This window comes from Trachypithecus francoisi, unplaced genomic scaffold, assembly GCF_009764315.1.
Source record: "Trachypithecus francoisi isolate TF-2019V2 unplaced genomic scaffold, Tfra_2.0 Contig00591, whole genome shotgun sequence".
Lineage (NCBI taxonomy): Eukaryota > Metazoa > Chordata > Mammalia > Primates > Cercopithecidae > Trachypithecus > Trachypithecus francoisi.
Window position 1 is genome coordinate 1,355 of NW_022680752.1, and position 72,089 is coordinate 73,443.

Below are 72,089 nucleotides of genomic sequence, written 5' to 3' on the forward strand. Positions count from 1 at the left end.
TTAATTTCGGACCACTTGCCTAAGCGTTGACAAAAAGTACTGAGGTCGGTTAAAATGTTACGGTCTAGAGTGCCCTCAGGCGGCCATTGAGACTGATTGTCTAATTTATATTGTGGCCACGCCACAGTGGAGAGGAACACCAGTCGCTTTTGCCCGAGATCTTGTTCTAATTGCAAAGTTTTGAGGTTTTTTAGAAGACACTCTAAAGGGGAGTCTCTAGGTATTTTTGATTGGGGGTTTCCCATTGCCTTCCTCTCGCCAATAGGCGGAAACGGAAACCGAACTCTACCTGGCTACAAAGCGTCCTTTGGAACCACCAGAGACCAGTGAGAGGCTCCTGGAGCCGGAAAGGAGATTACCTCCAGGCGGACGTCTCCGTCCTGGATGGGTCTCCCACGGAACGGAATGGAGTTCCTTTGGGCAGACGTCTCTGCCTTTGGGAACTTCCCTGGGTCACCTGGTGACCGGAAAAAAAAGCCTTGGGCCTGCACAGGAACCTGGCCAAGGGATATGAGAGGGAGGCAGAAGGTACTCACCCGTAGGAGACTTGGAGGTGGGGAAAGTGATGTCCAGGTCCTGGTCCGCCTGGGGCATGGAAGGAGGAGGCTCCTCGGACCTTGGGGGGCCTGAGGAGGGGTCTCCTCCTGGGTTTCGGCACCAGCTGATTTGCTTTAATGCGACCCCCAGAGCAAATGCCAGAGAAAAGGCAAGTAGGCAAGGCCAAAAAACTTTATCCACAAGCCAATGTGAAGGAGGGAGCGAGGTTCACCGGTCTCTGGCGGTGGAGGCCGACGAAGTCACTCTGGCGTTCTCGGGCGAGGATCCTAGGTCTGCACAGGAGCAGGGGCCAAGGAAGTTCGCACCGGCATTCTCGGGCAAGGTTCCTGGGTCCCGTGCCGGAGGAGGGGCAGAAGAACTTCACGCCGGCGTTCTCGGACGAGGTTCCTGGGTCCCGCGGACAAGGAGGGGCCAAGGAAGTTCACACCGAGCGCCCACCGGGAGCGGCTTTTATGTCCTGGGCCCGGGAGTGGGAGGGCAGCGGGCGGGATATGGGCGGGTCAGGGGCAGGGCGGTAGGCGTGGCTAGGCGGGTTCCGGTTTTTCTCCGTCAGAGGTGGGGTTGCGCCTGCATAGTCGACCCGTGTCTTTCCCGGGTGCAGGAAAGTTGACGGTGAAGTACCCGGAACTGCGCCATCTTGCCTCCGTTTGTCCAAACAGCTACCCTTAGAGAATATATGACAAATATGTTCTAAAATGTGTGTAATGAAAACTATGGGTCATAATGAACTTGACAATAAAACAGGTTGCGGCAAAGGAACCAGCTGAAATGCATGAAAACCAAAATGGCCACAAGAGTGACCTCTGGTCATCCTCACTGCTGCATTCCCACCAGTGCCATGACAGTTTACAAATGCCATGGCCACATCAGGAAGTTACCCTCTATGGGCTAAAAACGGGAGGCATGAATAACCCACTCTTTGTTTAGCATACCATCAAGAAATAACCCTCAACTGGGCAACCAGCAGCCTTCGGGCTGCTCTGTCTATGGAGTAGCCATTCTTTCATTCCTTTACTTTCTTAATACACTTGCTTTCCTTCACGCTGAGGACTTGCCTTGAATTCGTTCTTGCACAAGATCCAACAACCCTCTCTTGGGGTCTGGATCAGGTTCACTTTCCTATAACGGATTCTACATATAAAAATCAGTGAAATATATCACATTAGCAGAATAATGAACAAAAATCACAGGATCATCTCAATAGGCAGAAAAAAATCATTTTGCAAAATCCAAGACATCTCACAATAAAAACAATCAACAAACCATACTCTCTCAGATTAGCAAAGAACATCAATTAAGAAAAAAGAAGTTAGTACAATATTTCATGACAAAAATGAGGACTAAGCTCTCATTTTGTAATCTTGCCCAAATTCACATATAAGGGGTCTGGGTACTAATGCCCTACAAACCATAAATTCTCATCAGATGGGTTTTAATTAACCCTATATATCGTGACTTACTTTCCAGTCTGACTCAGGCATAACAAAACAAAATAAAGAAGAGAGCAATAATATTTTACCCCAAAACATTTTACCTGCATATTTTGAAATGGCCCTACAAGGCTGTCCTGCGGGGGGAAAATTTGGATCTGTACCGAATCTTTGTTAACTTCCCTAGATCTCTTACTTCTGGATCCTCCAAATCCTGAAGAGATTAACTGAAACTCTAGCGCTTTTGAAAGGTGTGAATAGAATGCATTTGTCATATATACTCTAAGGGCAGCCGTTATAAGACTTCACAAGAATCTTGGTCTCCACTCTATTTTATCTTAACCTATTTCCTTTCTATCATCCCAGCTGTTTAGACTAACTCACCCAGTTGTCAAACAGAAAATGTTTACATTTACATACAGCCTAGAATCCACCCAACCACCCCACTACTTTGAGCTGTCAAGCCTTTCTGGAACATACCAATGTATTTCTTAATTTATCTGATTGATGTCTCATGCCTCCTTAAAATGTATAAAACCAAGCTGTACACTGACCACACTGGGCACATGTACTCAGGACTTCCTGGGAACTGTATCGTAGCCCATGGTCACTCATATCTAGCTCAGAATAAATCCCTTCAAAATATCTTATGGAGTTTAACTCTTTTCATCAACCAAAGACTGAAAACTTTCTCCCTTATATCAGAAAGAAGTGAAACATGTAAACTAATTTGCAATATGGTACTGGAGGTTCTAAGCAAAATAATTAGTTGTTGGGTTACCGGGGAAGAAGTAAAAGGCAAACAGATTTTTAAAAGGAGGTGTGAAACTACCTCTATTCAAGATAACATAATTTGTGTCTAGAGAATCTGAAGGAATCCACACAAAAAACATTAAAGCTAGCAAATAGTTTCAGCATAGTTTCAGTATGCAACATCTGTATGCAAAAACAAATTGTGTTTCTACATACTAGCAATGAACAATTGAGAATGATGCTTTAAAAAAACCTTATTTATAATAATCTAACAAAGAAAATAGTTAGAAATAACTTTAACAAATAAATGCAAGACCCATACATTTAAAACTAGCAAACATCAGCAAAAGAAGCTAAAGACCTAAGTAAATGGAAATATATCACAGGACCATGGGTTGGAAAACTTAATATTGTTAAGATGACAATACTCCCCAAACTTATCTACAGATTCAATTCATTCCATATCAAAATCCATTGCCTTTTATTGTTGTTATTATCATTAATAATATTTGGCAGAAACAAACAACTGATCTTTTTGGAAATACAAAGGACTCCACATGGCCAAACAATTTTGCAAAAATAATAATATCAACTTAATTAATTTGTTAGTTCATACTTTCTACTTAAAAACTTACTACAAAACATTATTCATCAAACTGTCTGGTAATAAGGATTAATACATAGATCAATGGGACAGATATGACACTCCAAAATACACACTCATATTTACTGTCAGTTGATTTTCAGCAAGTCTTCCAGGACCATTCAAAAATGAAATGGAAACCAAAATCACAATGACATTTTATTCATTCACAATAGGAGCTATGATTAAAAAGATAGCAGGAGTGGAGAAGGATGTGGAAAATAAGAACCGCTACTTATTGCTGGTGGGAAGTAAGGGTAAGAAAGTACAGCTACTTCCATAAACAGCCCGAGAGTTTCTCAAATGTCAGTCTGACAGTCTGGCAATTCCTCACTTGAGGTCAGGAGTTGGAAACCGGTCTGGCCAACCTGAAAAACCCTATCTCTAATGAAAATATAAAAATTAGTTGGGCATGGTCGCAGGCACCTATAATTCCAGCTACTTGGAAGGCTAAGACAGGAGAATCTCTTGAGCTTTGTAGGCAGATGTTGCAGTGAGTCAAGATTGTGCCAATGCGCTCCAGCCTGGGTGAAAAAGAATGATACTTCATCTCAAAAAAAAAAAAAAAGAAAAGAAAAGAGAGTCAATTAGGCAATACTTTCTAATTTAGCTCATGTGAAAAACCTTTATAACAGCTGACATCGGATGTGGTAATAATTTAAGTTTCCCTTTATGTATTTTTATTTTTTAATTTATATGTTTATATAATTCATATGTAAGCATATATTTCCATTTTATAATGCAGATCACATTTTTTGATGGAATATAGTTAAGGTTGTTTTTGTTTTTTGTTTTTTTTAGACAGAGTTTTGCTCGGTTGCCCAGGCTGCAGTGCAACCTCTACCTCCTGGTTTCGAAAGATTCTCCAGTTTTCAGCCTCTCAAGTAGCTGAGATTACAGGCATACACCACCATGCCCAGCTTTTTTTTTTTTTTTAATTTAGCAGAGACAGTGTTTCACCATGTTGATCAGACTGAACACTACTCCTGACTTGAAGTGATCCACCCGCCTTGGCCTCTGAAAGAGCTGGGATTACAGGTGTAAGTCACCACGCCCAGCATACAGCTAAGTTTTAAATCAATAACAAAACAGTTCACAGGGGCGGAGCAAGATAACCGAATAGGAACAGCTCCAGTCTCCAACTCCCAGCGCGAGTGACACAGAAGACTGGTGATTTCTGCATTTTCAACTGAGGTACTGGGGTCATCTCACTAGAGAGTACCGGACAATCGGTACTGGTCAGCTGCTGGAGCCTGACCAGCGAGAGCTGAAGCAGGGCAAGGCATCGCCTCACCTGGAAGCGCAAGGGGGAAGGGAATCCGTTTTCCTAGCCAGGGGAACTGAGACACACAACACCTGGAAAATCGGGTAACTCCCACCCCAATACTGCGCTTTAAGCAAACAGGCACACCAGGAGAATATATCCCACACCTGGCTGGGAGGGTCCCACACCCACGGAGCCTCCCTCACTGCTAACAGAGCAGTCTGCGGCGATCTATCCGCAAGGCAGCAGCGAGGCTGGGGGAGGGGCGCCCGCCATTGCTGAGGCTTAAGTAGGTAAACAAAGCCGCTGGGAAACTCGAACTGGGTGGAGCTCACAGCAGCTCAAGGAAGCCTGCCTCTCTCGGTAGACTCCACCTCTGGGGACAGCCCACAGCTGAAGACCAATAGGGGAAGCAGCAGGGGCCGGTGCAGACGCGAACGACTCTGTCTGACAGCTTTGGGGAGAGCCGTGGATCTCCCAACGCAGAGGTTGAGATCTGAGAACGGACAGACTGCCTGCTCAGGTGGGTCCCTGACCCCTGAGTAGCCTAGCTGGGAGACATCCCCCACTAGGGGCCGTCTGACACCCCACACCTCACAGGGTGGAGTACACCCCTGAGAGGAAGCTTCCAAAGGAAGAATCAGACAGGTACACTCGCTGTTCAGCAATATTCTATCGTCGGCAACCTCTGCTGCTGATACCCAGGCATACAGGGTCTGGAGTGGACCTCAAGCAATCTCCAACAGACCAACAGACAGTCCTTTTGACTGTCAGAAGGAAAACTATCAAACAGGAAGGACACCTACACCAAAACCCCATCAGTACGTCACCATCATCAAAGACCAGAGACAGCTAAAACCACAAAGATGGGGAAGAAGCAGGGCAGAAAAGTTAGAAATTCAAAAAATAAGAGCGCATCTCCCCCTGCAAAGGAGCACAGCCCATCACCAGCAACGGATCAAAGCTGGTCAGAGAATGACTTTGACGAGATGAGAGAAGAAGGCTTCAGTCCATCAAACCTCTCAGAGCTAAAGGAGGAATTACGTACCCAGCGCAAAGAAACTAAAAATCTTGAAAAAAGAGTGGAAGAATTGACAGCTAGACTAATTAATGCAGAGAAGATCATAAAGGAAATGACAGAGATGAAAACCATGACACGAGAAATACGTGACAAATGCACAAGCTTCAGTAACCGACTCGATCAACTGGAAGAAAGAGTATCAGCGATTGAGGACCAAATGAATGAAATGAAGCGAGAAGGGAAACCAAAAGAAAAAAGAAGAAAAAGAAATGAACAAAGCCTGCAAGAAGTATGGGATTATGTAAAAAGACCAAATCTACGTCTGATTGGGGTGCCTGAAAGTGAGGGGGAAAATGGAACCAAGTTGGAAAGCACTCTTCAGGATATCATCCAGGAGAACTTCCCCAACCTAGTAGGGCAGGCCAACATTCAAATTCAGGAAATACAGAGAACGCCACAAAGATACTCCTCCAGAAGTGCAACTCCAAGACACATAATTGCCAGATTCATTTCAAAGTTGAAATGAAGGAAAAAATCTTCAGGGCAGCCAGAGAGAAAGGTCGGGTTACCCACAAAGGGAAGCCCATCAGACAAACAGCAGATCTCTCGGCAGAAACTCTACAAGCTAGAAGAGAATGGGGGCCAATATTCAACGTTCTTAAAGAAAAGAATTTTCAACCCAGAATTTCCTATCCAGCCAAACTAAGTTTCATCAGTGAAGGAGAAATAAAATCCTTTACAGATAAGCAAATGCTTAGAGATTTTGTCACCACCAGGCCTGCCTTACAAGAGACCCTGAAGGAAGACCTAAACATGGAAAGGAACAACCGGTACCAGCCATTGCAAAAACATGCCAAAATGTAAAGACCATCGAGGCTAGGAAGAAACTGCATCAACTAACGAGCAAAATAACCAGTTAATATCACAATGACAGGATCAATTTCACACATAACAATATTAACCTTAAATGTAAATGACTAAATGCTCCAATTAAAAGACACAGACTGGCAAACTGGATAAAGAGTCAAGACCCATCAGTCTGCAGTATTCAGGAGACACATCTCACATGCAGAGACATACATAGGCTCAAAATAAAGGGATGGAGGAAGATCTACCAAGCAAATGGAGAACAAAAAAAAGCAGGGGTTGCAATCCTAGTCTCTGATAAAACAGACTTCAAAGCATCAAAGATCAAAAGAGACAAAGAAGGCCATTACATAATGGTAAAGGGATCAATTCAACAGGAAGAGCTAACTCTCCTAAATATATATGCACCCAATACAGGAGCACCCAGATTCATAAAGCAAGTCCTTAGAGACCTACAAAGAGACTTAGACTCCCATACAATAATAATGGGAGACTTCAACATTCCACTGTCAACATTAGACAGATCAACCAGACAGAAAGTTAACAAGGATATCCAGGAATTGAACCCATCTCTGCACCAAGCGGACCTAATAGACATCTATAGAACTCTCCACGCCAAATCAACAGAATATACATTCTTCTCAGCACCACATCGCACTTATTCCAAAATTGACCACATAATTGGAAGTAAAGCACTCCTCAGCAAATGTCAAGGACAGAAATTATAACAAACAGTCTCTCAGACCACAGTGCAATCAAACTAGAACTCAGGACTAAGAAATTCAATCAAAACCGCTCAACTACATGGAAACTGAACAACCTGCTCCTGAATGACTACTGGGTACATAAGGAAATGAAAGCAGAAATCAAGATGTTCTTGGAAACCAATGAGAACAAAGATACAACATACCAGAATCTCTGGGACACATTTAAAGCAGTGTGTAGAGGGAAATTTATAGCACTAAATGCCCACAAGAGAAAGCTGGAAAGATCTAACATTGACACTCTAACATCACAATTAAAAGAACTAGAGAGGCAAGAGCAAACACATTCAAAAGCTAGCAGAAGGCAAGGAATAACTAAGATCAGAGCAGAACTGAAGGAGATAGAGACACAAAAAACCCTCCAAAAAATCAATGAATCCAGGAGTTGGTTTTTTGAAAAGATCAACAAAATTGACAGACCGCTAGCAAGACTAATAAAGAAGAAAAGAGAGAGGAATCAAATAGATGCAATGAAAAATGATAAAGGGGATATCACCACTGACCCCACAGAAATACAAACAACCATCAGAGAATACTATAAACGCCTCTACGCAAATCAACTAGAAAATCTGGAAGAAATGGATAATTTCCTGGACACTTACATTCTCCCAAGACTAAACCAGGAAGAAGTTGAATCCCTGAATAGACCAATAGCAGACTCTGAAATTGAGGCAACAATTAATAGCCTACCCACCAAAAAAAGTCCAGGACCAGATGGATTCACAGCTGAATTCTACCAGAGGTACAAGGAGGAGCTGGTACCAGTCCTTCTGAAACTATTCCAATCAATAGAAAAAGAGGGAATCCTCCCTAACTCATTTTATGAGGCCAACATCATCCTGATACCAAAGCCTGGCAGAGACAACAAAAAAAGAGAATTTTAGACCAATATCCCTGATGAACATCGATGCAAAAATCCTCAATAAAATACTGGCAAACCGGATTCAGCAGCACATCAAAAAGCTTATCCACCATGATCAAGTGGGCTTCATCCCTGGGATGCAAGGCTGGTTCAACATTCACAAATCAATAAATGTAATCCAGCATATAAACAGAACCAAAGACAAGAACCACATGATTATCTCAAGAGATGCAGAAAAGGCTTTTGACAAAATTCAACAGCCCTTCATGCTAAAAACGCTCAATCAATTCGGTATTGATGGAACGTACCTCAAAATAATAAGAGCTCTTTATGACAAACCCACAGCTAATATCATACTGAATGGGCCAAAACTGGAAAAATTCCCCTTGAAAACTGGCACAAGACAGGGATGCCCTCTCTCACCACTCCTATTCAACATAGTGTTGGAATTTCTGGCTAGGGCAATCAGGCAAGAGAAAGAAATCAAGGATATCCAGTTAGGAAAAGAAGAAGTCAAATTGTCCCTGTTTGCAGATGACATGATTGTATATTTAGAAAACCCCATCGTCTCAGCCCAAAATCTCCTTAAGCTGATATGCAACTTCAGCAAAGTCTCAGGATACAAAATTAATGTGCAAAAATCACAAGCATTCTTATACACCAGTAACAGACAAGCAGAGAGCCAAATCAGGAATGAACTTCCATTCACGATTGCTTCAAAGAGAATAAAATACCTAGGAATCCAACTTACAAAGGGATGTAAAGGACCTCTTCAAGGAGAACTACAAACCACTGCTCAGTGAAATCAAAGAGGACACAAACAAATGGAAGAACATACCATGCTCATGGATAGGAAGAATCAATATCGTGAAAATGGCCATACTGCCCAAGGTTATTTATAGATTCAATGCCATTCCCATCAAGCTACCAATGATAGGACCACACATCTACAGCCATCTGATCTTTGACAAACCTGAGAGAAACAAGAAATGGGGAAAGGATTTCCTATTCAATAAATGGTGCTGGGAAAATGGCTAGCCATAAGTAGAAAGCTGAAACTGGATCCTTTCCTTACCCCTTATACGAAGATTAATTCAAGATGGATTAGAGACTTAAATGTTAGACCTAATACCATAAAAACCCTAGAAGAAAATCTAGGTGGTACCATTCAGGACATAGGCATGGGCAAGGACTTCATGTCTAAAACACCAAAAGCAACGGCAGCAAAAGCCAAAATTGACAAATGGGATCTAATTAAACTACAGAGCTTCTGCACAGCAAAAGAAACTACCACCAGAGTGAACAGGCAAGCTACAGAATGGGAGAAAATTTTTGCAATCTACTCATCTGACAAAGGGCTAATATCCAGAATCTACAAAGAACTTAAACAAATACACAAGAAAAAAACAAACAACCCCGTCGAACAGTGGGGAAAGGATATGAACAGACATTTCTCAAAAGAAGACATTCATACAGCCAACAGACACATGAAAAAATGCTCATCATCACTTGCCATCAGAGAAATGTAAATCAAAACCACAATGAGATACCATCTCACATCAGTTAGAATGGCAATCATTCAAAAGTCAGGAAACAACAGGTGTTGGAGAGGATGTGGAGAAATAGGAACACTTTTACACTGTTGGTGGGATTGTAAACTAGTTCAACCATTATGGAAAACAGTATGGCGATTCCTCAAGGATCTAGAACTAGATGTACCATATGACCCAGCCATCCCACTACTGGGTATATACCCAAAGGATTATAAATTACTCTACTACCAAGACACATGCACACGTATGCTTATTGCGGCACTATTCACAATAGCAAAGACTTGGAATCAACCCAAATGTCCATCTGTGACAGACTGGATTAAGAAAATGTGGCACATATACACCATGGAATACTAAGCAACCATAAAAAAGGATGAGTTTGCGATCTTTGTAGGGACACGGATGCAGCTGGAAACCATCATTCTTAGCAAACTATCACAAGAAGAGAAAACCAAACACCACATGTTCTCACTCATAGGTGGGAACTGAACAATGAGATCACTCGGACTCGGGAAGGGGAACATCACACACTGGGGCCTATCATGGGGAGGGGGGAGGAGGGAGGGATTGCATTGGGGAGGTATACACGATATAAATGATGAATTGATGGGTGCTGACGAGTTGATGCGTGCAGCACACTAACATGTATACATATGTATACATATACAACATGTATACATACGTACATATACAACATGTATACATATGTAACAAACCTGCACATTATGCACATGTACCCTAGAACTTAAAGTATAATAAAATAAAAAATAAATAAAAAATAAAAAAAAACAGTTCACAATAATAAAAAGTAAAATGAAAATATACTTTACATAGCATTAACCTAAAAGGTAAATCCATGATGCAAGAATCCTAAAAGATATGAAAACTTCAGTAAAGGAAACACACCAAAAAAAAGAGAAACACTTAAGAGACATCAATCTTAAATAATTATTAATTCCTATATAGTCCATAAACATGAAGACGTGTTCTTTCATAGCACGTTAGTATTTCCTACAGTTAATGTATAAGTTTAATTTGATAACATAAAAGTTATCAACACCTAGCTCTGAAATTCGCACAGAAAAATAAACTTGAGTTTACCTAAAACACTCAGAGAAAAGCAAGTTTTAAAAGAAAGAATTTACCTGTCAGATTTTATGTTTATTCATATACAGTAACTAACAGTTTAGAACTATAAGACAGATTAACATAACAAAATTTACAGTACTCATGCAAATCAGTGTAGTAACAGAATGAAGTGATATGGAAATGAATTGCTAAGCTACATTTTGATATTCCAAGTCACAGTGACAAATTTCAGGATATCTGGAGGATCTACCACTGAAAAGTTACATTTGCTTGAGTTGACAAATAAAATTTATGAGATTATTTTCAAGCCTTTCTCTCTTCTCACTCACTCTACTCTCATTCCTTAATATAAGGTTATATTTCTAGTCCTCATGACTATTTAAAATGCCCATTAGGCTGAATAAGAAAAATACTAACAACTGGAATACAACACACGCATAAAAAGAATAGAAGAAATGACTGACTTATTCACATTTGCATTTTTAAAAAACCATCATTACATTATAATTGATGACAATTAAATAGGAACAGTTTCAAAAGTGTGAAAACTAAATAAAACTAAACATGGAACTATTTCCATTTGAGAAATGATAATTATGGCATCTTTAATTATGTTAGCCATCTATTTATATTCAATTTACTTGTTGGAAGCAGTGAATGAGAAATATTTGTGTCTCTTACCTCACAATGGGTCCTAAAAGAAGAATGTGCCAAAAAAGTAATGCAGCCTTATTTCTCCTCAAGTCTTTGTTGAAAAACATCAGGGTAATTTGATCCAAAGTTACCCCCACAATAATAAAGATGATGGTAAATGACATCCAGAATCTGTCATTACCTTTTCGATAACTTTCAAACATATATAAAGCAGAGGCAACCTCACCACAGTAGAGAACAGTTGAGAAGAGAATGCTAAAAGGAAAGCTTATATGAGGTCTCTGGCCAAGGACTATTTCTTCTTCCAAAGAAGAAACTCCTCCTGTGCTTTCTTCATCTGTCTCTTCAAGCACTGGGTCCATTCTCAGCGTGCTGCTAATTCAAAGTTGTCTTGTCAGTGAATCCGGTATAGTTCGGTATCAAATTTAAACAGAAGAAAACAAGATTCTCTATAATTCACTATTCATAGAAAACATTAACAGGTAAATATGGATCACTAATCACAATAGAAAAACTGATGTCTGGTTTAGGGAATATTGAACTACAATGTCTAACTTGACATACTATTTCTTCAGAAAACATTGTTTTAAAGAAGTAGGCAATCAAACTTCCATGAGAAATCAACTGCCTCTTAACACTGAGATGACAGTCCTATCTCCGAGATATGCCAGAAAAATTACTGACATATTGTGAACGTCAATTAGTCACTATGTGTGGGAAGCAATATAAAAGAAAATGAATAAGAAGGAAAATAAAAGGCACCACTACTTTTAAATCTAGTAAATATTAGAAAGAAATATTTTCAGAAACCTTTTTTCTGACTAAAAATGCTGTTAATGTAATGAAAACACATAAAATGAGTAAGTAATGCAAATTTCCAAAAACAAGGACAGTATTTCCCCAGAAGATGTTGGTCGTTTTTTAAAAACACATTCATGGGAAAAGTAAAAGTAGCAGTTAAAAAAGGTGGGAGTGAAGAAGCAAGAAGTTATCTATTTTATTTGATAAGATGTTCAATTCTTGAACTTTCTTTGCATTCCTTTAATTGTCGTAATTTATCATAAATATAATTCCTCCAATTCTTTAACTTTTATGCGGCAGAATATTAAATTCCTCAACTTCTTTTGTTTGTTACTCTGATCTAAATCACACCTTTGTCTGTATGCACTTATTTATTCAAAGAGAAAACCTTCATTATATTTTAAAATATGTCCTCCTGGACCCAATCCATACATGTGATGGATCTTTTCTTCTTTAGCATAGTTTATTTTATTCTCCTTGTCATTGCCCTGATTTCCTTATCACACATGTATAAAAAAAAAACATATTTTACAATTCAAAACAAAAACTATTATGGTGCTCAGCTTTCTCTCTGCTTTTAATTTCCACAGAGAATTTCTATTAGCTTTCCTTTCCATCAGTTCTTATTCTTTCTCAGGTTTTATCCCACAAGAGTGAAATCAGTTGTTTCTCAAAGGTCATATTACCTTAAACTTCAGTTGAACATTTTTGACATTAATATGTTCTCATTTGAAAATTCCACTTATGTTAACCAGTCAGGCTTTCATCCCCAACAGTCCACCAAAAGAACTATATTTAACTTCCTGTTTGCCAAATAAGATTTTTTTTTTTAATTTCTTATTGTTGTTTATTGAGACAGGGTCTGATCTCAATATATTTTGTGCAGGCTGTTGTGCAGGCTGGGGTATAGTGGTGCAATCAAGGACTCACTGCAGCCTCAACCTCCCAAGCTCAAGCTATCTTTCCACTTCCACCTCTCCGGTGACTGTGACTGCAGGCCACCAGGCCTAGCTAATTTTGGTATTTTTGTAGAGACAAGGTCTCTTCATATTGCCCAGTCTGGTCTCAAGCTCCTGGGCTCAAGCCTTCTGCCCACCTCAGGCTCCCAAAGTGCTGGCATTGGAGGTGTAAGCCGCCACACCTGGCCGATCAAAACAGTTATTTCTTCATCTCCCTCTTACTTGAATTATTCCTGATGCATTTACTCTCAATCTCCTAGTTATTTCTTCCTATACAATGGATTTCTAAATGGTATTAAAAGTCCCAAATTTATATCTCCAGCCAATCTCTTAACAACGCCCCCATCTTACAGGAGTCTGTTGCACAATATTCAAGTTTAACAGGCAATTTGAACTCAAAGCTACAAACTGAATTTTGATCCGCTTTCCAAACAACTTTCCCCAAATGTTTCCCATTTCACCTGAGAATAATTACATCCTATTGCTAAGGCCTCTAAAGTCATCCTTGATGCTTTTCTTCTCATCGCATAATTTCTATTAATCCTCAAATTCTGCTTGTTTTACTTTTAAGACACATGCAGAATCTAACCACTTTTCCCTATCCCTCCTGCTATCACCCAGATGCAGGCCATCCACATTTTTCAGGAGATCAACTCAGCCTCTTTAGTGATCCTCTACCTTCCTCTTTTATCTCTTATACTATGTGAGTTATATCTCAGATACTGTAAAATTAACCATTTTGAAGTACACATTTAGTGATTTTCAGGGTATTCCCAAAGTTATGGGAACCATCAACACTATTTATACATAGAATATTGCCATCACCTTAAAAAGAAACTCTACCCATTAGCATTCAATCCCAGCCTCCCCCTTTCCTAAGCTAAAACCATGATCCTTATAATGTAACAAAAATACATTTATAACTTTATTCTTATTATCTTTTACATATCTTCTTCTATCATTCTTTTTCTTGTTCAGGACCCCAGTGTATACTACAACCTCAGAGATTTTGCTGTCTTTGCCATTTCAAAAAATTTGCTCAAATCTCCTTTAAGTTTATATTATGCACCTTCATATACATGAATCCACAATCCTTATGCTTCTTGCTTTAAAAAAAAAAGTCAATAGTTGTTGCCACTACTTCCTACTAAAACCAAATTGTAAGTTCCATCAGTATATGGATTTTTGTCTTTTGTCAGGTGAACTGCAGAAAGTTGATATATTTTCAGTTCACTTTGATCTTTTTTTCCCCACTTTTTTCTTCTTCTTCTCCTCTTTCTTCTGTTTTTTTTTTTTTTTTTTTTTTTAATAGGGAGCAAGGAAACCTTGCTTTGTTGCTCAGGCCGCAGTGGCAGGATCTTGGCTCACCGCACAACCTCTGCCTCTTGGTGATTTCCTGCCTCAGCCTCCCGAGTAGCTGGGACCACAGGCGCCCACCACCCGACCTGGCTATTTTTTAGGTAATTTTAGTAGAAATAGGGTTTTGCCATTGTTGGCCAGGCTGATCTCAAACTCCTGACCTCAGGTAGTCCAGGGGCCTCGGTCGCACCAAAGTGTTTGGATTCACAGTGAGTCCACCGTGGCTGGCCTGATCTTTATTCTAAAAGGTCCACAGACTTAATTTCTGTAACAGAATTACTATTCAGACTTCTCATTAAACTAAGAAGACTAAAGCAAGAAAAGATTACATAATTTGACTCGATTCTTTATCCTGGTGGTTTTGTTATCAAAATAGAAAATTCTGTTTGCTTATATTTATGTACAACGTGAACTAAAAGGTAAGTTATATTCTTCACGTGTACACTGAACAGTTTATAAGTTAATGTTGGTACTGCCAACTCCTTTCTAGATTGTGAACTCAACTTTCTTATAAAAAATGATTTAACATGGCTAGGTGCGGTGGCTCACGGCGGTAATCCCAACACTTTGGGAGGCTGAGGCGGGCCCATCACGAGGTCAGGAGATGGAGACCATTCTGGCAAACATGGTGGAATCCCGTCTCTACTAAAAATACAAAAAAATTATCCCGGCATGGTGGCGGGTGCCTGTCGTCCCAGCTACTCCGGAGGCTGAGGCTGGAGAATGGCGTGAACCCAGAGGCGGATCTTGCAGTGAGCAGAGATCTTGCACTCCAGCCTGGGCGACAGAGCAAGACTCTGTCTCAAAAAACAAAACAAACAACAACAATAAACCAAACCAAAACAAAAAAGGTTTAATATTTAGGGGCATATTTACACGTATTTGTTATAAGTGAAAAATTATCCAACCACATGGCCACTTCCTCCAGTTTTTCCTACATACACTGGAGAAAGCATTCTTTCATATTCAATGCCAGTTTTGAGATGAGCTCACATTGTTTTCCAGTTGTTCACTTTCCTGCCACTTTATGTCACTGGGGCACATTCAGTACTTTCGTTTGTGTGTTTAACCTGCATATACATTCCTGCTAAGTCTTGTAGTGCGCACAACTTTAACCAAGATTTAAACACTTTTTTAACTGAGAGAGAACTTGCATACTACAACATTAGCCATTTTAAGGTACACACTTGCCGGGTGCGGTGGCTCATGTCTGTAATCCTAGCACTTTGGGAGTCTGAAGCAGGCAGGCAGATCAACATCATGAGGTCTGGAGTTCGAGACCAGCCTGACCAACACGGTGAAACCAGATCTCTACTAAAAATAAAAAGACTACCTGGGCATGGTGGTGTGCACCTGTAATCCCAGCTACTCAGGAGACTGAGACAGGAGAATCACTTGAACCCTAAAGGCAGAGGTTGCAGTGAGCTGATATTGCACCACTGCACTGCAGGCAGGGAGACAGATTGTGACTCCGTCTAAAAACAATAATAATAAAATAAAGTACATGCTTGGTGATTTTCAGGGTATTCACAAAGTTGTACAAATATCACCACTATTTAAGTACAGAAGATTTTCATCACCTTAATAAGAAACTCTGTACAATAGAAGCATTCTATACCAGCTTCCCCCTTTCTAGAGTCCTTGGTATCCAATAAGCCGTTTTCTGTCTCTGTGGATTTGCCTGTTACAGACACTTCATATAAGCGGACTTATACAATATGATGCTGTTTGTGACTTATACCCTTTTGTTGCAGGTTATCTTCAAGGAACTGTGTATAGCAAACACCATGGAAAATAAAGATAATGCCTCTTTCTAAGGCAAAGGTTAAGCAAGTTTGCTGTTACCTCCCTTTAAAAGGCTGGGTTTTCCCAAACTCAGGATTTCTATAACAGGCTTGCTATTCTGTCTTATTTTTAAGTCAAGCATACTGAGGTAAAAAAGTTTCAGTATTTTGTCCAAACTCTTTATCTTGGTGTTTTCATTATAGAATATGTGGATTTGCATCAATTATATCAGATACATAGAAAGTGAATGTATGATGCAAACCCACTGCAAGGGTGATATCAATCTAGGCCCAACTCCATATCAGGAGTTGATGGAAACATTTATATTGTGAATAATGCTACTACAAACATTCTTATACAAATTGGCATAATTATACCTTAATTTTAGGAACATATTGTGAATGTATGTCCAATCTTTTGAGAAACTACCAGACTGTTTTCTAAAGAAGCAACCTCACTTTATGTTCCCACTAGCAACTGGATGAGGTTCCCAATTTTTCCATATGTTCACCAACATCTGTTTTTTCTTTCTGATTACACTCTGTTTTATTCAATAAATCTCATTGTGGTTAGAGATTCATTGTATCTCTTTGTGGTTTGATTTTCATTTTTCTGATAGATAATTATCATTTCACATGCATAGCTCTAGATATGATGTGACAATATTTTTCTCCCATAGTGTCATTTTACTTCCTTTATTATTTCTTTGAAGCACAGAAATTTAATTTCAATGAAATTCAATTTAACTGACGTTTATTCTTTGTGTTTTTGGTTACATATTGAAGAAAGTTTTGCCTAATCTAGGGTCACAAAGGTTAACGTTTACATTTTTTTTAAGAGTTTTATTTTATAGTGTCCAGCTTCTGAATTTAGGTTTTTGATACATTTTGAGGTAATTGTGGTATAAGACAGAGTTCCAACTTCATGTGAATATCCAGTTGTCTCAGCTCCATTTCTTTAAATTTTGCCTACATGTCTCCCATTCATTTATCTTGGTACCTTTGTTGGAAATCAATTGAGCACAGGTGGAAAGGCTTCTTTCTGAAATCTCAATTCTATTTCATTGGTGTATTGTGTCAGTACCACACTATCTTTACTGCAGCTTTGTGGTACATTTTGAATGGAAAGTGTGAGTGTTGTTTTGGCTATTCTGGATCCTGTGAAAGTCCATGAGAATAGTAAAATTGTCATGGCAATTTTTGTAAAGAAACCACCTGGGATTTGCTACAGACTTAATTGAAACTGTAGGTCAATTTTGCAGTGTTGTCACTTAATGTTATCTTCCAATCCATGAATATTGGATATCTTTCCATTTATTTCAATTTTCTTAAATTTCTTTCAACAATATTTTAGAGTCCTTAGATTATAATTTTTGCACGTTTGTTAAATTCATTCCTAAGTATTTTATTCTCTTGCTGTCTTTGTGAAATGTTTTTCTTAATCTCATTTTATTTTTGGATGGCTCTTTGTTAGTGTGTAGAAATATAATTGACTTTTGTATACTGATCTTGTTATCTGCAACTGTGCTGGACTTAATTATTACTTCTGATTTATCAGAATTTTCTGTAGACATGATCATATCATCTGCTAACAGAGATAGATTCACTTTTTCCTTTCCAATTTAGATGGGTTTTGTTTTTACTTTTTTGCCCAATTGCCCTTCATCAAAATCAAACTCCCAGTAAAATGTCAAAGAGAAGTGGCAGCAGTGGACTTCCTAGCCTTTATTCTGAATCATGAGGAAGTGCATTCAGGTTTTAGCATTAAGTTTCATGTTAGATTTGGGGTTTGTGTAAATGCCCTTTTTCAGGCTTTGTGTAGATGCCCTTTTTCAGACTGAGGTATTTTCTTTCTATTCCCACCTAGTGCTTTTATCATAGAAAGGTGTTGGATTTCATAAAATATTTTACCACATCTGTTGAGATTGTCATATGGTTTGGATTCCTTAATTGTATCAGTATTGCACAGCTGATTTCTGAATGTGAAGCTAATCTTGCATTCCTAAGAAAAATCCTACTTGGTTATGGAATGTACTTCTTGTCATAAATTGCTGGATTTGATTTACTAGTATTTCCTTGCGAATTTTATCTGTATTCATGAAAGATATTTGTTTGTAACATTCTTTTCTTCTACAGTCTTTCTCTAGTTTTGTTATCAGAGTACTACTTGCCTCATAGAATGAGCTGCAAAGTCTGTTAATTTCATATCGGTTACATTTGGCCATAAAATCAGATCTACCTGAAACTATATATCTAAAACTTGTTGACATCACATTTTTGAACTAACTAAATCATTTTTTAAAAAGAAGGCTTTCTGGGGTCATATATATACTATTTAAGAGTGAAGGTGGTGACATTTATATACACGTAAAAGGTTTTCTAATTGTCAATTACAAAGTATTTCTGTTAACAACTAAATGTCTCTATACTCATCAGTCTAGATGAGTGATATATTAAGCACCTCTCACTACAATTGTGATTTGTCAACATAAATAAATATCCATCAAATTTGCTTCTGGCGTATATTGTGACAATGCTACTGGGGCATTTAAATTTGTGACGGTTATATATCTTTAAAATTTTTTCGTATTTTGATATTTCATATTTTGTCTGTCACCTCTTATGTTATCTATTATTGTCCCTCCTTATTGCTTGCATTTTTTCTAAAATTCTCTTCTGTTTGATATAATAGCAGGGGCCTTTCTTTTTAATAAATATTTGTTAATTATCTCTAAACCTTTGTTTTAATATTCCGGTGTAATTATTCCCAGGTAAAAGCATATTTTTCTCAACCCAATGTTAAAGTATTTCATATTTTAACACATAAGTTTGAAGCATTTACATCTAATCTGATTACTCTTTTATCTATATAACGAATATCTGATTAGACGGCTTTTTATTTACGCAAGATTTTCTGTCTCTGCCTTTGCCGTCTCTCAGACTTTGTTGTTCAATCCCTCTCTCTACCCTGAACCTATTTTCCTAATTGTATTAATTTATTTTTCTTGCTCACATTTTTTTTCCTGCACTGACATTAATTACCATATTTTTACACTGTCTGTAGTTACTGATTTTTTTGAAAAAACATTCATTTTTCCTGCTTTCGACATTAACTACCGTATTTCTATACTTTGTGTAGTTAATCAAAAGGACCCAGCTAGTTAACATTTTTTTCCTAAAAAAGTAAAATGTATTTCTAGCCCCCACAAAATAAAAAACTCACACAAATTCCTACATACCACTTTAATTTTGAGATTTGTTTTTGTCCTTGCTAAAAAATAAGAAATAAACAGGTTGTATACTTATTTTCCTTTGGCTTTCACAGAGTCTTTAGTATTTACTTAATCTTTGTGAGTTGAAAAATATATTTTGATTAAATGATAACTTACGTGGAATAATATCCGGTGTAGAATTTATTTTCATATTTTACCTTTTAGCCTTTCTATACATTTTTTAAAAAATTCTGGTGTGTCTTGTAATTTAATATGAAAGTTATCTACTCTGAGCTCAATTTTTATTAACTGCTCTTTCATGTATGGTTATCAGATATAAATAGAATTCCTAGTTGCATTTTCATTTTAAATAAATAATAAATAGCATTTTAGTATAATTATATTCTCAACACTCAAGGAAGAGATTCATACCAAAAATAAATTATATGTTGTTTGTCAGCAAATTATCAAATTTCAAAATGAAATGTGACATTTACATTTCTGTATTTTCCACCTACACCTGGCAAATTTACTTTCAGATCTACTTAGAAAATTACTTATTCTTGCTATATTTGTGCTGAATCTACTACAAAAGAAATAAACAAACAAACATTTATTTAGTTTTTACTATATGCTTCATTTTTCAATGAGGTATAATTCTCTATTAAAAGTTTATTTTTGTCCTCCTACCCACCTGTTTTGCTTTTAGATTCCATTTATTCATCTCAGAGAATACCAACACGTACTTATTATGAAGAATCTTTTAATGAATCTTTTTATCCTTGAGTGTTCCCCTTAGTGTGTCTTTTTTGGCTATTTCTTAGGGCATGGAACATCCATCAATCAATTAGCGATGTTTTCTGTGAGGTGGTAAAGCAATCTTAAGGTCTTGAATGTGAAGTTATTCTTAGGGGGACAGTTTTATGTTAACCTTTCCAGGTTTTTAGGAACTTAATTGTTGAATCTAGTATTTTATACGAGTTTCTGCTTTTGAGGTAATTATATCTTGTAGATAATATGAAAAACCTGACCTCAGTCTTGAATATCACATAAGATGGAGGTTGAGACATGAATCTTTCCCCTTTGAATAAAAGGCTTTGAATAAAAACCTCATTCTGCATTAGATCCTAGGATCTGTGATCAATGCCTTTCTGAATTGCCTCAAATATTCCAGCTAAATGTCTGAACAACACTTTCTTTTACAAATTATTTAGGCAGGAAGCCGAACCCCACTGGACTCAGAAATGGTTTCTTTCCTGGGAATATATCCAAATTTACTCCTCACTTGGCTATTTCAATGAACTACCGTGTTTAATCCCAAATTAGTAATATTGGAGTTCAAATCTCACAGATGTTTTCTTTCTTGATAGCCATTTTTATTTTTTTAAAAAAGAATATTATATTATACTTTTAATCTTTGGCTTTCATAAGAGTTGGTTTTGCAATTGCTCACTTTGCCCCAGAGAACTAGAAATACGTGCTTGATTTCAATTAAATCATTTGTTACTTAATAAATAAAACCTATGGTAGACATTAGTACTATATCCCTTCTGCAGTTGAAAAAGAACATATTTTTGGTAATATTTTCTGGAAGCATTACCAACTTTATTTTTTTTCCAAAGTGTATGGCAGGTATTTCATCTGTTATTCCTTGACTTATATTATTTATATGCTATATATCATTGGCTTTTTCACGTATATTATAAAGCTTCTTTGAGATTATTAATTTTGGTGAAGATTTTATTTCATGAAATAACTTTAGTATAGATAAATCTGATCATTTCGTTCTCTGCAATCATACCTTCCCATGTTTGTCTTTATGAGATTTGGTTTGCATGGAACGTTAAAAGTCTTCCTCAAACTTTGACTTCCTAGAACTTCCAGTTACAATGCAACACCCCAGTGTTTCCTCTGAACAACTAAAACACCGCGGACATAATGTCAAGATACAAAGACAGTCTCTGAAAGGTAGAAAGAGGAAGACAGCTTGTCGAGGGACTTCAGGACTTGAAAAGTGATACTATGGTAAATTTACTGGGTTTTCTTATTGCCTTCCATGTATCCGAGATAATGGACTATAGAAGTTTCCAATTCTGAATCTCCAATAGGCGCAGACAAAAAGAGCTTCAAGAAAATCCTGTTCTCTCCCAGCCAAAGGACCAGGAGAGTATAACCTAACTACAAACAACCACACAAAACCGTTCTATGGAGAATAACTAAACTACTCCCGAGGAACACCACAGAAAAAATTGCTACTTCAGTTTCTCTGCAGTCATGTAGAGACAAGCTTCTCCCAGGTCAGTGATGCTCTGATTCCCTCTAAAGGCCCAGTAGGCAGTTAATCTTCTATTTCCCACCCAGAGAAAACAGATGACAGCATTCCAATTCCAATTCCCAACCAGTGTCTGCAGAGTCCATAGCAAGCTGAGCATCTAGGTTCTCCCAACAACAATAGCGGTTAAAGAGCCAGATCTAAGTAGAGATGATTGCACTGTGCTTCTTGAGTGCTCTCCCCACTACCCTACCCTATTAGGTCAGCGGGCTCCCTTGAGGAGTTAGGCATCTAACACCACCCAACCTCCCAGGCTCTGAACAGTTGAAGTGAATCTGAACTAGTCAGCAATCTGCTATTTCCCTATGCCACAGGTCAGGAGGACCCCAAATTAGCAACAGTATCATCCACAACTGCTCCAAAGAATATAATATGCTTTGATATACATTAAAACAAAACAGGTATGGGCTCTGTATGCTGAAACATATAAAACACTGGTGAAAGAAATCAAAGTAGTAATAAAGAAGGATTCATTGTGTTAATGGATCGGAAGACTCAATATCTTGTGTTAATCTTCCCAAGCTTGATCAATGTATTTGGTGAAATTCCTATCAAAATCTCAGCAAGATTTTTGCAGACAAAGCAAACTCACATCCTTGGACAGCTAAGACAATTTTGAAAAAGAAGTATATAATGGGAGGAATCTACCAACAATATATTAAAGATGTATTACACAGCTAAAGTAATCATGACAGTGTGGTATTTGCATAGGGATAGATTCATATAAAAATGGAGCCGAAGAGAAAGCCCAGAAATAGAGTCACACTGATTTGGATATAATGCAATATGTCACAAAGCTGGCAAATACAAACCAGTGGAGGAAAAATGGCATTTTAACAAATGGTCCTGGGGTATGTGGACATCCAGAGGTTAAGGAAAAATAGCCTTAACATAAACCTTACCCTACAGAAATTAACTCAAAATGGCTCATGAACTTGAACGCAATAGGAAATCATAACACTTTTTATGAAGCTTTAAAAAATAATAAATAAAATTCAACCCTCTTAGGGGTGGCAAAGAGTTATTGGATTTGATACCAAAAGTACAAGCCATGAAAAAAATCTGATACATTAGATCAAATCAAAATTTAAAACTTCTGCTCTGTGAAATAACTCATGAAGAGACTAAAAAGCCAATGTGCAGATACAAGAAAGCATTTATGAAATGTGTACCCGATTACTATACCTAGGTAAAAATTAATTAGCAAATGAACAAAGGGCACAAAGACATTTCATCAAGAAGGATATAACCATGTGAAATACATGTATAAAAAGCCATTGAACATTATTAGCTACATCACTGCATCTATTAAAACATCTACAATTTTAACAAGTAATGCTGTGAAGATGCTGGTGAAGATGCAGAAATAACAGGCCACTCATGCATTGCTCAGTGGCAGGTAAAATGGTAGGGTCAGTCCAAAACTGTTTGCCATGCAGCTGTCAGATAACCTTGCAACTGAGTGCAGTTATCCTAGAGAAAATAAAACTTATGCAAAAAAAACAAAAAAAAACAAAAATCTGTACATGAAGGTGTATGGCAACTCAAACCCATCCCTTGTGTTCTTCAATTGTGAATGTTCAAACAAGCTGTGGTACATTTATACCATGGATTGCTACTCAGCAATAAAAAAGCAATAGACTATTAGTATGTATAATTGGAAGAATCCCAGGGAGTTAAACCGAATGAGGAGTCTTGGCAGGGAAGTGTTCCTCCTGTGTCTGCCACACTATGCAACATAGAGAGATGGAAACAGACTGACATGCAAAATGACATGAATGTTCATACTCTTTTTGCTGAATTCTTCACATTTAACATGGACCTGGGTGCTATAGATTCTCCGCTGGTCTCCGGAGCTCTCAAAAAGGTATTGTGGTTCAAATGCTGTTGTTAATTCGCTGACTCTGTGAAGGCACGAAGGCCTGACACTTCCTAGCATACCATCTCGTTGACAGCCCTCTCTGGTATCTAATACTGAGACCATTCTTTCATTCAATCACTTACTATCCTTACTTAAAAAAATAGTTGCATAATATCTAAGAAATGACAGAGTAATCAGGAAAGAATTGTGGTGACAGGTAAATAATACATCTATTATTTTAAAAAGATTTGATATTACCCCTAAAATGTCATTCACAGTTATAGATGAGAAAGCAAACCTAACAGATGCTAGAAATAGGATGACTTTTTCACAGTCTCTTGTAAGTTATAACTCCTTCATGAATACCCCTCTTTTGTGATAGAATATCCTTTTTTGTGTTTTAAAACTAAACATAAACTATTGTCATCCATAAAACAATTAGGACTAAGACAAATAAGATATATGACCGACATAGATTTCAAGTAAATGGAAATATTATATAAAGATGTTAGAATTATGTTAGTATTAAACTCTGACATCATCTGATGCTCAAGTTTAAGACTAATAATATTAAGCAATATCTTCAAGTTTAAGAGTCACAGATTAGACTTTCAACCCACAATTTAAAAATAAAATGTAGTTTTCTATGATAGTATTGACCTTAACTGAAAAAAATGTATATATCAAAGCTGTTAAGCAACTTTACTTGCTTTCCTTCTAGAACACTCTATTTATGACACTACAGCCATACTTAAAAAAAAAAAAAAAGAAAGAATACTTAAATAATTCTAACACATTATCTTAAGAGTAATATGGTAGATAAGAAAAGCATCTCAAAAACCAGGAGCCTAATTATAAGGAGTATTTTTATTGGTTACTGTGTTTAAGTACCTGGAAACAGCTGCAGTTTTGTAGACAAAGTGAATTTGCTTTCCAGGTATATTGGCAATAAACAGGTACAACTGATCAGATTTTTTTTTTGTTTTCATTTGTTGAATAGTAATACTCAGCAAGATTTGGAAGGTAAAAAAATAAACACAGCAGGCTGTTTTTTTACCTTAATTTTTCTCTCTCCCTTGATGCTAATACAAGAGGCAGTGGTAGGGAGTTTCACTGGTATGTTCTGCTTCAGAATTTAGAATTTCAAAAGATTTTGTTACAAGAATAATCAGAGAGAATTAGATTCTAACTCTGTAGGCAGCAGGTATCTAGGAAACCTAGTGCTTCAATTTTGTATAAATTGAATTTACACTGAATTTTTAATTTTTTTGGACTTCAATATGATATTTTATGTGAATTTCAGTTCCAACGAACTATGCTGTAGCTATTACACGCAGTTAGAGATTAGTTTTATAACATACTTATTCTGGGCATTTATTTTTATTGTTTTTTGCCACCTAATAATTATAAGAAATTTTAAAATCATTATTAAAAACTTTATAATAAATACCTGACATTCTTACCGTATCTACAAATTAATTTATCAAATGGCTATGATAGGTGACACAAAGATATAGCAGGTCTTATAAAATGTCCAAAACTGAAAGGGGCAATTTTGTGTGTAAATTTTAGACTTTTTTCTTTAATCAAATCTTTTAAAAATGCAATTGACAGTTGGCATAATAAAATACTGTGGTTATATAATTTTTAAAAAATGCATGTAGCGCAGAGGCTATGAGGGGAGAATAGTACATGTTATTTTAGTGTTTTAATATTTTCCATAGAGAATTGTAATATCTCTTCAAGGTAGGTTGTGGTAAGTTTGAGATGTACACTACAAACCTTAAAGCAAGAACTAAAATAACAGTAACAGCTAAGAAACCAACAAAGGCCATAACAGGAAATAAAAAAATAATAATAAAAAACAAACTTAAATAATAGAAAAAAAGACAGATAAGAGAAAATGGAACAAATAACACGTGGGGCAAACAGAAAGCTACATCAATGAGCACATTAACTGTAAATGGCTTATATACCACAACTATAAGGTAGAGCCCATGAGAGAAATAAAAATAGTAAAATCCAGTTATATGTTGCCTGCTGGAAACACACATTTGACATAAAGACACAATAACTAGGGAAGAGATGGAATAAAGATGCGCACTACTAACCCTAGTGATAAGACAGCAAGAATGGCTATATTAATATCAGACAAAGTAGAGTAAAAATGGAAGATATCAACTGATGCTCAAGTTGTTCTGGTTAGGAGTAGAAACTCTGAAACTGGACTTTCTGAATTAGAATACTGTCACTTCTTTCTATTTTTTATTTTAACTATAAAATAAATGTCTACATTGCTAACAAGCATATCAACTAGTTTACTATGCTTGCTTTGTTTGTTTGTGGTTTTGGTGGGTATTTATTTGTTTATTTTTTAAGACATGATCTGCCTTGTCACCCAGGTTGGAGTGCAGTGGCATGACCTAGACTCACTGAAGCCTCAACCTCCAGGGCTCAGGTGATCCTCCTTCTTTGGCTTCCCAAGTAGCTGGGACCACAAGCGCATGCCACCATGTGCAGCTAATTTTTGTGTCTTTTGAGGAGATGGGGTTTCACTGTCTTCCCAGTCTCAAACTCATGAGCTCAAGTGATCCACCGGCCTCAGCCTTCCAGTGTTGGGATTACAAGCATGAGCTACCACACTGCCAGAATCTTGTCATTTCCTTGAATTACATAATTAAAACCTCATAAAGCTACAGTTTCCACATCTGTGTAATAATTACATTATTAGAATCTTCCTGAGGAGATAGCAGTGTAGAGAAAGTAACACACCAGCAGCAGGCAGAAGAGTTTGTAGTACACAGTCAAATTTGGAAAGGTGTTTCTATTGATATTATCATAATCATGACCAGCATCATCATTTCTTAGAAACACAGAATTGACAGGACTCACTGATTAAGAGTATTTGACAGTGAAATATGAGAAAAGAGATTTCCTTGGTCAATTCTTAAGTGTCCATCTGGTAGAGCTTGGAAAAGTGGCGGAAGCAGATTTTTTGGGAAAAACATTTAAAATGAACTTAAATACCTACTTTTGAGCTTTGTGATGTACATAATGTGATGAACAGGGTAAACTTGTCACTTTGAAATACATCTGATTGGCAATTTGCAGTATCACAAGAGTAGTAAATATTTACTGTGGAACATTCAGAAAACACAAATTACAAAAAGAATATAGTTTACATATTGCTTAATTTTCTTCATCAATGGAGAGATCACATTTTAGATATGGTGCAAAAAGAATGTCGGAAAAAGCTACTTTAACATAGAGCTCCTCAAAAATACAAATATTTCTGTGTCTCCAAAAGCAATGAAAGAGCAGTCAGATCGTACAGCAATCTCTACATTCTGTACAGATTGTGACAAAGTGACAACGTGATCATTGGCTCTCACTGTAAACCTGAAGGGAGATCTACTAAAGAAAATAATTCTTGGAGGCTTTAAAAGCATGAGACAGAAGATGTCCCTTTCTCTGAATCTGAAAAAAAAAAAAAAAAAACGCAACCTTTTTATCGGAGCAGATCTTCCCAAACTACGTGTAAAGTCTGGCTTCCTTGTTTACCTTTGGTCCGCTTGCCTGCGTCATCTCCTTCTTTCACTCTCACCTGCTTGAGGGTTTTGGGTACTGTCTCATGAATCTTCACATTGTACGGCTCTTTTCTTTGCTCCAGACAGTGACCAGGTCTGGTTAGAGAGGGCACACCCAGGGAGACAAGCCTTCTGTAGTTCTCCAACATTACATCTCTACAGAAATTCTGCTGGGAAGGATCCAGGCATTTTTACTTTTCTGGAGAGAATACTATGGCCACATCCCTGAATGTTAAGTGTTCCTCTCACTAAAGTATCTGGAAGCCCTCATGCTTGACCCTGACCTCACCACCATAGAATCATGTGAGAAATTTAATTTAAAACACAAGGATAGTTCCCCCTGGAACAATAGACAGAATCATTTCTCGGCTTCAGGGGTGTCCTGGAGTCTTAGATACAAACCGTTCAATGCCAGCAGGTCACAGACCTGTGCCAGCATCACCTAGGCCTCCCAGAGTGGCGGGCACAGGGCAGTGAAACCTTAACTCTCTAGAGCTGTCTGTTTACTTTTAAAAATTTGGATATGACTAACAATTTCAAAGTTTGAGCTAAGCTCATAAGGAATTTTTAACTTTTGACATTAAAGTAAGTAATTTTTCAAAATTTGTTTCTTCCTTTATATGGAATACAAGGACGTTATTTTTCTGTAAATTTACTGATTCTGTTCATTGCCTCGGATTTAGAAAACCTCATTTTTATTAAAAGAGTGGAGATAAAAGAGTATTAAGAGTCCAGAAACTAGTGTCCTGGCTATGGCCGTGACTTAGATTGTCTCACTTTGCAGCCTCTTTGTAAGTGTAAAAATAAGCATGTAGAGCCTTTCATCTCTAAGGTTCGTTCTAGCTTCAGCAATCTTTACATTTGTATATAACCTATTGGTTATTTTTATAAGCATCATCTTCAAATCTGGAAGTGTAATATTTTGAACAGTTAATTGAGAAGGCTTAATAAATTTTGTGAATATTTGTTAAAGTCCTGGTGTTAAATCTTTGATATTTCAATACAATTCAAATGATTATCAACAAGCCAGTTGAATTCTTCACTGTAACTGGTTTGTTGATGTTCCTGTTGGGAAATCCAGTCTTGTAAACAAAGTTACTTCTTTCAAATACAATAACACTCTGACAAGCAAATACATTGGAACATCGTTATCTTGGGAACTCCACAGAATCCTGTTAGAAAAGGGCACACCCAGTTACTTTGGCTGCAGTTCTAGTCACTTGCCCCCACACGGCCCTCCTCTGTCCTGCTGTTATTGTTAAAGAAGGAGTCATAGGAAAATCGTCTGTGCCTCATGCAGATGCAAGGAATGTGCCAAGGCAGCTTGAAATGAACGAGCTCTCTCCTGCTGGAGAAGTGCCTCATGTGGACGCTGCTTCAGCTGCTGTGCCCACCTCGTATCATCACTCAAGTAAGTTCTTTATTTTAACTAATAGTCAGCAGGGTTGTCTACTGAATACCAGTCTATGTACTCTGTGAATTATTTCATGTCTTGTTGAAAGTCTTTTTGTAGGTGTAAATTAGTCAAAGTCTTGGCTTGCGGTATTGTAGTGTTACTATGTTGTTAATGACATTTCTGAAGTAATTCCCGTGTGATCATGTAAAGACAGTGCTGAGAAAAGGACACATTGCAAGCAAAGACTTATCATTTATGCTTCCCAGGCCAGTTGCTTAAAACATATTTTCTTTCTTTCTTTTTTTTTTGGGGGGAGTGGGGGGGTGGGGAGGGCCGTGCAGTGGCTTGATCTCAGATAACTGTAAGCTCCGCCTCCTGGGTTCATGCCATTTTCCTGTCCCAGCCTCCTGAGTAGCTGGAACTACAGGTGCCTGCCACCATGCTCAGCTATTTTTGGTTTTTTTTTTCGTATTTTTAGTAGGGACGGAGTTTCACCATGTTGGTCAGGCTGGTCTCGCACTCCTGATCTCATGATCTGCCTGCCCGGGCCTCCCAAAGTGCTGGGATTACAGGTGTGAGCCACCATGCCCGGCCTCCTTATTAATTAAAAGATTCTGTAGGCATGAAATTTTTGCATAATACACTGTGTAAGTAATCATTCTATATTTTACTTTCACCAGATACATTTCTGAGACTGGGAAGTAAACACTCTTGGCCAAATTTGTATGTTTATTGCTACGTGACCAAAGTCCTCTTGTGATGCCATTGCTACTCAGGTTGGAAACCATTGTGATGGTCTAGATTACTTTACCTGAGTAGACCTACTGAAGAAGCATTTGAAGCTGCAGTCTTGAAACATATGCAGGCTGGAAAAGTAGCTAAATAATTACTTATTTGAGATGGCACATATTTCTTCAGAAACTCAAGATGTTTTGCCCGAAGATGAATCAACTGGTTCAGAAGCCTCCACTAAGTCTCCATTGAGTGAACACATAATCCCTGGGGACTCAGACTTAAGGACAAAGATTGAAGAAATGATTTTCAGGTTTTGCCACAAGGATCCTTGATAAAAAGGCCATGTTACAGTTTGTGACTCTGAGTCAGATAAAGATAATGATTTTCTTTCTCTGACTTTTCCCAGTAAACTTTGGAAAATAGTCAAAAGTGACTAATTCAAATCTATTCATAGGATAAGAATGAAACTCGTATAGTGATTAATGAAGAACTCTTCAAGAAAGAAATTTTGTACACAAAGGCCCCTTACAGAATGTTTGAAACTGACAATATGAAAAGCTTAGTTCTACAGCCCAACCTTTATGGATTTAGTACAATTTGACAGAATTTCAAAGATCTGCTTTTCTAGTCAATTTTCTGGCAGAAGAAAAAAATTTCTCTTTTAAGCAAAAGTATTCAAAATATTTCAGTTACCACTTTAAGTAGAATATATATGTAATTTCATTTTGTACATCAGTGACTATGTTAATACATGCAGTAAGATCAACTTTTAAAAATTACATAATATATTAAGGTAAAAATTATTTAATTTTTTTGAAATTATTGACTATAGGGTGAGCACTAAACTTTCAGTGTTTTAAGAAATTTTGCTAACAACTTTGAATCTTACCAGTGAACTCCAAACAAAGATACCAAAGTCACTTAGTGAAATGTTACTATAATGTATAACATGTTTTCACTTGAGGGCTTCAAATCTTCAGTGTTTTTTTTCCCAGCAAGCACGTTCTTAAAAATAGTAACCAATGCTCATTCATTATTTGATGATATTGACTGATATTTTATGTGTTATGTTTGTTATTGTTACTTGTCTCTTGGTTTAAAATGGCACTGAATTACCTTCTCCTTGGTTTTAAAGTTGTATTATCACCCAAATTTCAAATGTGGCTGTCTCCAACTTTTAATAAGAAAGACAAGAAGAATTAGGATTAAAAATGCTTCTCTTGTCTACTTCACTGAATATTTCAAGAAGCACTTTAGAGCAGGGGCTAACAGAGACAAACATAATTCTATTTTAGCTGCTGAAACTAGTGGAGAAATTTCATTTTCAACATCTACGAATTTAAATATGACTCTAACAGGGAAATATTCTGTCAATCAGAGAATTGCTGGTTCACCTGACCCAATTAGAAGTGGATTCCCTCCTTTTCCATTTCAAACTGAGTTGGACATCAGGACAAATTAGAACAGATCATGTTATTTTAAATCTGTTGAAGAATATTCATATACACTCTCATAGCACTGACATGTAAGCAATGGCCACATTGTGAATTTTGTTACAACCACAGTTTCTCAATACTACATCATATCTCACTTCTTTGGGGCTGATAGTGAAACCACCTACTTTTCCATACAGATATCCTGAATTATCAGCCAATGAGGCTCCTTATTCTAACCTGCTACCAGCAGGCAACCCATGGTTGTGAATGACTATGATAGCTGATACATCAGTTGCCTTTCGTTACAGGCCAACTCTTCAACCATCTTTACTGGACAAATATCACCCTAGTTACAACTGATCTTCTACCAAAAGAGTACCAGATTATGCATGACAACAGAGACTGAAATTTTTACATTGACAAAAACATTAAAAATTCCTGCAATTCTCTTACTGAACAATAAAATTACATGTTGACCTTTATGGTTGTTTTCCCTTTATTTCTAAAAATATGGTTAAGAGTAAAATGGGGCTTTGTTTCAGTGGCAGGCTATTGTACTGCATTTTTAAAAAACATCTGGGCTTTTTGATATGACCCTTTGTAAGTTAGTTTATTTAGTTATCTAAAGAGGAAGAAATAATAGAGTGTTTTAGTCCATTTGCTGATGCAACAACACAATACCACTGACTGGGTAATTTGTAAAACAACTTATTTTGCTCATTATTCTGAAGACTGGGAAGTCCAAAGGGTTGCATCTGATGAGATCTTCTTTCTATGTTGCAACATGGCAGGAGGGTATCTTATAGTAAAAGACATGTGATAAAAAGAAAATCAGGGCCAAACTCATCCTTTGTTCCAAAGCCCACTCACACAATAACTAACCTATTCTTCAGATAATGCTATCAATCTAGCCATGAGGGTGCACCCTCATGATTTTATGGTTTCTAAGTCCACAGTCAACATTAGCTAATTAACACACATATGTTTATATATTCAAAACCATTGCAGCAGGCAAGGGAAAAAGAAGGAATTGGAGTTAGAAAAGAGTAATAACTGACTTCCAAGTAATCTGGCATAAATCAAATGAGGGCCTAAATTAGGATGGCACAAAAAGAATAGATGTGCACACACAGAAAATCTAGAGAAAGGTTAACACACACTATATACTTCACTATTTTCTCAATTACTTTTTCTCAGTTATTTTAAATTGGGATTTTAGTTGGCAAAGATTTTCTTCATTACATTCATACCTAGAGAGCTCAGTAACCATGATCACAATTATTTGTGTCATCACTTGGATAATAAACTTCACATGATATCTTGCTCATTGATTGCATCACTGTAGGCATATGGTAGAATTTTACAGCTGGCATTATGAGTAGACATTTTTGACATTCCAACAAAGCATTCCAACAGGCTTGTGCCTTTAATTACCTCCTGTAACAGTCCACCTTTCACATTTTCTAATGCACATTTTCCTTCTTTTTTATTGAGACAGAGTCTTGCTGTGTTGCCCAGGCTGGAGTGCAATGGCATAATCTCAACTAACTGCATCCTCAACCTCTGAGTTCAAGCAATTCTGTTCCTTACCTTCTGAGTGGGTGGGATTAGATGTGCAACCAACCGTGCAAATATTTGTATTTTTAGTAGAGATGGGGTTTCACCATGTTAGCCTGGCTGGTCTTGAACTGCTTACCTCAGGTGATCCACCTACCTCAGCATCCAAAAGTGCTGAGATTACAGGCTTCAGTCATGACACCCGGCCTTTAAATGCACATTTTCGTTACATTGATTTCATGCTCCATCCAAAGTCTGATTTAAATTCTTTTGTTGGCATTTAATACTTTCTATATTCTGAGCCCATATCCTCAGCATAACTAAACAAATCCTTTCAAGACCTGATATATTTCTGTCTTTCAACTTCATGTGTTTCTGTTTCATCACTGTCCATTTGAAGCAACATTCAGGCAACTCCACTTTCAGCCGTGCCTTTTCTTATCTGGTAGCTTTCACCCCATTTTTTTTCTGGAGTTAAAAAGCTCTCTCCCTCTTTGCCTGCTTAAGGCTCCTATAGCACAGACATCACTCCTTCCAGGAGGTGCTTCTTATCTATCAGATTAGTTTTCTTGTCTGTCTTGGACACTCAGCACTGATGAAACACAGTACCCGATATATGTATGTATGTGTGTTTGTATGTATGCACATTATACACTCACATATGTATGTGAATTAGTCAATGTTGACTGTGGACTTAAAACCATAAAATCTATTTTTATTGTCAAAAAAAACATTCATAGTGTTGCAGCACTACATATCACTCTTTGTTCTTCACCACAACTTTTCTTTAAAGGGTAGGTCACAGTACTGTTCACTACAGATACAATAATTTTGACTTACTAAAACTAGTGTCATTGGTTATCACTTCTATCATGCTTGCTTTTTAGGTCTAGTTCTGATTTTCCCCTGCTTCTTCTCAAATTTATTTTTCATCTTCTGCTTTGACATACAGGTCTTTGTCTGAAAGAACTAGGTGTGTGCTTATCACTCTTTCCTTTATTTGCAGCAGAGATTCCCAGCTGTGCTGCTGAAATGGATTACACTGGGGATCCCAGCTGCACAGCTTTTCAGAAGCAGCCTTCATGGTGGATTTGGTCTACTATACAACTTCTGGTGTCACAAGCTAAGGTCTGACAATATTTATCACTCAGTTTTCTGGGAAAGCTGGGGTTGGAATGGGGTATGGATTTGGACAGCCAGATTCCTCAAGCTGAAAACTTACTACTGCCATCCTACCATATGCATATATTTTTAAGTTGTGCCTAAGTAGAAAAAGTTCAGAATCAATTATGTACACAGAGAATATTGACTCTTTATCCTGTCTTACCATGACACAAGACAATGGTCATTTCACCTATGTCCACAAGGTATTATGATATATAACACATTTTACTTCTCAAACTGTATTTTCAGAGGGTACTGTGATATACATGGTTAAATACTGAACATTAAGAATGTTAAAAAGAACAAAAATTTGGGACAGATATGGTGGCTCATGATTGTGGTCCCAGCACTTTGAGAGGCCGAGGCAGGTAAATAGCCTGAGGTCAGGAGTTTGAGACCAGCCAGGCCAACATGGTGAAACCCCATCTCTTCTAAAAATACAAAAATTAGCCAAGCATAATGGTGGGCACTTTTAATTCAAGCTAGTTGGGAGACTGAAGCAAGAGAATGGCTTGAACCCAGGAGGCAGAGGTTGAGGTAAGCCAAGACAAAAATTTCCCCTAAAAGCCCAACTTTTATAGCCAAGGGTTAGGAAAGGAACATTTTACTAAGACAAAAATAATTTTATAATAACCATCCTACTTTAGCCAAACTACGCACCACAAAACAAAGTGAAATAAAAATCCTAGCCAAGACAACAAAGTCCAAGTGGGAACATCCATTGTACCAATGAAGCACCCCAGTCCTCTGCTGGAGTGGAATTAGAGAAGGTAAGAGCTAGAGTTTTCAACCCTGCCATGTAGTAATAAGACACCCTTCCCCTCCTAGCCAGGGAGGTACAACTAAGGCCTAGGGTGAAGCTAGAATCTGGATATTTATTTATTAGTAATGAGCCCTGCCTTGCCAAAGAGAAAAAGGGAAATTGATATTGTGCCCCTACTTGACAAACATACCCTTTCCTCTCTTATGTTGGTTTCAGACAAAGCCAGCTACAAATGAAAAATAGAATGCCATAATAAGATCCAATGTCTCCTAGTAGTCTCCCAAATGTTTAACTTGAAAATAAAAATTCTCTCATGTTAACAAGAAATAGGAAGCTCTGCACATCAGTGAACAACATGATAAATATCAACACAGAAATGTCAGTGCTATTGTTACAGGATCACTGAGATGTTGATTTTTTGGCCAGAAACCTCTGTGGCCATGTTACATTTGCCTAAGTTCTTGCCCTCCTTGCAGGAGAACAAGATACACAGACAAGTGAAAGGTGAAGAAGAAGAAGAGTTCTATTTAGCATTAAAAGAGCCCAGAGGAGTGGGTAGCTCCTCTCTATAGGTTGATTACAGAGAATGAAATGTTATGATATATCTACAGTGAAGTGATTTTATAAAATAAAGTCCACTAAAATTAAATAATCTCAAAGAAGTCTTTATAATATATGTGAAAAAGCCAATGATTTTTAGCACATAAATAATATAGGTCAATGAAGAACTAATGAAATACCTGCCATACACTTGGGAGAAAAATAATGTCAGCAATGCTTCAAGAAAATATAACCAAAAATATGTTATGTTTCAACTGCAGCAGAGATATAGTAATAACTTCTTTCTCATAGGTTTTATTTGTTAAGTAACACATGATTTAATAGAAACCAAGCACTCATTTCTAGGTCTTTGTTGCAAAGTGAACAGTTGCAACATAATCTTATGAAATCTTATGAATAGTTGCAAATAATCTCCTGAAAGCAAATGATTATAAAAGAAAATTCTTTTTAAAAATCATACTGGATATCAAGAAAGAAAACAGCTCTGAGGTTTGGACTCTGATACTATGATACTATTAATTTGAGATTAAACTTTGCAGTTCATTGAAATAGTTAATTGAGAAGTAAATTTGGATATATTCCCAAGAAAGAGACTCTTTCTGCGTCCAGTGGGGCTGGGCTCCCTGCCTAAGTAATTGGATAAAGAAAGTGTTATTTAGACATTTAGATGAAATATTTGTGTCAATACGGAAATCCATTGCCCATGGATACTAAGATCTAACACAGAATGAAGTTTTCCTTCAAAGTCATGAGGGGAAAGATTCATATCACAACCACTGACCTGTGTGATACTGAAGACTGAGGTTAGATTTTTCATATTATCTACAATATGTAACTACCTCAAAAGCAGAAACTGGTATAAAATACTGGATTGAACAATTAAGTTCTTAAAAACCTGGAAAGATTAACATAAAACTGCACCCCCCTAAGAATAACTTCACATTTAAGAACTTAACATTGCTTTACCACCTCAAAGACAACATTACTAATTCATGAATGGACATTCCATGCCCCAAGAGTTAGCCAAGGAAGACACATTTAAAGGTCACACTTAAGAATAAAAAATAGAATCAAAAAAGTCATCATAATAAGTAGTTTACGTGTTCTCTGAGATGAACAAATGGAATCTAAAAGCAAAACAGGTTGGTATGAGGACAAAAATAAATTTTTTAAATAGACAATTATACGTGATTGAAAAATGAACCATATACTAAAGGAATTCAACTTTTTTTGGTTGTTTCTAATACAGTAGATTCAGCACAAATAGAGCAAGAACAAGTAATTTCCTAAGTAGATCTGAGGTAAGTTTGCCAGGTGTAGGGGGAAAATATAGGAATTTAATATCATATTTCAATTAGAAATTTGATACTTTGTTGACAAATAACAAAGAATTTATTTTTAGTATAAACCTGTGCAATATTTAGAATAGTACTAAATTATTAGAATATTGAAAATTATGTTAAATGCTATCTGTTGTTTATTTAAAATGATAATGCAATTGGTAATCCTGTATTATATCTGGTGGCCATATATAGAAGAGAAGTTAGGAAAGATGAACTCAAAGTTGGAAGCTTTCATATACATTATAAGAAACACCAGAAGAAAAAAATCTGTAGAAAAGGCTAAATGCAAATTATGAAAAAATGTCTACCCAGGATATTATTCTACATAAGTTATTTAATAACATTTAATAACATTTTTCAACTCATGAAGACTATGGCAATATTAAAGACTTTTGAAAAGGCCATGGAAAAGATATAAAAGTTTTATTTTTAGCAAAGAGAAAAATAAATCTCAAAATGAAAGAGGTATGCAATAATTTTTAAAGAGGGCTAGAAATATGTTTTAGTTTGTTTAAGAAAAGTCAACTGGCCGGGCGCGGTGGCTCAAGCCTGTAATCCCAGCACTTTGGGAGGCCGAGACGGGCGGATCACGAGGTCAGGAGATCGAGACCATCCTGGCTAACATGGTGAAACCCCGTCTCTACTAAAAAATACAAAAAACTAGCCGGGCGAGGTGGCGGGCGCCTGTAGTCCCAGCTACTCGGGAGGCTGAGGCAGGAGAATGGCGTAAACCCGGAGGCGGAGCTTGCAGTGAGCTGAGATCCGGCCACTGCACTCCAGCCTGGGCGACAGAGCGAGACTCCGTCTCAAAAAAAAAAAAAAAAAAGAAAAGTCAACTGACTGGGTCCTTCTGACTACAGAAAGCAGAGAAATATGGGGATTAATGTCAAAAGCAGGAAATGAAATAAATATGAGTAAGAAGAGTAAATCAATACAATTAGAAAAACAGTGACAGGTGGGGAGACAGAGAGAAAAACAAAGCAGATAGACAGTAGGCAAAGCCAGAGACAAAGAAATTCTAGGGTAAATTAAAAACTGTCTAAGCAGGTATTAGTTACATAGATAAAAGAATAACCATATTAGACGTAAACTGTTTAAACTTATATTTAAACATTGGATTGGATTAGTAAAAATTTTCTTCTGCCTAGGAATAATCACACTGAAATATTGAAAATAAAGGTTTAGAGAAAACTAACAATTATTTATCAAAAAAGTTAGGCCACTGATATCATATTAGACAAAAGAGAATTTTAGGAAAAATGCAAGAAATAGAAGGACAATTGTAGATAACATAAAAAGTGACAAAGTATGAATTATCAAAATATGAAAAAAAATTTAAAGGTAACAGTCACAAATTTAAATGCCTCAGTATCACTGTCTCAATATATGCCTGAGGCAAATTTGATGGATATCTATTTATGTAGACAAATCCCATTGTAGTGAGAGGTATTTAATATATCCCTTATCTAGACTGATGGGTATACAGACATTATTTAGTGGCTAATAGAAATACTTGCAATGTTTGTGTACTAACTTTTCATCAGCCTTTTAATGTGAAGCCAACTAGTACAGCATGCTTTAACAATGCTCATAGAGCAAGTATTAATAAAAGTAGCCCTCATCCTCTTTAAAGTCAAGTCCATCTAATATAACTAGCACCTCACTCTGCCTTCTCACATGCTCATCAGCCATCATGTTCACCCTTTCCTTCAAGATTCACTTTCTCATAATACTGTTTTCTAACTAGGCTTACTTGGATGCTAGCAAAATGCAGGCTTACCTGGATATCAAAGCAAAGAAAGAATAGGAACTGCAAGATATCCACTCTCAGTAAAAATAATAATTTAATTCTTACACATAAATATTTGCCACAGTGTTCTGGCCAACGCATTTACCGCTCTGACTCATCATCAGAAAACTGCTCTGCAGTACAAATGCGTATCCTACCAAACTAATGTAGATGTTCAAATACCTCACTTTATCTCTCAAGCTGCTGGGATATATTTCAGTATTTTCCAGTGGGTAAATTGCTTCCTTCAGAACAAATACTGGCAGTTTCATATTAGCCATTTTATGGCAACACTTTGACAAAATGATTGTTTATACTTTGGAAATTTGTGTCAGGTTCACATTTATTGTTAGAGGAGTTCTAACAATATGTTATACTCCTTCATAGGGACATGGGACATGTCAGCATCAAAAGATGAGATCATAAATTCACATATATGCCATCTGTCCTAAAATAAGTGTTATTGACATAGAAAATAAAATGAAATTAGTATGAAATTCCAATTCTGACAGCTGACATTTGTTAAACTTTGGCTCAAAGATAATGTAATTCTCATGACTGACTTTAAATTAGCTTTTCTGCCCAAATCCAGGGCCAATTAATTTCCTGACTCAATAAGAATATTATTCAATAATACTAATATTAGCTACAATTCTGCTGACTCGACTACTAAAGAATTGGATTATGCCTCATTGACAAGCTTTCCAGAAGCAATTTTATTATCTATTACTAAAGAATCTGGATTCTGACTTATTGAAAAGTTTCCAAGTACAATTTTTTAATAGGTCTTATTTCAACAAAATACTGATCCGGTTTTCATCATCCTTGGGAAATACATGTCAGTTCTGCTTTAAGGAGTATTTGTTTAAATTTCTAAGAATTTATATCACACCCAGAGACCTAAATATCTTTCACAGAATTTTGTTCCATAAAGGTTTTTCTTAATTAAGAAGCATTACCTTATTAAAATGAGCACCATTTTAAATCATTTTTCAGTGGTCTGGGTAAACAGTTTCATACCAACTATCTAAAACCTCATTTCAAACTGACCACAGACCTCTAATCTTTTATTTTTACAGACTTGAAGACATAATTTAAATTAGGGTTGGCATTTTGTTTTTTTCTTATCTAAATCTTAGTTTTCTGGAATAATAAAGTTTGATGTTCAGCAAGAAAACTGCTTGAGTTTAACACATTTTCAAAAGAAACTTGCTTCTTCATTATTGTGTTCCAGACATTATGTGACTATAGGTACTATTCGTGATGGTAAACTCTGTCTTGTTCATTATGAAATAATCTATATAACTGTTGGATACATCAGTCCTTTTCACATGAGTTGCTTAATATAGGATTAACTATGTATATTCATGTTAAGAGTTAACTTGTGATTTGGCTGTTATAACATATATGTGCAGAATGTATTCAAAATTGAGGAAGGAAGCACTTTTTTATCAGGATGCTATTAAATTTGAACATCAAGTATCATATATCAGTGGATTTCTTTTTTTTTTTTAATTCAGAGAAGATCTCATCTATGTAAAACAGCTATTCAAAAATAGCTTAGTGTTTTGTGTTCCAGGTGCATGACAGATTTAACTATTCTTTCCAGCAGTGGTGGTGCCATCAGAATCCAGTGTTCTAGAATAGGCAGTGTCTCAAGCCTAACTTTACTTTTCTAATTCTGATAGCGATTACCAGAAATTTTTGAAAGTTTTGTTTAAGTAGTCTAATATTTTAATGTAAAGAGAATTAATTTTGCTATGTATAAATTTTTGTAACCTAACAGTGAATCAACATTTTCAGTCAGTGCCAAGGGCTCCCTACAGTTCTATTCAAGTGTTGGAATAAATATTTGTAAATAATAGTCAATACTTGTGCATGCTTATTTGAAGATCTATTTAGGTGAAAATAGTTGTGGATGTACTAAGACTAATGAAATAAAATTACAGCTTCATTCACTTGCCTTTCCACCATACATAAATCCTATCTTTGTCCTCAGTATGGTGTCACCATTGAATAATGTGCATAGTCAGGATTTCACATTAGTATGAAAATCAAGTCTGTGAATGCTACTTGTTTCATTTCTGGAAGAATCTCTTCAGCAATTTAAGAGAATATTGTAATCCACTGGGCTGTTTTGGGCATAAAACTACTACTAGCACTTCTGTAGTTCTCTATATAAAGTAAAAATTTTCTGACAAATTTGCAACAAATAAACTCCATTGACCTATGTTGGAAGAAAAGCTGAGTGTTGGGAGAGAAGCTGAGACAGCACTTGGAACATGTCTGAGGTCCAGGGTCTAAAACCCCTTGTGGCCTCAGGAATGTGTCTGGACTTGCTGACTCCTTGCTTCTAGCACTCCATTATCTCAAGTAGCCATGTGTTTCAAAGAAAACACTAAATCATCACACCTGTAGCTCATTCACTTGATAAACTGCTTCCTTTCAACCCCCACATCCTCACAAGTGCTTCTTTCTTTGATCACCAATCGATAACGTGGGCTTCCAGAGCTCGGGTCCTTTGCAACCTCCATACTAGCATTGGCCTCCTGGTACCACTTTTTCTCTTAACTTGCCTTTTCTCATTCCTTTGACTCTGCTGGACTTTATAGGCCCCATGGCCTAGTGTTGGATAAGTGTTACAGGGGACAATATATCCTTCTTTCACTTCTGTCTGACAAGGACCCAAAGAAGCCACAACGGATAAAACATCTCAGGATGTTGTAATACAGTTTCTTGCATATGATAATGTTAAAGGAGAGTGTCAAACTGCTATTAGACCACTGAGAGGGAAGTCTCGTTTAGCTGAATATATTGAGACTTACGACGGCACTGGAGGTAACTTACATAAGACTACTCTTTTAGCTCAGGCTGTGATGGCATTGAAAGTACGAAAGAATATGCCCCATTTCTTAGGCTTTTGCTTTAATTGTGGGCAATTGGACACATAAAAATGAAATGTAGAAAAGGAAAAAAAGGCAAAAGCTCCTACTGTCAATCAACAGAAAAGTCCTAGTGTATGTCCCTGGTGTAAGAAAGCAATCACCGGACAAATCGGTATCATTCTAAATTTAGCAAAGATGGACAACCTCTTTCAGGAATCGGGAAGATGCTCCTGCCTCAGGCACCTCAACAAACTGAGGCATGTCCAGCACAGCCAGTGCCCTTACAAACATACAACCATTGTCCCCCACCACAGCAGGCAGTCGGCCATAGACCACTGCAGCACAATTCCCTTCTCCTTACTTCCTGGGGAGCCACCAAAGAAGGTCTCTGATTTGCTTTCTAGGAAACTGATTTGCTTTCCAGGAAACTGATTTGCTTTCTAGGAAACCGCTTTGCTTTCTAGGCTCACCAGGGCAAGTATTAAAGGACCAGTGAGTAGGCAGGGCTAGGAGCAAAACTGCAAGTTATTTTTTGGTCAGCCAGCTTTGTGGGGGAGGGGTGAGGTCCGTCAGTCTCTGGCAAGGGAGGCTGGGGGAGTCACCCGGTGGAGCTCTCCGGGGGAGTTCCTGCAGTCCCGACAGGAGTGGGGGCTGAGGAAGGGGGCGCAACGTGCCTGCTGGGGGCGGCTTTTATGTCCTGGGCCTGGGAGTGGGAGGGCAGTGAGCGAGACATAGGCGGGTCGGCAGGGCAGTAGGCGTGACTAGGTGGGTTCCCGTTTTTCTCAGTCGGAGGTCGGGTTGCGCCTGGGCAGTCGACCGGTGTCTTTCCCAGGGGCGGGAATGTTGACGGTGAAGAACTCGGAACTGTGCCATCTTGCCTCCCTTCATCCAAACAGTCTCCACAGGAGTTAGGGGACACTTACCCTCAGGACAGTCTGTCTATTACTTGGAAGGTCTAGCTGAAATTTGAAAGGTGTCACTGTGCATACAGGAATAATTGACTCTGATTATACCAGACAGATTCAACTAGTTATCAGTTCCTTGAGTCCATGTTCTGCCACCCCAGGAGAAAGAATTGCTCAGTTGTTGCTGCTACCCTAAATAAAACTAGGAAGCAGCATAGTGAAAACAACAGGAGGCCTTAGTAATACTAATCCAGCAGGAAAAACTGTGTATTAGGCTAATCAAGTGTCTGACAAAAGACCTATTTGTATAGCAACTATTCAGGGAAAGGATTTTGAAGGACTACTAGATACTGAAGCTGATGTCTCTATTATTGCTTTAAATCAATGGCCCTGACACTAGACCAAACAAAAGGCTTCCATGGGTATTGTTGGCATAGGACTGCCTCAGAAGTTTTTCAAAGTTCCTTGATTTTACCACGTTAAGGGTCAGATGGCCAGGAAGGGACAATAGAACCTACTATTATACCTATTTCTGTCAATTTATGGAGTAGAGACTTATTGCAACAATGGGGTGCTGAAATACCTATTCCTATGGATCAATATAGTAATAATAGTAGACAAATGATGGAAAATATGGGATACCGCCCAAGAGAAGGACTAGGAAAAAATAAAAATGGCCAATCAAAACCTTTAGAAGGACAAACAGATTAGACTGGATTAGGGTATCATTTTTAGGAGTGGCCATTGTTGAGCCTCCAGCTCCAATTCCTCTTGTTTAGTTAACTGCCAATCAGTTTGGATGGAGCAATGGTCACTGAATATGAGAAACTGGCAGCTTTAAAATAACTGGTGCAGGAACAATTGCAAAAGGAACATATAGAGCCTGCCTTCTCTCCTTAGCATTCTCCTGTATTTGTCATTAAGAAAAAATGTGGTAAATGGAGAATACTAACAGATTTGAGCACTGTTAATGCTGTCATTCAACCCATGGATGCACTGCAACCAGGCCTGCCGTCCCTGATAATGATTCCAAAATACTGGAACAAAACCTGACAGGAGAAAAGGAAAATAAAAAGGCTGGACAAGATATATGGTGGAGGGATGCACATACAAAGAGCTGAAAAAAAGGAAAGAAAATTATATGGGGAAGAGGATTTGCTTGTGTCTCTTCAGATGACAATCAAGTGCCTTGTGGGTGCCCACCAAACATCTGAAGATCAATCATGAGCCACAGCATCTAGTAGACCCACCTGTACCATGCAAATTTAAGGTTTAAGGATTGCTTTCTTGCTATACTGTTGCACAAGAAGGATAAGCCTTGATTTGCTTTCTGTATGCATTTCGTTAATCATAAAAAGCCTGCTTCTCATTATCAGTGATAAATTTTACCCCATGGTAATTAAACAAAGAGGCAGAAGCTGAGTTACAAATGCTTCAGCAATTAAAAAAAAAAAGCCTTTGCTTCTGTTTCAGTAGATTACTAATATGGGGGTGAGGGTATGTTTTTGTTTCTGCAGGAGATAAACAAACCATATGGGTGCCCTAAAGATATGTATGACCATGGAACTGGAGACTGGAAGGACCCATGGATCCCAACCATGGACCAGATTCCCCTAGTATGAGCCATGACCTAGTTGAATCTGAATGCAAAGATGGAACGAATACCAGCTGGAGTCATGCTAATATCGATCCCCTTAACATGGGGACAGATCAAGAAAACTACACAGGAAGCTGAGAAACTGCTGCAGTGCCAGGGTTTTACCTTTGGCTGAGATTCAGATGTACAACAGATGTGTAACAGACCAATGCTTTCTGACTGAGCTCCTCTCTATTCCAAACACAAGAGACCCCAATAGGTAGGCAGGAATATCATTGCTCCTGTTCAGCATGAAGAGGTTACAGAAGACGGACCTTCATCCTTCTGCAACCCTTAAAACTAAGGGTCCTCTTGTAAAAGGAAAAGGGGAAATATGTAAGAAGCATTCAAACCAGAGCGACTCCATTTTGAATAAGGGCTAAGAAAAATGAAGCTGGCCCACCAACTGGCAATTATGGACTCCACAGCCTGCAATTGCCTTGCTCAATTAATTTAAAAACAAAAATGGGATCTTTTGGATTCAAAGTTATATTATATTACTTTAAAATGTCATCTGGAGGGTATAGATGAAGATCTCACCCTTGATATTGTGAAACTGAAAGAGCAGGTTTCTGAAGCCTCTCAGGCTCATTTGAACCTACTCCTTGGAACTGATATTTTGAAGAAGATAACTGATGGGTTGTCTACAGTCAATCCTCTTAAATGGATTAAAACCACTGGAAGCCTTATACTTGCAGAGTTTATTCTAATAATTATGTGCTTATGCCGTCTCCTTTTAGCCTGCAGATATGGAAGCTGCTATGGAGAGAAAGCCACCATTGATAACAAGCAATGAGAGCTGTGGCAGTTTTACAAAAAAGAAAAGGGGGGCATGTTGGGAGAAAAGTTGAGTATTGGGAGAGAAGCTGAGGCAGCGCTTGAAACATGTCTGGGTGCCAGGGTCTAAAACCCCTCATGGCCTCTGGAAAGTGTCTGGACTTGCTGTCTCCTTGCTTCTAGCACTCCCATTATCTCAAGTAGCCATATGTTTCAAAAAAAAAAAAATGCTAAACCATCACAGCTGTAGCTCATCTACTTAACACACTGCTTTCTTTCAATCCCCACATCCTCACCACCTGTTTCTTTGTTTGATCAACAATAAATAGCATGGGATCCCTGTTTGGACAAACGGAGGCAAGATGGCGCAGTTCTGGGTTCTTCACTGTCAACTTTCCCCCACCCGGGAAAGACATGGGTCGACTGCGCAGGCGCAACCCGACCTCCGACGGAGAGAAACCGGAACCCGCCTAGCCATGCCTACCGCCCCGCCCCTGACCGCCTATGTCCCGCCCACTGCCCTCCCATTCCTGGGCCCAGGACATAAAAGCCGCTCCTGGCAGGCGCAGGGCGCGAGCTTCCTTGGCCCCTCCTCCTGCGTGGGACCCAGGAACCTCGCCCGAGAGCGCAGGAGCGAGCTTCCTTGGCCCCTGCTCCTGTGCGGACCTGGGAACCTTGCTCCCGAGAACGCCGGAGCGACTTTGTCAGCCTCCACCGCCGGAGGCTGGTGAACCTCGCCCCTCCCTCACATTTGGTTTGTAAATAAAGGTTTTTTTGTCTTGCCTACTTGCCTTTTCTATGGCATTTGCTCTGGGGGTCGCATTAAAGCCAATCAGCTGGTGCCGAAACCCGGGAGGAGACCCCTCCTCAGGGCCCCCAAGGTCCGAGGAGCCTCCTCCTTCCATGCCCCAGAGGGACCAGGACCTGGACATCGCTTTCCCCACCTCCAAGTCTCCTAGGGGTGAGTACCTTCTGCCTCCCTCTCATATCCTTTGGCCAGAAGTCCTGCACAGGCCCAAGGTTTCTTCCGGTCACCAGGTGACCCAGGGGAGTTCCCAAAGGCAGAGACGTCTGCCCAAGGAACTCCATTTCATTGCGTGGGAGACCCGTCCAGGACGGAGACGTCCGCCTGGAGGTAATCTCCATTCCGGCTCCAGGAGCCTCTCACTGGTCTCTGGTGGCTCCAAAGGACGCTTTGTAGCCAGGTAGAGTTCGGTTTCCGTTTCCGCCTATTGGCAAGAGGAAGGCAATGGGAAACCCCCAATCCAAAATACCTAGAGACTCCCCTTTAGGGTGTCTTCTAAAAAACCTCAAAATTTTGCAATTAGAACAAGATCTCGGGCGAAAGCGACTGGTGTTCCTCTCCACTGTGGCGTGGCCACAATATAAATTAGACAATCAGTCTCAATGGCCGCCTGAGGGCACTCTAGACCATAACATTTTGACCGATCTCAGTAGTTTTTGTCAGCGCTTAGGCAAGTGGTCCGAAATTAATTATATACAAGGATTTTGGGCCTTGCATTCTCGTCTGGACCTGTGTGGCCGGTGTTCCTTGGCTCAAGTCATGTTGGCTAAGGACGCAGGCCTAACAAAGTCCAAAAAAGAGGAGTCATCTTTCCTGTCTGAGTTGCCCTAAGACCTTACTTCCCCTCCCTCCCTTCCACTCCCGCCGTATACCACACCTCACCCTAACATTTCGGCCCCACCTCCTCTTTCGGCTCCACCTCCATCTCCCGCTCTGGCGGTTGTTCCACCTCCCTCCTCAGCCCCTCCCACCATTGTTGAGGCTACACTTCCCTCCGACCCCTCGGCACTTCCGCCTGGTCATCTTAGCTCGCCTATCTCTGCCCATACCCACTCTAAAGATTGCCTAACTGTCCCCGCTCCTACTCCCACCCTATCCAACCCCCCCCCCGCGGTCTTAGCAACCTTGCATGAGGTGGCCGGAGCAGAGGGCGTAGTTAGAGTTCATGTTCCCTTCTCACTAGCAGATCTTTCAAAGATTGAAAAACGCTTAGGAGATTTCTCTGCCAACCCCACAATTTATACCAAATAATTTAGATACCTTTGCCAGGCTTATGATATAACCTGGCATGATCTCCAGGTTATTCTTACTTCTACTCTAAACCCTGAGGAGCAAGAGCGTATCCTAGTGGCCGCCAGGCAGCATGCCAACCAATTACACTTAACAGACCCTGAGTTCCCACTAGGGGAACAAGCAGTCCCCTCCATAGACCCAGACTGGAACTATCAAGTAGGCCAGCCAGGCCGCCGAAGACGAGATATGATGACTCAATGTCTTCTGGCTGGTATGCGGGCGGCCTCAAATAAGGTAGTAAATTTCAATAAGCTAAAAGAAATTATTCAAGGTCCAGATGAGGACCCAGCCACATTTTTAAACAGGCTAACTGAGGCTTTAATTCAATATGCAAGGTTAGACCCAGCTTCCCCAGCCGGGGCCACTATTCTAGCATCATATTTTATTTCACAATCGGCCTCGGATATTCGGAAAAAACTCCAAAAGGCAGAGGATGGACCTCAAACTCCTATTCAAGACCTAGTCAAGTCAGCCTTCAAGGTCTATAATTCAAGGGAGGAAATGGCTGAGGCCCAACGACAGGACCGCCTAAAGCAGAAGGTACAGCTCCAGACTCAAGCCTAAGTTGCTGCTTTGCAGCCAAGCCGTAACCCAAAACTGGAGAGCAAAATCCCCATAGGCTCAAAGACAATGAAAGCGGCTTGCTATAAATGCGGTAACCCAGGGAATTGGGCTAATAGATGTCCCCAGAGTCCCCAACCGTCTGAGCAGGTGCGGCCGTGCTACAAGTGTGGAGCAGCTGGACACTGGGCTAAAAAGTGTCCTAACCCTCATCTGCCAACAACTCCTTGTCCAGCATGCCATGAGGAAGGACACTGGAAGTCTGACTGCCCCACCCTGAGAATGGGCATGGCACCTCAACGTGATGTCCCTTCTCAGGACCCTGGGAGCACCTTCCAGCTCTTACATCTGGATGACGACTGAAGGTGCCGGGACTCGGGGACCCCCATCACCCTCGCCGAGCCGCGGGTAACTCTCCTGGTAGCGGGTAAGAAAATTAATTTTTTAATTGACAGCGGGGCTACCTACTCTGTTTTGCCGTCTTTCGAAGGGCCTAGCCTTCCCTCCAATATTTCTGTTGTAGGAGTCAATGGCTCCCCGTCCAGCCCTCGAAAACCCAACCCCTTAATTGCTGCCTGGCCAACAACTATTTTGCACACTCGTTCCTCATTATCCCCTCATGCCTCACTCCCCTACTGGGCTGAGATGTTTTAAGTCAACTGAAAGCCTGTATCTCTATCCCTACTAGCGCCCCCATCCTACCCGCCATCTGCATGTAGTATTGACTAACTCAAATGACTCCAACAATCCTACTAACCTTTTCCCTGATTTTCCCATTCCTATCAACCCCCAAGTGTGGGACACTCCACTCCTGTCGTGGCAGAACATCATCCACCAATACTTATAAAACTTAAGAAACCATCTCAGTTTCCAACCCGTCCACAGTTCTCTCTCGCTCCATAGCACTTACGAGGACTAAAACCAATCATTTCTAGGTTACTCAGGCAACACATCCTCATCCCCATTCATTCTCCCTGTAACACCCCAATCCTACCTGTAAAGAAGGCAGATGGAACTTTTCGGTTAGTGCAGGATCTTCGTCTTATCAACGAAGCTGTTTGTCCCACCCATCTGGTAGTTCCCAACCCCTATACCCTTCTTTCTCTCATTCCACCTAATACAACACACTTTACTGTACTGGATCTAAAAGATGCATTTTTCACTATTCCCCTGCACCCAGATTGTCAGTTTCTTTTTGCTTTTACATGGGAAGACCCAGACACCCATACCTCCACCCAACTGACATGGACAGTGCTTCCCCAAGGGTTCCGAGACAGCCCCCATTTCTTTGGGCAGCCCTAGCAAAAGACTTAGCCTCCTGTCCTCTTACCAATAGTAAAATTCCCCAATATGTAGATGACCTTTTATTCTGTAGTCCCATGGGACAGGACTCTCTTTTAGACACTGCGATCCTCCTTAATCATCTAGGATCCAAAGGTTACCAAATATCCAAATACAAAGCTCAACTCGCACAACAATGTGTCATATCTTTAGGTATTGAGATCACTCCTACGACGCGCGCACTTACTACAGACAGCTTAACTCTAATACAAAATCTTTCTCCTCCTCAAAACGCTAAGGAAATTCAATCCTTCCTGGGCCTAGTAGGATTTTTCAGACACTGGATTCCTAATTTCAGAATGTTGGCTAAGCCTCTATATGCAGCTGTCAAGGAGACTCCCCAAGGACCTTTGTCTAACCCAAAGTTAATCTATAAACATTTCACTCACCTGAAAAACTGCCTTCTCTCACATCCTACTCTCTCACTCCCAGACTTCGAATGCCCCTTCCAGCTTTTCACAGATGAAAGACAAAAAGTTGCAGTGGGTCTTTTAGCCCAATCTATAGGTGCCACCTACCACCCTGTGGCATATCTATCTAAACAATTAGACCCCACCGTACAAGGGTGGCAGCCCTGTCTTTGGGCCCTGGAAGCAGCAGCCTGTCTAACCCAAGAAGCAAAGAAACTTATTAGGGGTGGTAACCTAACAGTCTTCTCTACTCACCGCCTTCAAGATCTTATTGCCCACAGAAGTATTAGCCATCTAACCCCATCCAGACTCCAACTCTTTCACCTCCTATTCATAGAGGACTCCACCATTGCCCTAGGAGTCTGTTCCTCTCTGAATCCAGCACCCTATTCCTGACCCTCTCAAGCAACCTAGTACTGAACACTCCTGTCCAGAACTTTTAGAGGCCCAACCACCTAGTCACTTACATTTACATGACCAGCCATGGAAGGCTCACAGTTAACCCTATTTGTAGATGGCAGTTCTTATATAAATTCTCTAGGAAACAGGCAGGCAGGATACGCCGTAGTTACATCTTCTGCTGTCCTAGAAGCTAAGCCTTTACCACAAGGAACAACATCACAGCAGGCAGAACTTAACACACTAACCAGGGCTCTCCTCCTATCCAGAGGAAAAATGGTAAACATATACACAGACTCCAAGTATGCCTTCTTGATTGCACACACCCGCTCTGTCATCTGGAAAGAGAGAGGGTTCCTAACCACCAGTGGTACCCCTATAGTCAACAAAAGACAGATACTCAAACTGCTAGACGCTTTATCAGCACCTTCCAGAGCAGCCATCATACACTGTAAAAGTCATCAGACTCCATCTAACTCGGTGGCGGCTGGCAATAACTTTGCCGAGACTACTGCCAAGTCGGTAGCCGGATTCTCCACTCCCACGCTTCCCTGTATTTCTTTTCTCTCTCCTCAATATACCCCTACTTATACCCAAGAGGAAAAGACCCAACTATTACAAGATCCAACAGACAAACTAGCCGCAGACAATTGGATTTACCTCAATAATAAATTAGTTGTTCCTGAAACTCAACTCCACACCATTCTAAAAGACATACATAATTCCCTACACATAGGACCCAAGCTTTATATAACCTCCTAAGCCCCCTCATTCACTGCCCCACACTCATGAAACACCTAATTATAATCAACCGACAGTGTTCCACATGTCTCAAGTCAAACCCTCAAGGCGCATTGTGCAACCCGCATCCGAGCCATCAACTCAGAGGGCACCAACCAGGCGAAGAATGGCAAATGACTTTACCCACATGCCATGGCATAAAAATTGAAATATCTCTTAATCCTCATTGATACTTTTTCAGGATGGATAGAAGCCTATCCTAGTACAGGAGAAACCGCCAATATAGTTGCCTTCATACTCACTGAACACATTATTCCTAGGTTGGCCTCCCACTCACTCTTCAGTCTGACAACGGCCCAGCATTCATCTCCAAGGTAGTCCAACAGGTGGCAGCCCTCCTACACATCACCTGGAAACTCCACATCCCTTATAGACCTCAGTCTTCTGGTAAAGTAGAGAAGGCCAACGGGCTCATTAAGCAGCAACTCACCCAAACTCTCCCTCGAGACTCGACAATCGTGGGTAACTCTCCTTCCCCTGGCCCTAACCCGGCTGCGAGCAGCCCCACGGAGTCCAACAGGCCTCAGTCCATTTGAATTAGTTTACGGCTGGCCGCTCACCCTCCAGCAGTTACCCACCCTTCTTCCCCACTGGCAACTTATCTCCCATACCTCACCCTCTTGAGACAACTCCTGAGACAACATGCAGAACTAGCATACCCCTCTCCAACAGACATCTATAGCCTGCATCTCTCTCTCAGCCCAGGAGACCAAGTATACTTAAAAGATATCCAAGACAAAGATCTTCAGCCTAGGTGGAAAGGCCCCTATGCTGTCCTCCTATCCACATACACAGCAACCAAACCTAGGACACATGCACTGGGTCCATATATCACAATAAAAAAGGCCCCCAAGAAGACAATCAGTGGACATCTACTAGACTTACCCCTACCCGTCTCAAATTCACCAAACTCTCTCAACACCACACGTTCCCTGACTCCTTGTGCTTATCCCGATTTCTCACCATACTCTATATAAACATAACAGAATTCCAATATCTTACCCTGGATCCCTACCGCCTCCAGATAATAGCCATCACATTGGTTCTCCTGCTTCCCTTTATAAAAAACATCTTCAGTGACAGGGTGTACCCTGTGATTACACTGAAGATGAAGTACTATTTCATACTTATATTACATCTCTTTCTTGCATTTCAATCTCTATTACTAACCCAACTTTCATATGGAGATTCTCTATAGTTGAAACTTGGTCACACAAAAATAAACAGCACTCACAGCTACAAGGCTGCGTGAAGCCCCCCTTCAGGCTGCCAACCCCATGTTACTATAAATTTCACCCTATCATGTTGCAGTGCGGCGGAGCTAAGGCTCTCTGCTTCCTGCACGATCAGACACATTACAATTGTAAGACTTACTGGAAACAGAAGAACCTAGGATGCCCTTATATTTATTGTAAGATCCATTATGCAACCTTGAGACAGAAGAAACCCACTGCTCTCTTCACCACTGCAATCAACGAACCCCCCTTCAATACCAATTAAATATCAAAGACCCATGGGACCCCCGATGGGCAGACGGAGTCAAAGGTGGACTCTACACAGGCTACACAATCCTTAGTTCATATCCCATAGCTACTCTCCTGATCAAAAGAACACTTGTCCAGCAAAAATCCGTTCCTCAAATCATACAAGCCCTACAGAATTTAACCTTAGCCATACAAGCACAAGAACAGGCCTTACAAGATCAACTACACTCCTCCAATAAGGACCCCTTCTCATGGTTAAAACTAGTCCATCAAGGGTTAAACTTAACATGGGCAGCCAACCTAACAAATGTCTCCCACTTTCCTCTGTGCGGCCCTTGAAAGAGCCCCCTTAGTGGCAGTCCTTTACCTACTGCTTTCAGGCTACAACTAACTCCATAGGCACCTCCCAAAAGCCATCTTACTCCAAGTCCCACTATACCAAAGCCCAGAAAGTCCAATCCTTCCTTTCTGCTACTCTACCTCAAACACCTCCTGGTGTAACTATACCAGCCACCCGCTAAGACCCACACGGCTCCCATCGGAGGTTATTTCTGGTGCAACAAAACTCTCTTCAAGGTCCTTAATCACACATCCATTGGTGAATCCCTTGTGTCCCAGTGTCCCTAGTACCTAGTTTAACCTTATATAGTAAAGCAGAAGTAGCTGAACTCGTCGAACAATTTAACCCTCCTCCTAATGATCTCCAAAAATGGGCTGTCTTCCTTCCCCTACTCATCGGAGTCTCCCTGGCCGCCACCTTAGTGGCATCAGGGCTTGGAACTGGGGCACTTGCCCACTCGGTACAGTCTACCCAATCTCTAGCAGCTCAAATCTGAGAGGCCATAGAGGCTTCAGCTGAAATCCTGGCCTCTCTGCAGCGTCAAATTACCTCAGTGGCCCAGGTAGCAGCACAAAATAGGTGAGCATTAGATTTACTTACTGCCGAAAAAGGAGGAACATGTCTCTTCTTAGGAGAAGAATGCTGCTATTACGTAAACGAGTCAGGCCTAGTAGACACTAACATCCAAACCCTAAACAGGATTAAAGCAGAACTAAAAATCTACAATACCCCCTTCACCCCTGGACCACCGGTATGGCTGCTGCCTGTAATACAGCAGATGCTCCCGTTCCTAATTCCCATACTAATCCTCTGTTTTGTCTTATGTCTCACTCCTGTTTTAATCAAATTTCTCCGAGCCAAAGTTCAAGAGATCATGCGCGTCACCTTCAACCAGATGCTTCTTCATCCATACGTCCAAATACCAACCATAGACTCCAACCTTAACGACGTCCCTTAACAGCAGGAAGTAGCCAGACAGACCACGCCGCCCCTTATCACTATTATCAATAAAAGGTTGGGCTGTTTGGACAAACGGAGGCAAGATGGCGCTGTTCCGGGTTCTTCACTGTCAACATTCCCGCGCCCGGGAAAGACATGGGTCGACTGCGCAGGCGCAACCCGACCTCCGACAGAGAGAAACCGGAACCCGCCTAGCCACGCCTACCGCCCCGCCCCTGACCCGCCTATGTCCCCCCACTGTCCTCCCACTCCTGGGCCCAGGACATAAAAGCCACTCCCGGCAGGCGCGCGACGCGAACTTCCTCGGCCCCTCCTCGTCTGCGCGGGACCCGGGAACCTCGTCCGAGAATGCCGGAGCGAGCTTCCTTGGCCCCTCCTCCTGCGTGGGACCCAGGAACCTCACCCGAGAGCGCCAGAGCTAGCTTCCTTGGCCCCTGTTCCTGTGCGGACCTGGGAACCTCGCCCGAAAACGCCGGAGTGAATTTGTCGGCCTCCACCGCTGGAGACTGGTGAACCTCACCCCTCCCTCACATTTGATTTGTAAATAAAGGTTTTTTTGTCTTGCCTACTTGCCTTTTCTCTGGCATTTGCTCTGGGGGTCGCATTAAAGCCAATCAATCCCAGAGCTTATGAACTTTGCAACCTCCATATTAGCATTGGACCCTGGTCCAACTTTCTCTCTTGTCTTTTCTCATTCCTTTGACTCCACTGAACTTCATAGCCCGCATGGCCTGGTGTTGGATCTGATCACCCAAACATACCTACAGTATTAACAAGGCTTAAACTTGGGCAAACTACAAGCAATAAAGACCCATGTATAGTTGGTTATTTTTCAAATTGAAGGTTCAAAAGTCTATTGAAAGATTTACTCAGGAATATAAAGAAATCTAGCTCTTAACAGTTACTCTCTTGAGTAGCAGAGCTAAGTTACTCAGAATTTTATTCCATAATCTGTTTGAACTCCTTATCTATCCACATGATTCTGAATTTGCATTCTCCACATCTGACATTTCTTAGTGAAGTCTTGCCTTTGTCACTATGGACACATGGCCATTCCTAAATGAGGTGCTGACTCTGAATCATCACTCTTCATTTATGCATGGCAGGAAAACAGTCAGCAGCTCAATGAGTGTGCTATTTGTCACACTACTTACTACTTTCTATTTAAGTAACACTTTGTGCAATTATTTAAGTCACATGAATCAACAGAGGAAAACTGTAAATAATAGATAAGATCACAAGAAGCCTCTAAATTATTCACAGTGATCCTGCCACAAAAATCTAAGACCGTCTGCAGATTTGAGTAGAGATTTTTGTTTCCAGTTCTGCCTTATAAAATTTGATTTTTAAGAGATAAAAATGACATCAATTTAGGGGAGGAGCCCTGTATTTATAAACCAATGAAATACGTAAAGCACATTCATTAAGTATGAGGATGAAAGGTTTCACAATAAAGATGCTATCTCAGTATGTTCCTGCTGCTATGACAAAATACCTTAAACTTGGTAATTTAGAAAAACCAGAAATGTATGTCTTATAGTTTTAGAGGCTGGGAAGTCCAAGATCAAGTCACTGGCAGGTTTAATGTCTGGTGAATGCTGGGTCTCTGCTTCCAAGATGGCTCTGTGTTGCTGTGTTCTCCAGAAAGGAAGAACACAGTCTAGTTATTTCCATTGAGCCCTTTTATACAGTCATTAATCCACTCTTAATTGCCTTTGAAAGTCCACACCTTTTAATTCTGTCACACTAGGGTGTTTGAATTCCAACATACGAATTCTGGAGGGACACACACACACACACACATATTCAAACCACAGACATCGGCCGGGCGCGGTGGCTTAAGCCTGTAATCCCAGCACTTTGGGAGGCCGAGACGGGCAGATCACGAGGTCAGGAGATCGAGACCATCCTGGCTAACATGGTGAAACCCCGTCTCTACTAAAAAATACAAAAAACTAGCCAGGCGACATGGTGGGCGCCTGTAGTCCCAGCTGCTTGGGAGGCTGAGGCAGGAGAATGGCGTAAACCCAGGAGGCAGAGCTTGCAGTGAGCTGAGACCCGGCCACTGCACTCCAGCCTGGGCGGCAGAGCGAGACTCCATCTCAAAAAAAAAAAAAAACAAACCACAGACATCAAATGTAAAGACCAGAGGCAATATCATACTATTTCTAATGCCTAGAAAAATCTGTGTTTTTATGTTCAGGGGAAAAACAGAAATATGCTGGGAAAAATGACCTCCTGTTTTACAGATGGCATCCCTATTCTGGAGAGGAAAGAGCACAGCTTTCCTGGAGAGGAAAGAGCACAGCTTAATCTTGCAAAATGTGGGCCAGAATTGACCAATAAGATAAGTTATAGTCACTTAAAAATTTAAGACAGAAATAAAGAAGTTAAGAAACAGCTTCTTCTTCTTCTCTTCTTCTTCTTCTTCTTCTTCTTATTATTATTATTATTATTATTATTGTTGTTGTTGTTGTTGTAATGAATGAGAAATTCTATGACTGGAGAAGGGGTACCACTGGACTAGATTATTCTTGGTTCATACACCATAGTACCAAATAAAATTATGGGAAAAAACACAAACACACTGGAGTACACATAGATTTTTATTGAGAGTTTTGTCTGATGACAGATAAACATTTACAGAGAAGTAAATGTTATGTAACTTCTCACTGTATGTGAGTTAGAAGCTGGGCAGCAAACATAGTTACCAAGAGTCATCTCGTTCTTCATGAGAAAAGTCTATTAAATTAAGGGAATGACAAAAATTATAATGTAAAACATTTAAAAATTTGTGTCAGGTATATCTGGTATCTTCATAATGTTTTCAATTTCTTCCCTGGAGAGTTTCTGCCCTAGCTTATAATTATATTAGGATCAATTTCACAAGTTAAGAAACTCAATTGTTTTTATAGTCAGTAATTCTGACTGACTCAATAACTTCTTACAGGCAATCTCAAATTCTAACCATTTCTCTTGGCTTACAGAATGAGAAAGTAACACTTTGTGTATGGAACACAGTGTGTGGGGAAACCAAGTACATTTCGACTTTGTCACTAGATTGAAGCATGTCCACAGGGAGCCCTCTTGGACCACATTCTTGAGCTCCGATTACACAGTGGGGAGAGAAGAATTTTGAAATTAGGTATGCATAATTGTACAAAATACTTTTCTCTAAGAACTATTTTTGAAATGCAAGTAATTTAAAAGCCTGAAACAGCAGCGACTTAAAATGATAATTCAGACTTACATAAAATATTAATGTTAGTACTCATGTATTTGTTATATGATAGGTCTTTTCTTTCTTATTCCTAAAACAATGAGCCATCCCAACCTTTACAAACTTTGACAAATCAAAATCTCCTAAATATTTTCCCTTAAGCAAAAAGCTATACATTGGCACCTGATCTGCCAACTCCTGGTCTTATTCCCACTGGATGATTTTTATGTATTTATCTAGAGAATTCTCTAAAGGATTTTCACTGTAAGCAGATTTGTCTTTCATTCTTGATTACTCATTCCTAATTCATTTTTTATTTCTAATTCATTTTCCAATTCAATTTTCACTGATTCCTCAATCATCCTCTATAAAACAGATGGGTACTAAAGCAGAAAAACACATGGATTTGTAAAATGTTTAAGTGTTTAAAAAATGCAGTAGTATAATCCTGATCCTTCTAGTATAGCCTGTATGCCAGTAACTAATGTTTAAAATTGCAGTCACTGCTATCATCAGTGGAAGACAAATAGGTCATCTCAATGAAGGAAAGGATTAATTTGCCTCAAGTGTCCTGTGTTTTAGACTTGAATTAGCCAGGAGTCCAGGGAACATTCATATGTTGCAGTAATTCAAGCAAGACTTAGCAAGTGTGTTAAGTGGACAGAGCAATCCATCTGCTAAGGCCAGAACCGGGACACAGAAGGGAAGAGAACCAGAGGAAGTAGGGAGGCAGTGTACACCCCTGGAAGCAACCTTGGACTGGCAGTCACCTCCTCTCTTGGGTTCTTCTAGTGCCAGCTAACTGACATTGCCCCCTCTTCTTTAAACCCTGTTTTCAAAGCAACATTCTGAAGCAAAGCACCATCTACCATTTTTCCCCCTGAACCACTGCACTTTTAATTACCAGGGGAAAACATCTTGCAATAATTTTATTTCCTTGAAGAATACAAGGTGGTCAGCTGCAGGCCCTAGAGGCATTAGAGGTCCACTTTTGGTCTTGGTCACTAGAGCATATTCGGGACAGCCAATCCATCTGCCAAAGCAGTGGGCCGACCAGCTTCTATAGAAAGCTTCTCGCATAAAGAAGAGTTCCTTAGGAGAACACGACAGTATTTTCAGAGGCCTCAGCTAGTCTCCTTGCAAGGATTTCTCAAAGCATTTCATTTGAAAATCATATAACACAGACCACTCATTGGCTTTTTCTTCAAGTTTTCTTCTTGAATAAAATAACTCAGTGGCCGTAAAAGAAATCAACACTTTCTATTCTCACTGATATTTTCTACACTTCCAAAACTTCGTTTCTGTCTGATCACAAGATCACAATCATCCCTATCAAGTGTTCACTTGATTTTATTGTCTGCATACATTTAATTGTTTTAAGAAACTTGGCAAGGTCTGGAAATCCACACGAGCAAGCAAGGTCTTCAGATGTTTGCCCATTCTTATTACATAAATCGATTTGGGCATCACTGACTACAAACAGGCTAAGGCACTCCAGGTTTCTAACTTTTGCTGCCTTGTGCAGTGGAGCTGCTCATAAAACATCCTGCTCATTGAAGTCAGGGCCCGATTGCAGCTGCCAGAGAAGAAATCAACAAGGCTGCTCCTGCAGCTAAGTGGACAGGTGACTGCTCACAGGGTTCCATGGTTGTGTTTACTGATGCCCCTGTCTCCAGCAAATGCTTCAGACCATCCACTTCCAGGCTGTAATCGAGCAACAACATTTCCTGCCTAAGGCAGATGACAAGAGTCCTTGGAAGTGCAGAGTAGTGGGACACTTGCTGCATGCAGCCTGGCCCTAGTAAGGGAGAATTTAAAGACCACTGGGACTTGCTAGCCAGCCCATGGCAGCCGCAACCCAGTTCCCACCATGCCAGAGCAGCCCCTAGTCTACCTTTCTTACAGCCTTGTTTTAAGGATCAGATGAGAATGGACAAAATTTACCTTCAAAAATGATTCTTTATTATCAAACCCCTGAGCTGTACATTCTAGGCAGCCTTTCTCACTGCTTATAAGACAAGGAGGAGGCCAGGCGCAGTGGCTCAAGCCTGTAATCCCAGCACTTTGGGAGGCCGAGACGGGCGGATCACGAGGTCAGGAGATCGAGACCATCTTGGCTAACACGGTGAAACCCCGTCTCTACTAAAAATACAAAAAAATTAGCCGGGCGAGGTGGCGGGCGCCTGTAGTCCCAGCTACTCGGGAGGCTGAGGCAGGAGATTGGCGTAAACCCGGGAGGCGGAGCTTGCAGTGAGCTGAGATCCGGCCACTGCACTCCAGTCCGGGCGACAGAGCGAGACTCCGCCTCAAAAAAAAAAAAAAAAAAAGACAAGGAGGAGACTGGATGCCTTTTAGGGCACCTGCCCCTCCTCTGACTTTGGACACTAATTGACTCCCCTCTCTGAGCTCAATGTACTTACTAAACATGTACAATAGACCAACTACTAGAGAAAATCCAGTCATATTTGTCACCCTTTCTTGATCCAGGTTTTCTAGTTCTCTTCATTCCCTTTCTAAAACTTCTTGTAAGTTACTATGCCTTCTATCTTCTCTCTGCCTTTGTTCTTCCACTTGCTGTTTCCATGTTTTTTCTTCTTCCTTCTGTTCTTCAATTTGCTTCTGATCTACACCTAATAGGACAGAAAACAGAGATGCTTCTAGTATTGGACTGTTCAAATGAATGTGGAACTATATGCAAGAGGCCTTGCCAAGACCCAGGGAGACTCCACTTGCCAAGACCTGGGGACACTCCACTCTGTGACCTGATTCAAGTCGCTGTTCTCTTTTCATTGACTTCCAGCCCCCAAGCCCACTGCTAGCCACTGCATCCCAATTTTCTTGACAGGGATGAATATAAGTCACCCTCATCATGGCTGACTCCAACTGGCATGTCTTCCCTCCATGTCACATGTTTTCATCCTCTTCACAGATCTTCCCCTATTTTTCAAAGCAAAGCCTGCATTTCTGCATCTGCCTTTGATTATAATCCCTCCCGTCTTTAGGACCCTGACTGAGCCATTGATCCCTATATCTGTACACAGCAGTTTTATAACTCTTATTTACTCCCATAAAGGTGCTCAAGTCTCTCCTATGCCAAAAAAGCAGGGCAGAAATCACACCACTGCCCTCCCCCAGCCATTCCAGCCATCTCACTATTCACTACCTACTTCATCCAGACAGATAGCAGCCTTTCTTTGGGTTTTAGGGATTACTCAGATGTGGATCCATTCCACATGTTTTCTTCTACTCCTGGTCTCTCTCCCTAGCCTTGCGTCCACACTTCTCTTTCCTGCCACATTCATGTGGAAATCACTCAGCACCAGCTTTGTCCCAGGCGTGATTATCCCGGTCCTTTGATCATGCCCTCTTTATCCTCCATTCACCCAGCCACCAGTGCTTGCATGTTTGCACTCCCTCTTCTGCAGCTACAAGAAGAACCTTCCTCACTGTCTCCCTGGAATACCGAAGCAGCCCAGTCAAGGTTTCCCTGAAGTCAGTCTCTGCCTTCCAGCAACCTGTGCTCCTCTGCACCAGGTATTTCCTGAGGGGAAGATGTGGATCTTCTGTACAATATCTGTGCTCTGGTATAGTCCAGTGCCACGGTAGTCTGGTCTCTGATAAAGTACTTCTTTTTTTCCAGATGATTTCCTAGACTAGCACCAACTTTGTAGTAGAAATATTTCATCTATATCAACCCACTCACTGGGGCCTCATCATGGCTGACTCCAACTGGCATGTCTTCACTGCCTCCTCAGTGAAGGCAAATGCTCATTTTCTCACAAAGCCTGATATGCTTTCTCACAAAGCCTGATATGCTATTGGAGATCCAACAGAAATGCCAGTTCCTCCTTATTCCTGAAGTGAGAAGTAACCACTCCAGCAACTTACTTCCACAATATCATGTAGACCTGCTTCATGAAAACCTACACATGCTTATTTCTTCCACTTCTATTCCTTCCAGGGAAAGTCCATATTTTAGTAAATTGTCTGTGCCCTCTGCATCTTGGCACAGGGTCCTACTTCTAAAGGGTTTAATTAGACCCTAATCCAAGAGACAATTATGCTAAGCTTTCTCTGCTTTCTCATAACCTTTTTTTTTTTTTTTTTTTAATGCAAGCAATGCTAATAAGTGGAAAAATTCATAGGTTCACCACAGGACTCTGATTCTTTTGCTGTGCCTTGTAAAGTCATCAGCAGGGACAGAGTTAGTTTTATGAACAGGAAGGAGCAACACAGGTTTTTCTGTCTATCCAACCGCCATTTCTTCTCAATCCTTGTCACTGATTAAAATACCAGAGGAGACCATTGATCATTTCCACAGGCAGAAATGTAACTTCCTCCCTAGCTACAAGAAGAAAAAAATATTACTCCTAAATGAGATTGCTTTTTAATATGGAATACTAATCTCAAAATAGGAATGTTGTTTAAGCACCTCTTTATTAATAAGTAAAGAGGTAGAGCAATCTACTTCTCTGCTGTGTTGTATATTTTGTACCTTCATGGTGGTATTCAGAAATCTCTTTGGACACAATGGGGAAAAAAAAGGAAGTATGTCCACTGGGCATCTCACATTAGAGATACCAAATTTCAGCCTTTTTTATTCCTGTTGTGCCCAGATGAAGAGGTGAGTTGATGAATATAAAAATTTCTCAATAACAACAATGCTACTCACTACGCTGCTTAATAATTTTAAAGCCAGGATTGTAATCTACATTCATCTCAAAGGCAGAATACATACATAGTCAGTTGATTTCTCTTATCCTTTCACATTATTTGTATTCCCTTGCTCAGGCCTGTGACAAATGACTGCCTGTCAGAAACTCCCTCCTGTGACCACGACCCCTACTCCTCAGCTTCAGCCTCTCCCTGCTGCAGTCCTGGGTAATGGCCTCAGGAACTAGAAATACAGAAAGACAAGGGCTTGATTTGGTTCACTGTCATATTCTCGGCCCAGAGGAAAAGTACTCAGCAGAGACAGGTTCTAGATCGTCTCACTGAGTGCTTTCCAAAGCAGATTTACTCTGGAATCCACAAAATCAAACCTCTCGAAATCCCTTGACTCTTTCAATAATTCTACACATTCCTGAGTGCCATGACTACAATCAGGAAACTGCTAAGAAGAGATTTTGGAGCTGATTTGGTGATGATTTTTTTCCACTGTTTAGGAGGGACTAAGAGGTAGCTTTACTTGGGAAAATTCCTCTCAGATTTGAGCATTAAATGGGTAAAGTCCAACTACTATGCCAGACACTGAAGGGTAAATGAAAACAGATTTTGGGCCAGGTGCCGTGGCTCATGCCTGTAATCCCAGCACTTTGGGAGGCCCGGGCAGGCAGATCATGAGATCAGGAGTGCGAGACCAGCCTGACCAACATGGTGAAACTCCGTCCCTACTAAAAATACGAAAAAAAAAAACCAAAAATAGCTGAGCATGGTGGCAGGCACCTGTAGTTCCAGCTACTCAGGAGGCTGGGACAGGAAAATGGCATGAACCCAGGAGGCGGAGCTTACAGTTATCTGAGATCAAGCCACTGCACGGCCCTCCCCACCCCCCCACTCCCCCCAAAAAAAAGAAAGAAAGAAAATATGTTTTAAGCAACTGGCCTGGGAAGCATAAATGATAAGTCTTTGCTTGCAATGTGTCCTTTTCTCAGCACTGTCTTTACATGATCACACGGGAATTACTTCAGAAATGTCATTAACAACATAGTAACACTACAATACCGCAAGCCAAGACTTTGACTAATTTACACCTACAAAAAGACTTTCAACAAGACATGAAATAATTCACAGAGTACATAGACTGGTATTCAGTAGACAACCCTGCTGACTATTAGTTAAAATAAAGAACTTACTTGAGTGATGATACGAGGTGGGCACAGCAGCTGAAGCAGCGTCCACATGAGGCACTTCTCCAGCAGGAGAGAGCTCGTTCATTTCAAGCTGCCTTGGCACATTCCTGCATCTGCATGAGGCACAGACGATTTTCCTATGACTCCTTCTTTAACAATAACAGCAGGACAGAGGAGGGCCATGTGGGGGCAAGTGACTAGAACTGCAGCCAAAGTAACTGGGTGTGCCCTTTTCTAACAGGATTCTGTGGAGTTCCCAAGATAACGATGTTCCAATGTATTGCTTGTCAGAGTGTTATTGTATTTGAAAGAAGTAACTTTGTTTACAAGACTGGATTTCCCAACAGGAACATCAACAAACCAGTTACAGTGAAGAATTCAACTGGCTTGTTGATAATCATTTGAATTGTATTGAAATATCAAAGATTTAACACCAGGACTTTAACAAATATTCACAAAATTTATTAAGCCTTCTCAATTAACTGTTCAAAATATTACACTTCCAGATTTGAAGATGATGCTTATAAAAATAACCAATAGGTTATATACAAATGTAAAGATTGCTGAAGCTAGAACGAACCTTAGAGATGAAAGGCTCTACATGCTTATTTTTACACTTACAAAGAGGCTGCAAAGTGAGACAATCTAAGTCACGGCCATAGCCAGGACACTAGTTTCTGGACTCTTAATACTCTTTTATCTCCACTCTTTTAATAAAAATGAGGTTTTCTAAATCCGAGGCAATGAACAGAATCAGTAAATTTACAGAAAAATAACGTCCTTGTATTCCATATAAAGGAAGAAACAAATTTTGAAAAATTACTTACTTTAAATGTCAAAAGTTAAAAATTCCTTATGAGCTTAGCTCAAACTTTGAAATTGTTAGTCATATCCAAATTTTTAAAAAGTAAACAGACAGCTCTAGAGAGTTAAGGTTTCACTGCCCTGTGCCCGCCACTCTGGGAGGCCTAGGTGATGCTGGCACAGGTCTGTGACCTGCTGGCATTGAACGGTTTGTATCTAAGACTCCAGGACACCCCTGAAGCCGAGAAATGATTCTGTCTATTGTTCCAGGGGGAACTATCCTTGTGTTTTAAATTAAATTTCTCACATGATTCTATGGTGGTGAGGTCAGGGTCAAGCATGAGGGCTTCCAGATACTTTAGTGAGAGGAACACTTAACATTCAGGGATGTGGCCATAGTATTCTCTCCAGAAAAGTAAAAATGCCTGGATCCTTCCCAGCAGAATTTCTGTAGAGATGTAATGTTGGAGAACTACAGAAGGCTTGTCTCCCTGGGTGTGCCCTCTCTAACCAGACCTGGTCACTGTCTGGAGCAAAGAAAAGAGCCGTACAATGTGAAGATTCATGAGACAGTACCCAAAACCCTCAAGCAGGTGAGAGTGAAAGAAGGAGATGACGCAGGCAAGCGGACCAAAGGTAAACAAGGAAGCCAGACTTTACACGTAGTTTGGGAAGATCTGCTCCGATAAAAAGGTTGCGTTTTTTTTTTTTTTTTTTCAGATTCAGAGAAAGGGACATCTTCTGTCTCATGCTTTTAAAGCCTCCAAGAATTATTTTCTTTAGTAGATCTCCCTTCAGGTTTACAGTGAGAGCCAATGATCACGTTGTCACTTTGTCACAATCTGTACAGAATGTAGAGATTGCTGTACGATCTGACTGCTCTTTCATTGCTTTTGGAGACACAGAAATATTTGTATTTTTGAGGAGCTCTATGTTAAAGTAGCTTTTTCCGACATTCTTTTTGCACCATATCTAAAATGTGATCTCTCCATTGATGAAGAAAATTAAGCAATATGTAAACTATATTCTTTTTGTAATTTGTGTTTTCTGAATGTTCCACAGTAAATATTTACTACTCTTGTGATACTGCAAATTGCCAATCAGATGTATTTCAAAGTGACAAGTTTACCCTGTTCATCACATTATGTACATCACAAAGCTCAAAAGTAGGTATTTAAGTTCATTTTAAATGTTTTTCCCAAAAAATCTGCTTCCGCCACTTTTCCAAGCTCTACCAGATGGACACTTAAGAATTGACCAAGGAAATCTCTTTTCTCATATTTCACTGTCAAATACTCTTAATCAGTGAGTCCTGTCAATTCTGTGTTTCTAAGAAATGATGATGCTGGTCATGATTATGATAATATCAATAGAAACACCTTTCCAAATTTGACTGTGTACTACAAACTCTTCTGCCTGCTGCTGGTGTGTTACTTTCTCTACACTGCTATCTCCTCAGGAAGATTCTAATAATGTAATTATTACACAGATGTGGAAACTGTAGCTTTATGAGGTTTTAATTATGTAATTCAAGGAAATGACAAGATTCTGGCAGTGTGGTAGCTCATGCTGTAATCCCAACACTGGAAGGCTGAGGCCGGTGGATCACTTGAGCTCATGAGTTTGAGACTGGGAAGACAGTGAAACCCCATCTCCTCAAAAGACACAAAAATTAGCTGCACATGGTGGCATGCGCTTGTGGTCCCAGCTACTTGGGAAGCCAAAGAAGGAGGATCACCTGAGCCCTGGAGGTTGAGGCTTCAGTGAGTCTAGGTCATGCCACTGCACTCCAACCTGGGTGACAAGGCAGATCATGTCTTAAAAAATAAACAAATAAATACCCACCAAAACCACAAACAAACAAAGCAAGCATAGTAAACTAGTTGATATGCTTGTTAGCAATGTAGACATTTATTTTATAGTTAAAATAAAAAATAGAAAGAAGTGACAGTATTCTAATTCAGAAAGTCCAGTTTCAGAGTTTCTACTCCTAACCAGAACAACTTGAGCATCAGTTGATATCTTCCATTTTTACTCTACTTTGTCTGATATTAATATAGCCATTCTTGCTGTCTTATCACTAGGGTTAGTAGTGCGCATCTTTATTCCATCTCTTCCCTAGTTATTGTGTCTTTATGTCAAATGTGTGTTTCCAGCAGGCAACATATAACTGGATTTTACTATTTTTATTTCTCTCATGGGCTCTACCTTATAGTTGTGGTATATAAGCCATTTACAGTTAATGTGCTCATTGATGTAGCTTTCTGTTTGCCCCACGTGTTATTTGTTCCATTTTCTCTTATCTGTCTTTTTTTCTATTATTTAAGTTTGTTTTTTATTATTATTTTTTTATTTCCTGTTATGGCCTTTGTTGGTTTCTTAGCTGTTACTGTTATTTTAGTTCTTGCTTTAAGGTTTGTAGTGTACATCTCAAACTTACCACAACCTACCTTGAAGAGATATTACAATTCTCTATGGAAAATATTAAAACACTAAAATAACATGTACTATTCTCCCCTCATAGCCTCTGCGCTACATGCATTTTTTAAAAATTATATAACCACAGTATTTTATTATGCCAACTGTCAATTGCATTTTTAAAAGATTTGATTAAAGAAAAAAGTCTAAAATTTACACACAAAATTGCCCCTTTCAGTTTTGGACATTTTATAAGACCTGCTATATCTTTGTGTCACCTATCATAGCCATTTGATAAATTAATTTGTAGATACGGTAAGAATGTCAGGTATTTATTATAAAGTTTTTAATAATGATTTTAAAATTTCTTATAATTATTAGGTGGCAAAAAACAATAAAAATAAATGCCCAGAATAAGTATGTTATAAAACTAATCTCTAACTGCGTGTAATAGCTACAGCATAGTTCGTTGGAACTGAAATTCACATAAAATATCATATTGAAGTCCAAAAAAATTAAAAATTCAGTGTAAATTCAATTTATACAAAATTGAAGCACTAGGTTTCCTAGATACCTGCTGCCTACAGAGTTAGAATCTAATTCTCTCTGATTATTCTTGTAACAAAATCTTTTGAAATTCTAAATTCTGAAGCAGAACATACCAGTGAAACTCCCTACCACTGCCTCTTGTATTAGCATCAAGGGAGAGAGAAAAATTAAGGTAAAAAAACAGCCTGCTGTGTTTATTTTTTTACCTTCCAAATCTTGCTGAGTATTACTATTCAACAAATGAAAACAAAAAAAAAATCTGATCAGTTGTACCTGTTTATTGCCAATATACCTGGAAAGCAAATTCACTTTGTCTACAAAACTGCAGCTGTTTCCAGGTACTTAAACACAGTAACCAATAAAAATACTCCTTATAATTAGGCTCCTGGTTTTTGAGATGCTTTTCTTATCTACCATATTACTCTTAAGATAATGTGTTAGAATTATTTAAGTATTCTTTCTTTTTTTTTTTTTTTTAAGTATGGCTGTAGTGTCATAAATAGAGTGTTCTAGAAGGAAAGCAAGTAAAGTTGCTTAACAGCTTTGATATATACATTTTTTTCAGTTAAGGTCAATACTATCATAGAAAACTACATTTTATTTTTAAATTGTGGGTTGAAAGTCTAATCTGTGACTCTTAAACTTGAAGATATTGCTTAATATTATTAGTCTTAAACTTGAGCATCAGATGATGTCAGAGTTTAATACTAACATAATTCTAACATCTTTATATAATATTTCCATTTACTTGAAATCTATGTCGGTCATATATCTTATTTGTCTTAGTCCTAATTGTTTTATGGATGACAATAGTTTATGTTTAGTTTTAAAACACAAAAAAGGATATTCTATCACAAAAGAGGGGTATTCATGAAGGAGTTATAACTTACAAGAGACTGTGAAAAAGTCATCCTATTTCTAGCATCTGTTAGGTTTGCTTTCTCATCTATAACTGTGAATGACATTTTAGGGGTAATATCAAATCTTTTTAAAATAATAGATGTATTATTTACCTGTCACCACAATTCTTTCCTGATTACTCTGTCATTTCTTAGATATTATGCAACTATTTTTTTAAGTAAGGATAGTAAGTGATTGAATGAAAGAATGGTCTCAGTATTAGATACCAGAGAGGGCTGTCAACGAGATGGTATGCTAGGAAGTGTCAGGCCTTCGTGCCTTCACAGAGTCAGCGAATTAACAACAGCATTTGAACCACAATACCTTTTTGAGAGCTCCGGAGACCAGCGGAGAATCTATAGCACCCAGGTCCATGTTAAATGTGAAGAAATTCAGCAAAAAGAGTATGAACATTCATGTCATTTTGCATGTCAGTCTGTTTCCATCTCTCTATGTTGCATAGTGTGGCAGACACAGGAGGAACACTTCCCTGCCAAGACTCCTCATTCGGTTTAACTCCCTGGGATTCTTCCAATTATACATACTAATAGTCTATTGCTTTTTTATTGCTGAGTAGCAATCCATGGTATAAATGTACCACAGCTTGTTTGAACATTCACAATTGAAGAACACAAGGGATGGGTTTGAGTTGCCATACACCTTCATGTACAGATTTTTGTTTTTTTTTGTTTTTTTTGCATAAGTTTTATTTTCTCTAGGATAACTGCACTCAGTTGCAAGGTTATCTGACAGCTGCATGGCAAACAGTTTTGGACTGACCCTACCATTTTACCTGCCACTGAGCAATGCATGAGTGGCCTGTTATTTCTGCATCTTCACCAGCATCTTCACAGCATTACTTGTTAAAATTGTAGATGTTTTAATAGATGCAGTGATGTAGCTAATAATGTTCAATGGCTTTTTATACATGTATTTCACATGGTTATATCCTTCTTGATGAAATGTCTTTGTGCCCTTTGTTCATTTGCTAATTAATTTTTACCTAGGTATAGTAATCGGGTACACATTTCATAAATGCTTTCTTGTATCTGCACATTGGCTTTTTAGTCTCTTCATGAGTTATTTCACAGAGCAGAAGTTTTAAATTTTGATTTGATCTAATGTATCAGATTTTTTTCATGGCTTGTACTTTTGGTATCAAATCCAATAACTCTTTGCCACCCCTAAGAGGGTTGAATTTTATTTATTATTTTTTAAAGCTTCATAAAAAGTGTTATGATTTCCTATTGCGTTCAAGTTCATGAGCCATTTTGAGTTAATTTCTGTAGGGTAAGGTTTATGTTAAGGCTATTTTTCCTTAACCTCTGGATGTCCACATACCCCAGGACCATTTGTTAAAATGCCATTTTTCCTCCACTGGTTTGTATTTGCCAGCTTTGTGACATATTGCATTATATCCAAATCAGTGTGACTCTATTTCTGGGCTTTCTCTTCGGCTCCATTTTTATATGAATCTATCCCTATGCAAATACCACACTGTCATGATTACTTTAGCTGTGTAATACATCTTTAATATATTGTTGGTAGATTCCTCCCATTATATACTTCTTTTTCAAAATTGTCTTAGCTGTCCAAGGATGTGAGTTTGCTTTGTCTGCAAAAATCTTGCTGAGATTTTGATAGGAATTTCACCAAATACATTGATCAAGCTTGGGAAGATTAACACAAGATATTGAGTCTTCCGATCCATTAACACAATGAATCCTTCTTTATTACTACTTTGATTTCTTTCACCAGTGTTTTATATGTTTCAGCATACAGAGCCCATACCTGTTTTGTTTTAATGTATATCAAAGCATATTATATTCTTTGGAGCAGTTGTGGATGATACTGTTGCTAATTTGGGGTCCTCCTGACCTGTGGCATAGGGAAATAGCAGATTGCTGACTAGTTCAGATTCACTTCAACTGTTCAGAGCCTGGGAGGTTGGGTGGTGTTAGATGCCTAACTCCTCAAGGGAGCCCGCTGACCTAATAGGGTAGGGTAGTGGGGAGAGCACTCAAGAAGCACAGTGCAATCATCTCTACTTAGATCTGGCTCTTTAACCGCTATTGTTGTTGGGAGAACCTAGATGCTCAGCTTGCTATGGACTCTGCAGACACTGGTTGGGAATTGGAATTGGAATGCTGTCATCTGTTTTCTCTGGGTGGGAAATAGAAGATTAACTGCCTACTGGGCCTTTAGAGGGAATCAGAGCATCACTGACCTGGGAGAAGCTTGTCTCTACATGACTGCAGAGAAACTGAAGTAGCAATTTTTTCTGTGGTGTTCCTCGGGAGTAGTTTAGTTATTCTCCATAGAACGGTTTTGTGTGGTTGTTTGTAGTTAGGTTATACTCTCCTGGTCCTTTGGCTGGGAGAGAACAGGATTTTCTTGAAGCTCTTTTTGTCTGCGCCTATTGGAGATTCAGAATTGGAAACTTCTATAGTCCATTATCTCGGATACATGGAAGGCAATAAGAAAACCCAGTAAATTTACCATAGTATCACTTTTCAAGTCCTGAAGTCCCTCGACAAGCTGTCTTCCTCTTTCTACCTTTCAGAGACTGTCTTTGTATCTTGACATTATGTCCGCGGTGTTTTAGTTGTTCAGAGGAAACACTGGGGTGTTGCATTGTAACTGGAAGTTCTAGGAAGTCAAAGTTTGAGGAAGACTTTTAACGTTCCATGCAAACCAAATCTCATAAAGACAAACATGGGAAGGTATGATTGCAGAGAACGAAATGATCAGATTTATCTATACTAAAGTTATTTCATGAAATAAAATCTTCACCAAAATTAATAATCTCAAAGAAGCTTTATAATATACGTGAAAAAGCCAATGATATATAGCATATAAATAATATAAGTCAAGGAATAACAGATGAAATACCTGCCATACACTTTGGAAAAAAAATAAAGTTGGTAATGCTTCCAGAAAATATTACCAAAAATATGTTCTTTTTCAACTGCAGAAGGGATATAGTACTAATGTCTACCATAGGTTTTATTTATTAAGTAACAAATGATTTAATTGAAATCAAGCACGTATTTCTAGTTCTCTGGGGCAAAGTGAGCAATTGCAAAACCAACTCTTATGAAAGCCAAAGATTAAAAGTATAATATAATATTCTTTTTTAAAAAAATAAAAATGGCTATCAAGAAAGAAAACATCTGTGAGATTTGAACTCCAATATTACTAATTTGGGATTAAACACGGTAGTTCATTGAAATAGCCAAGTGAGGAGTAAATTTGGATATATTCCCAGGAAAGAAACCATTTCTGAGTCCAGTGGGGTTCGGCTTCCTGCCTAAATAATTTGTAAAAGAAAGTGTTGTTCAGACATTTAGCTGGAATATTTGAGGCAATTCAGAAAGGCATTGATCACAGATCCTAGGATCTAATGCAGAATGAGGTTTTTATTCAAAGCCTTTTATTCAAAGGGGAAAGATTCATGTCTCAACCTCCATCTTATGTGATATTCAAGACTGAGGTCAGGTTTTTCATATTATCTACAAGATATAATTACCTCAAAAGCAGAAACTCGTATAAAATACTAGATTCAACAATTAAGTTCCTAAAAACCTGGAAAGGTTAACATAAAACTGTCCCCCTAAGAATAACTTCACATTCAAGACCTTAAGATTGCTTTACCACCTCACAGAAAACATCGCTAATTGATTGATGGATGTTCCATGCCCTAAGAAATAGCCAAAAAAGACACACTAAGGGGAACACTCAAGGATAAAAAGATTCATTAAAAGATTCTTCATAATAAGTACGTGTTGGTATTCTCTGAGATGAATAAATGGAATCTAAAAGCAAAACAGGTGGGTAGGAGGACAAAAATAAACTTTTAATAGAGAATTATACCTCATTGAAAAATGAAGCATATAGTAAAAACTAAATAAATGTTTGTTTGTTTATTTCTTTTGTAGTAGATTCAGCACAAATATAGCAAGAATAAGTAATTTTCTAAGTAGATCTGAAAGTAAATTTGCCAGGTGTAGGTGGAAAATACAGAAATGTAAATGTCACATTTCATTTTGAAATTTGATAATTTGCTGACAAACAACATATAATTTATTTTTGGTATGAATCTCTTCCTTGAGTGTTGAGAATATAATTATACTAAAATGCTATTTATTATTTATTTAAAATGAAAATGCAACTAGGAATTCTATTTATATCTGATAACCATACATGAAAGAGCAGTTAATAAAAATTGAGCTCAGAGTAGATAACTTTCATATTAAATTACAAGACACACCAGAATTTTTTAAAAAATGTATAGAAAGGCTAAAAGGTAAAATATGAAAATAAATTCTACACCGGATATTATTCCACGTAAGTTATCATTTAATCAAAATATATTTTTCAACTCACAAAGATTAAGTAAATACTAAAGACTCTGTGAAAGCCAAAGGAAAATAAGTATACAACCTGTTTATTTCTTATTTTTTAGCAAGGACAAAAACAAATCTCAAAATTAAAGTGGTATGTAGGAATTTGTGTGAGTTTTTTATTTTGTGGGGGCTAGAAATACATTTTACTTTTTTAGGAAAAAAATGTTAACTAGCTGGGTCCTTTTGATTAACTACACAAAGTATAGAAATACGGTAGTTAATGTCGAAAGCAGGAAAAATGAATGTTTTTTCAAAAAAATCAGTAACTACAGACAGTGTAAAAATATGGTAATTAATGTCAGTGCAGGAAAAAAAATGTGAGCAAGAAAAATAAATTAATACAATTAGGAAAATAGGTTCAGGGTAGAGAGAGGGATTGAACAACAAAGTCTGAGAGACGGCAAAGGCAGAGACAGAAAATCTTGCGTAAATAAAAAGCCGTCTAATCAGATATTCGTTATATAGATAAAAGAGTAATCAGATTAGATGTAAATGCTTCAAACTTATGTGTTAAAATATGAAATACTTTAACATTGGGTTGAGAAAAATATGCTTTTACCTGGGAATAATTACACCGGAATATTAAAACAAAGGTTTAGAGATAATTAACAAATATTTATTTAAAAAGAAAGGCCCCTGCTATTATATCAAACAGAAGAGAATTTTAGAAAAAATGCAAGCAATAAGGAGGGACAATAATAGATAACATAAGAGGTGACAGACAAAATATGAAATATCAAAATACGAAAAAATTTTAAAGATATATAACCGTCACAAATTTAAATGCCCCAGTAGCATTGTCACAATATACGCCAGAAGCAAATTTGATGGATATTTATTTATGTTGACAAATCACAATTGTAGTGAGAGGTGCTTAATATATCACTCATCTAGACTGATGAGTATAGAGACATTTAGTTGTTAACAGAAATACTTTGTAATTGACAATTAGAAAACCTTTTACGTGTATATAAATGTCACCACCTTCACTCTTAAATAGTATATATATGACCCCAGAAAGCCTTCTTTTTAAAAAATGATTTAGTTAGTTCAAAAATGTGATGTCAACAAGTTTTAGATATATAGTTTCAGGTAGATCTGATTTTATGGCCAAATGTAACCGATATGAAATTAACAGACTTTGCAGCTCATTCTATGAGGCAAGTAGTACTCTGATAACAAAACTAGAGAAAGACTGTAGAAGAAAAGAATGTTACAAACAAATATCTTTCATGAATACAGATAA

The 72,089-nt window shown here is 39.0% G+C and overlaps 2 pseudogenes; one reads left to right on the forward strand and one right to left on the reverse strand.

The window, feature by feature from the left end:
• The first annotated feature begins 29,648 nt into the window (after positions 1–29,648).
• LOC117086697 lies at positions 29,649–33,611 on the forward strand (annotated as a pseudogene).
• Positions 33,612–57,164: 23,553 nt separating this feature from the next.
• On the reverse strand, positions 57,165–57,638 carry LOC117086690 (annotated as a pseudogene).
• Positions 57,639–72,089: the final 14,451 nt, after the last annotated feature.